The sequence below is a fragment of the Glandiceps talaboti genome, chromosome 14 (genome assembly GCF_964340395.1).
Source record: "Glandiceps talaboti chromosome 14, keGlaTala1.1, whole genome shotgun sequence".
Classification (NCBI taxonomy): domain Eukaryota; kingdom Metazoa; phylum Hemichordata; class Enteropneusta; family Spengelidae; genus Glandiceps; species Glandiceps talaboti.
Genome location: NC_135562.1, coordinates 14,418,767 through 14,490,855, shown reverse-complemented (window position 1 = coordinate 14,490,855; position 72,089 = coordinate 14,418,767). Strand labels below are relative to the sequence as shown.

Below are 72,089 nucleotides of genomic sequence, written 5' to 3'. Positions count from 1 at the left end.
TAACTGTTCCCCAATCAAAGTAAGGTATAACTGTTCCCCAATCAAAGTATAACTGTTCCCCAATCAAAGTAAGGTATAACTGTTCCCCAATCAAAGTATAACTGTTCCCCAATCAAAGTAAGGTATAACTGTTCCCCAATCAAAGTATAACTGTTCACCAATCAAAGTAAGGTATAACTGTTCCCCAATCAAAGTAAGGTATAACTGTTCCCCAATCAAAGTATAACTGTTCCCCAATCAAAGTATAACTGTTCCCCAATCAAAGTAAGGTATAACTGTTCCCCAATCAAAGTAAGGTATAACTGTTCCCCAATCAAAGTAAGGTATAACTGTTCCCCAATCAAAGTATAACTGTTCCCCAATCAAAGTATAACTGTTCCCCAATCAAAGTATAACTGTTCCCCAATCAAAGTATAACTGTTCCCCAATCAAAGTATAACTGTTCCCCAATCAAAGTAAGGTGTAACTGTTCCCCAATCAAAGTAAGGTATAACTGTTCCCCAATCAAAGTAAGGTATAACTGTTCCCCAATCAAAGTATAACTGTTCCCCAATCAAAGTATAACTGTTCCCCAATCAAAGTATAACTGTTCCCCAATCAAAGTAAGGTGTAACTGTTCCCCAATCAAAGTAAGGTATAACTGTTCCCCAATCAAAGTATAACTGTTCCCCAATCAAAGTATAACTGTTCCCCTATCAAAGTAAGGTATAACTGTTCCCCAATCAAAGTAAAGTGTAAATGTTCCCCAAAGTAAAGTATAACTGTTCACCAAGCAAAGATAAGTATAACTGTTCCCCTATTAAAGTATAACTGTTCCCCAATCAAAGTAAAGTGTAACTGTTTCCCAATCAAAGTAAAGTATAACTGTTCCCTAATCAAAGTAAAGTATAACTGTTCCCCTATCAAAGTAAAATGTAACTGTTCCCCAATCAAAGTATAACTGTTCCCCAATCAAAGTATAACTGTTCCCCAATCAAAGTAAGGTATAACTGTTCCCCAATCAAAGTAAAGTATAACTGCTCCCCTATCAAAGTATAACTGTTCCCCAATCAAAGTATAACTGTTCCCCAATCAAAGTAAGGTATAACTGTTCCCCAATCAAAGTAAAGTGTAACTGTTCCCCTATCAAAGTAAAATGTAACTGTTCCCCAATCAAAGTATAACTGTTCCCCAATCAAAGTGAAGTGTAAATGTTTCCAAATCAAAGTAGAGTGTAACAGTTCCCCAATCAAAGTAAAGTGTAAATGGTCCCCAAAGTAAAGTATAAATGTTCACCAAGCAAAGTTAAGTATAACTGTTCCCCTATCAATGTAAAATGTAACTGTTCCCCAATCAAAGTAAAGTATAACTGTTCCCCAATCAAAGTAAAGTATAACTGTTCCCCAATCAAAGTATAACTGTTCCCCAATCAAAGTAAAGTCTAACTGTTCCCCAATCAAATTAAAGTGGAAATATTCCCCAAAGTAAAGTATAACTGTTTCTCAATCAATGTGACCTGTTCAACCATGTCTGAGTTATGACTTTGGACATGGACAATTCGCCAACAAAATGTCTGCCAGGCAGCCATATTGGATCCTATCACAACGAAAATGGATATGCACATGTATGTCATAGAACACTGTCCTAATACCAACTTTTAATGAGATCTGGTTCAATCTGTTTGAGTTATGTCTTTGGACATGGAAAATTCGCAAACAAAATGGCTGCTAGGAAGCCATATTGGATCGTATCACAACGAAAATGAATATGCACAGGTATGCCATAGAACACTGTACTAATACTAACTTTGAATGAGATCTGTTCAAGCATGTCTGAGTTATGGCTTTGGACAGGGAAAATTTGCAAACAAAATGGCTGCTAGGCAGCCATATTGGATCGTATCATGAAACAAATTAACGTGCATATGTATGCAATTGTATGTTGCATCTGTACCAAGTTTGAGAACAATCGGTCCAGGCATCTCCAAGAAGCGGCTCTGGATAGACGGACGGAACCCAATCCATAAGTCCCCGTCACGAAATCCGTCCGGCGGGGACTAATTATAACTGTCCCCATGGCATAACAGTAGTAAATTTTTTCCCGCATTGAATTAAATTAAATAACTGACCCTCCCCCTATAAATGTAGTATCATAAATAGTAATCATAATAGTAAATCATAGCTATTCCCTTATTAAACAAGCCATTGAGAATGACATAGTCCCCGCTATGATCAGGTTTTAAGGAATTAGCACTACTCTGATCACGCAACAACACTTGTGAACCTAAATCAAACAGACTTAGATATGTTGTGTCTGCTTGTCGGACATGGAACATGCCTACAACAATAAAGGATTGGTCGGGTATGGGGGATCATATCAATATGAAAATGGATATGCAAATGTATGTCATAGAACACTGTCCTAATACCAACTCTGAATGAGATCTGTTCAAGCATGTCTGAGTTATGGCTTTGGACATGGAAAATTCACAAACAAAATGGCTGCCAGGCAGCCATATTGGATCGTATCATGACGAAAATGGATATGTACATGTATGTCATAGAACACTGTCCTAATACCAACTTCGAATGAGATCTGTTCAAGCATATCTGAGTTATGGCTTTGGACATTGAAAAATTGCAAACAAAGTGGCTGCCAGGCAGCCATATTGGATCGTATCACAACAACAATCAATATGCACATGTATGTCATAGAACACTGTCCTAATACCAACTTCAAATGAGATCTGTTCAAACATATCTGAGTTATGGCTTTGGATCCATTGAAAAATTGCAAACAAAAGTGGCTGCCAGGCAGCCATATTGGATCGTATCACAATGAAAATGGATATGCACATATGTATGTCATAGAACACTGTCCTAATACCAACTTTGAATGAGATCTGTTCAAGCATGTCTAAGTTATGGCTTTGGACATGAAAATTCACAAACAAAATGGCTGCCAGGCGGCCATATTGGATCGTATCATGACAACGATGAATATGCACATATATGCCATAGAACACTGTCCTAATACCAACTTTGAATGAGATCTGTGTGAGCATGTCTGAGTTATGGCTTTAGACAGGGAAAATTCGCAAACAAAATGGCTGCTAGGCAGCCATATTGGATCGTATCATAAAACAAATTGACATGCATATGTATGTCATAGCATGTTGCCCCTGTACCAAGTTTGAAAAAAATTGGTACAGGCATCTCCAAGAAACGGCTGCGGGCGGACGGACCGACGCACGGACGGACGGACGGACGGACGGACGGACAGACAGAACCCAATTCATAAGTCCCCGTTCCGGACTTCATCCGCAGGGACTAATTAAAGTACAGTTGTTCCCTCATATACTGACAATTGTCTAAAAGTAAAGTACTCCCCATGCCCCAAAGTGAAGTATATCTGATCCTCCCATAAAATTAGTATAGTTGTTCCTCAATGGACTATCAAAGTAAAGTGTAGTTGTCTCCTCATAAAATGAAAATATAGCTGTACAGTTATTATCAATCCCCCCCCCCCCCCATGAAAGTAGTACACGTATTCCTTCAGACAAGTAAAGTATAACTGCCCCACCCCCATAAAAAAAGAAAGAAAGAAAAGGAATGGTGTAAAGCTATCCCCCCCCCCCAGAAAGTTGGTATAGTCATTCTGGTACCTAAAGGGATTCTAATAAAAGCCTTGAGTACAATTAAAATATCATGATGATACAAAATGTATATTAAGAATAATTATATCCAAAAAATCATCATTATATTAAAAATGGTAGACCAAGTTGCTTTTTACTTTGTGTAAGCTTAACAACCACCTAAAGTTGGTTTGTGTTAGTCTTTACAGATATGGTTAGGGTTAGAGTTAAATTTATTAGTATGGTTAATGGTTAGGTGTATAGACTAGAAGTGATCAAAGCTTACACAAAGGGACTGGGCAACAGAGTCTACCAAATACATACAATGAAGGTTTGTATTCTTTAATTGTAATGAAATTATAATAATTATATTCATATTCTCAAAAGTTATGACTAGCAATTCGTATTTTACATGCAAATGTTCAGGAAATATTCTCCATAATCAAATGAGTGAGAAGGCATTTGTTTTAGAAGTAGTTTTAGAATATAACAATAACAATGTTGGTTTTTATATAACACTTTCCCACTCTGTGCTCAAGTACTTTACAATTATTATCCCTGACACAGATCTACTCACAATAGCCCTTTACTTCAATTCCCTGGGAGCCTACGATATATTTCAGCCGCTATAAACACATAGGATTAAAGTATTCACATTGCAACCTCTATCCTACCAGGTCCCCAATTATACAGCTGGTTGACTGAGGCACAGTCATGGTTCAAATCTTGCCCAGGGACTTAGCCATTCGATGAAGCTAGAACCTGCAACCTGCAGATTCAAAGCCAGACACTCTTAACTAATCACCCATCATGACTCCAGAAGATGGCACTTTAACTAAGTAACATTGTATCACAATTGCTGTACTGAATGAAATTAATTATGGCAGTTTATATAATTGCGGAGTTTAAAGTTACACATGCCATTACTATGATTGCTGGGGATTACATACATTAAAAGCCAATTAATCTCACTTCTTCTGACCCCAACATCAATTGGTTAACATGTTGCTAGGAGTGTGGTGGTTGTGGTGGCTATGTTACTCTTGTCCCTATTTAATAATACAGCCACTAATGTGCACTCACTAAATTTGTACATCATCTTTCACTTAACAGGTTATCATTGATTCTTACTATACCAAATGGATTATTGCAGTCCAGTACCAGACAGATCAACTAAGCCATGTCTGGGGTTAACTTTAAGTCTTTTTTACCATAAAATCTATGGCAAAGTAATGGTTTGTCTAACAATTTTCACAAGTAGACACCCCAGTTCATGTAGGTCCCCATCTTCAGGTCAAGTCCATGCAAAAAAGACAGTGGCCATGGCAGGGGATGAGGGTTTTGCTAAATACCCAAAAAATATTTGAGAATGATTGCACTTGTTTAAGGATACAGTAACAGGGATTTTCACAAATTCATTTTACAGCTTCTGGTTCTTACAAAGACTACCTCTATGTTCTAGGTCACTCATTTAACTTGTGTCATTGTTGATTCAAATGCTACATAGTCTTCCAAATGACTTGGAGACATTAAAGACTTGATTCTTACCAAGACACGCTGACCAATCCTGAAAGTAACTGGTAGACTTGTTCCTCTTCCTATGTAAATTACCACTGTGATGGATTGCAAATAGTCTTGACTTCTTCTTCTTCATTCTGTACAACATTAATACTGCGGTGGATTGCGAAGAGTGTTCTTAGTGATGTAACTGGTAGTCGACTCCTTCGACTTCCTGCACAATATTTACACCTTGTGGTGGATTGCGGCAAGTGTTCTTGGTGATACAATTGTACATTGTAGTCTTGACTTCTTCCTCCTTCTGTACTCTGCTGTAGACTTTGACATGTTCTTGGTGATGTATCCAAGTCTATGGATTGTAATTCTGCAGCAACTATAGCTAATATTGGGCATACATGTTATTCACAATTGAGGTGCTCTGGTCAGGGGATGTTGATGCCTACAATTCAAAAATCAAAAATCATTAACACCTATATATCAATAACTGCAAATATTAAGACATAACATGCCATGTACATGTACATTCTAAAAGAATGTGTACATTAAGGAAGACCATGTCAAAACCAGAAGGGCAGTGGACACCTATTTTGGCAGCTGTGTATGAAAACATAGTAATGACAGCCTCCTGTTTTGTATGCATTTCTATTTTGAAGGCTGGTTGGTCATTTGACAGCTCATTTTAATTTGTTTTTGTTTTTATTCTGTACAGAATACTGACAATCAAATCAAAACCAACTGCAGTAGAGAGCATTACAGGTGCTTCTCATAGAAAGAATGTGCATTGATCACATAAAACTAGACAAAGACTAGCACAGGTTTTTCAAGAAAGAAAGACATATCTCAGAAAATAAGTAAAACAACAATCAGCTCTAAATACCTTTTCATATAGTTTGTAACATATTTGAATCCTGGCAGGCATCTATTGCACATTTTGATTTTGTTGTGTTGTCTGAGTGGAAAGAGAAACATGTAGGTAATACATGTCGTGGTCATGTTGATTCTAATCAATACATTATCCGCAGATTACCATTCTATCTTGGACATTAGTTTATAAGTGATGAAAATAATAGAGATCTTGTGAAAGATCACTGATTAATCATCCAATATCTTCAAAATATCATGCTGCCCAGTTGACAATTTACACAGGATGAACACTTTGTAAAACTGGGCCAAGAGTGAAATAAAACTCACCTTGCAGACAGCATTTTGCAACTTATGAATAGTGGTTTGTATATAAAAAACTGTAGTCTGCAGAGCAGTATGCAAATTATTATCAATACTTTGAGGTTGATCATTTAATGTGGTTGGAAGTTGACGTATTTGCTTCTGTTCACATGGAGCAACATATGGAGGGCTGCATTGATAAACAAAACAAAGAAATGGCTACAAATGTTGCAAATATATCCATACTCCATCCTTTGCATTGCAACGAGTACTTTTCACTTTTCAATGTAAAATCTATTTGCATTGACAAAAAATAAACAAGAAATTGACAAAAAAGAAGTGGTGAAATAAATATGAATTTCACCAATCATGGAGCATGTTATCTTGGGTGTGTCTGATGAAAGTTCATGCCATGAACATTGAGACAGATATATATAGGAAATATGACATTATTGTTTCAATACATTGACAGTTAGCATTGATGACATGTTGGAAAGAGATGGCAATGTGACAAACTCTTTCACACTGAATCGGGCACATCAGTTCATTTAACCCTTCCATAACTTCACCAGTATGGTTACCCCCTCAATGTATATGACCTGGCCTAACCGACAACATATCTGGATATCAAAGGCATCAGATTTTGATCAGTTTGAATAAACTTTTTTTCATTGAAGTTCAATGGTAGAAGTGAACAGAAGAACCAGACATCACAGAGGCCAAAAAAGAAAATGCAACGTACATTCTATGTTATCGGTGAGTTAAGACCAACCCATGGTGTACATAGACACAACACCCTCTAATCCAATGCAATGCATCATTGATGTACAACAATATTTGTGACCCACAAAGCCAACCAACAAATAAGTGAACTTGACAAACAAACCAACTAACCAATTAAACAACAATCTAACCAACAAACTCAAAGGACCAATCACCTTACCAAACAACTATTAAGAAGATAATAAATGACAACCAACAGACAACCAACTAATGCAGACAACAAACCAACAAACCGACCGACCAACCAACCAACCAACCAACCGAATGATGACAAATCCAACTAAAAAAATAACCAATCCATCAACAATACAAACAAGAGGGTGATGTTTTCATATAAACTGTGGGTCTGTCAGAACTTATTAATAAAACAGAATGTATTACATTTTCTTACTGGACTTCATGATGTTTGGTTCTTCTGTACACTTGCATCAAAAAAGGTTTACCCAATGTGATCAATATCTGATGCATTAAATAATATATGTTGTCATTCAGGCTGTGCCATAAAGACTGAGGGTTTGACCATACTGGTGAAGTTGGGGAAAGTTTTTGAAGTGCTGTGCATGATTAAGTGTGAAAGAGTTGATCATATATGTCTTGTTATTCCGATATGTCTTCAAAGGCAACTACCAAAGTATTGACCCAATAATACCCTACATCCAATGTACATCTGTCTCTATGTCCATGCTATTAACTTTCATCTGACACACTCAAAATGAAATGCTACATGACTGGTAAAATTCACATTCATATCATTGCATCTTTCTAGCCAATTCCATGTTCATTTGTTTTCAATGGAATCAATTTTGCAAAGAGAGGTAAAAGGTGTCCGACAAAATGCAAAGGACAGAGGATGTGTACATCTGCCACATTTGTGGAAATTTTGTTGATTCTTTTATTGACATGCAGCCATGCAGGTGTTGCAAGATGCAAACCGAACTGAATCATAATCATACAATGAAATGTATATGCACATAAAACAATTTCCAAAATTTAAACATTGCCTATTGTTAGTTTTCATAGATATTTGCTTGTGTTCCACTGTGTGTGCTTTTAGCAAATTAATTTGAAAACTATTCTACAACTTAAAGAAAGCTATCAACTTCCATATTTAAACTTGAAAGTTACTAGTATCTAACCTGTCCGTGAACAGAAGGTCATAATTGAGACATAACTCTAGTTGATAAACAGTAAGCTTATATGTACATATCAATCAGATAATTCTAACATCTAGTGAGCTTAAATCAATTTTGTGCAATCTGAGTAGAGCAAAGCTTTACATTGTAATGGTTGAGAATTCCAAATGTAATAATTAGCAGAACTTATCTTGGTTGTCTTGGGTTGCTGTCAATTTTGTGAAAGATGTTTGAAATTTCTTGATTTTCAGGCATTGGTGAGGTGCATCCATATCCTTTTAGCTGAAAGGACAAATAAATTAAAAGATTAACATTAATACAATACAGTCAATAGGATAATTATATACTCAAGATGTATGCTAGTCTGTTGCATCCAAAGACAATGACACAATAGGTGTATATTATTCTATAGTATTCATATTTTCATAGATACCAGTTCAAGCACGCGCTTGTGGTAGCAAGGGTCGACAACTTTATTGTACTCAACACGTACAGCACATGGCACTTTGTTAAAATGTTTAGTCCAGGTGTGGGAATATTTTTAAATGGCGACAACTTGGACAAGCACATTGAAGCCCGGGCACTAGCTTGTTTGCTCTGTACAACTACACACATGGGGGATTTCGGGGGGGTTACAGTAGTTATGCAAGAAAAGAAATGGGATAGAATTTTCCTGGGGTAAAGTTTGTACTAAACAATTTTACACCACAATGTTGAGTATACTGGTTACAATACCATTTTCAAAAGTGGCTAGAAAAGTTCTAGTTATGCAACGTGCGGACGTACGGACTTCGTAATAACCCGTATGTGAGAATAACTCTAACACAAGTCAAAATAGTGACCGTCAAAACAACTTGCACTAACGACTAACTTCCTAAATAAATAAATAAATAAATAAATAAACAAACACAACCGTTAAAAGTTAAACGAACGCGAAAAAACCCTGGTTTCGAGGAAAGACTTCACCACAACAAGTTCAAAGAATTTAACTTTTTCGTGGCTCCCGCGAAAACGTAGCGTAGGTTCGAAATTTGCTCGCAGCGCCAGAAAAGTGTTTTCCGTTTACACCAGTCTAACTTACCTTATAATAGTAACTTCTTGTACGATATCCAGATATAAGGTTTGGTTTCTAGACTTTATATACGAGCATGTAGTGCATCGATATTCTAATATTCTGAGACAGCTTGAGCGACGACGTGACTAGGACGTACATTCACTCACTGGTTCAGCTTATTCGGTATCCGGTTCGTTCTGCGTGGGATGGAACTTTCCATTCATTCCTTGGTAGTCGTTGAGGGCGTTGGTCACATGGTGACCACGTGACCACCGGAAAACTGACTGGAAAAAATGTTGTTTGTGTCAACAAGACAAACCGAAAGCCCTCATATGTCCGCCGACTTCAGTATATAAGTGTCCAAGATGTATTGTTCAAAACGAACGAACTCATAAGTTTGTGTATTGATCTTGTGCGACGTAACCACTTTTACTCCATCTTGTCTGAAAACAAAAATATCACTATCAATCATGATCCCGGCATCGATAGAACTAAAGGCCTATATATATATATATATATATATATATATATATATATATATATATATATATATATATATACATACATACATACATACATACATACATACATACATACATACATACATACATACATACATACATACATACATACATGTATGGTAATTTATTTCGATACGATATAGGCTACTGATATAGTACAAAGCAACCGTAAATACACAAAAAAATAAAATGGAGGGACACTATAAGCTTATTACATATGTCATTCATTAAAAACAAAATATTATATACATATATACTAAACACGTATGTACTTATTGTGTTTCTTTAGACCGCCTACCCATATGCAAAGTTTACAAAAACAATATAATTCTGTCGTACAGATAGCAAAAATGAGAGAAAAATATATAAATAGTTATACAGTATTATTTACTTTGGAAGTCTTCATTTTTCCATAGCTTTATATCCATATTTCAACAAATCGAGCAAGATGTCTGACACAACAGTACTTAAAATTTGCAATTATTTATTCAGTCATTTTAAAGTCCCTTTTACCTTGCATCGAGCGAGCATATATTGCAAAATGTAATGCAATAACTCATAGGATGTCATAGTTCATATATAGAAATTAAAGTTTCAATTGGCAGGTTGTGAGACAGAACAGAATGTGAACATGTTTTTTTTCACTTTTAAACAAAATGAACATAAAGGTATCAACAACGCAATAAATAACAAAGACACTGATACTACACACCTAAATTTCAGCCCAATCTGCCCTGTAGTTTTTGAGTTTAAGTTTTTTGACCAAAATTCACATTTTTTTACCCAAATCACAAACCAGTGGTAAGATCATTTTGATTTGACCCAAAAAAAAGACTCTTTGTAGCATGTGAATGAACTTCATGTTTTAATCATAGACACTCTCTATAATTTAATTAAGCAGTGCTAATAGTAAAAGCAGTATTTCCAAGCAACCTCAAACAGAGGGTAATCTTCATGCCATTGACATTGACATGTGAAGTAGCCCATAAAGGATTTAATGGTTTTATTGCACCAATAAGAAGATAAAGAACCTTTCATTTGTGGGCCAAGTCAAAGCCCTGTTTCACACCACAATCATAGGGATTTTTTAGACATGTTTCGTAGGGTAATGGCAAGAACTGATTAGGTTTTGGTAATAATCCCATGAATATTTATGACAAATTTGAGTAAATAATCGATCGATCGTCTGGTCACACATGCGCTTCGTGTCGAAAGTACGCCACCATTGTTGATGTAAGGTAAACCATGAAGCTACGGTAAGGCCAAAAAAAAAAGGTTTTGTTTCCCGTCCTCGCGCGCGTCATTCCAAACCATGCGCATGACTCAAAGACATTCAAAAGTGTGGCCTAAATTTCATAATTTGGATCGCTGAACTCCACAATGGCATTATCATGTGGTTGCAAGAAGATCGTAACTTGGGATGGCAAAATCAGTACCACTAAGCTTACCAATCCTTGGGACAACAGTTTACCAGCGTTCTTTGGGAATTGGCTTTTTTCAGCATCCGTCCAAAGTATCTCAAAGACATGGAACAATTTATGAACCATAGTCTCGGACCAAAATAGACAAGTACTTTTGTTCTTATGTAAAACAAAGTTGCCTATTAAAGTATGGGAGTTTATTTTGAACAAAGGTATTGGTATTTTTATCAGGGCAGTTACATGTACAGTTTGTGTGCAGTGTGTGTGGCAGTGTTGTCATGACTTTACCAGTTGTGTGTTTCCATACCGGGTACCCCCCCCCCCTAAAAAAACAAAAAACAAAAACAAAAAAAAAACAAACAAAAAAACCACATCACCGCATCATTTTTGAAATTACCTTAGGACGGGAAACAAAACCTTTTTTTGGCCTAAGCTGCTCTACACTGAGAAAGACTCTGTTTTCAAGGGTTTAATTCGTGCCAACCTTATTTTGTGTTTCCCTTGGATCTGCACTCTGCATTGGCTGGACAAACACGAGAAAAAAGAAGACCGAGCCTAGGTATTTAAGTGATTCAAACTCACCAGAAAACTATTTTTTTTCTTGGCCTTAAAATAGGTTTACAAAGAGCGTGGAGTTCACAAACAGGTGAAACATTTATCATCAATTTCGTCAAATATGGACTTATCATTTTCAAATTTCACACACTAATGCGCAGATGAATAAAGAGAAATAGTGTATTTTTAGATTTTCGATTAGAAGTTTAGGAAGTATTATATTGACCTCCTTTTTACCGTGTTCTTTTCCGATTTCTCTCGATAACAAACTACCGCTGTTTGTTGCAAGGCTTGTACATAATCTTTTGTCTAGCTCTGTATCTCAGGATATAAATACACTCTCACATATTTATCAAGTGCAGTAATCTATAATTGATACCCAAATGTGTGTGGTTAAAATATGGAAAAATACCAAGCCTCGCCTTGCCTATGAAGAAAGTTTCACGACAATGTGTCAATAATAGTGACCTATACATTGACCTCTACATAATAAGTGTACAGTGAGGGCACGCCACTCAACAAAATCTTGACAATTTTCCCGTAGTGTAAACTCGTGGTATGGGACAGAAGGAAGTTCAACACGCACATGCCACATGATCACGAAAGCCGAATGAAGTCGAGGATGGCAAGCTTTCCTGTGCTGAGAATAGGAGGCGGGCATTTCAACAACATTTTTGACAACTGGTTATGCTTCGAAGAAATGTAATGTGTGACTTCTGTCGCAGGGTAGTTGGACCATAGATGAACCTCCAGTGGTGAGAGTCTGGGTAACCAAGACTATACAGACATAGAGACAGAAGAATTAATAAGGCATACACAAATACATTTGCATGGCTGCCACCCAATCTGATTAAAATCCGATGTAGATGTCGGCTAATCGTTCATTGTTATTAGACCTTCGTTATTTTGCCTGAATTGACCTTCTTTGTACAAGTTTACATTTTTTAGCCTGATCGCCTCCTCTACATCTGAGATGGCACACATGCAAATAAATTTCTTCTCAGTGAGACACACATCCAATCAGGTTGCGTCTTACTTGTCATGGGCATACAGGTACGCATTGAATATCAACAAACATCAACAAATATAAAGAAGAAATATAAAGTGACCTATGACCTTTTGAGAAATGTTATCATGCCCTCAACGACAGTTAACGAGAAACTATCAATGTATCATGGTGAAACGTATTAATTATATGAATGATTTGAGTACATGATCATCGAGTGCGTATATATATATATATATATATATATATATATATATATATATATATATATATATATATATATATATATATATATATATGTTATGTTATGTTATGTTATGTTATGTTATGTTATGTTATGTTATCTTTAATTATTAAAGTGTCATGTGTGGACTTCCACATAGCCACACCCAGCCCCTAGGGCTTACAAGACACTAAAGTAATATAAATCTTTAATTTGTTCAGCTTTCAAGATATTAAAAAAGAAATTAATTTTAAGGAGATCGATGTCTTGGTGTTTTTATTGTTTTATGCCGGGACTTAAGTTTTGATTCTTAGTTCTGACACTAGATGTCATGATAATACGAATGATACCTATTATTTGACTAAAAAAGTCAGGTTCGATGTATATTCTGTCTATTTGAAAAACAACCCTCTTACAAAAACTTTTATAACGTCCTCTCATTCCGTTGGTGGCGCTATAGTTATAATTGTGTACCACCACTCAAGTTCAATGGTGGTGTTGAGCGTTGGTGGCGCTGTTCTATTTCCAAGTCCATAATCTACAGTTGCAACAGTTGCAACCAATAGTTTCTAACAATGATATCTTTTAAAGAGGTAAAGATATGTCGTAGTAGGATTGTCTAGATTATCCAAGATGCAACAAATTATGCAGTGTACCATTTATGTATCAACAACAATGCTACATGTATTTTGTTATTCCTGAAATGCATATATACTGTATTAGTGGTTTTATTCTTTGAAACAAGTGATGAAATGACGTAAACAAGAGCGTGTTCAACGTTTCTTTAACAAAAGACTTGTCAGACTTTGTTGATTATATGGTAATACAAGCAAATGTTCGGAGGTGAGTCGAGAACGGCGATGAGGCAATTTAAAAAACAAACAAACTTTTTATAAAACAGTGGACACAAAAGCAATATAACAACGTAAATTTAGGGAAATATTCACTTTTTATCACAGCCCACCATTGTAAGAAGAAAGAAATACGTAAGGAAGATCCTTTACAATGAATTAGTTAAACCTATAGAGGCTTATGGATAGGCCTTGATTGAAATTGTTGGCAACATGCCTCTGGTATCTCTCCCGGGCCCAATCGATCCCGAGTATGCTTTACTAGTATTTTATTGCGTAATTTGCGTATGCCTATGCCTGGTTGCATATATATGATGAATGCTAAACACCTTATAATCACCGATAAAGAATTATTGCTCGAAATGTCTGTTTACACAACATCACATGCAACACCTACATATAGCCGAAATCATATGGAAGTACGCATGCAAGTACCACCCACGACTAAATCATCAGTACGTGTATATAACAATGTTGTTCGGATCGCGTCGAAGACCAGACATGAAAACATACACTCGCGCGTTGTTGCTGTGGCAACACTTTGGAACGCTCGCATCATATGCGCACGCATTTGTTGTAGCAACATACACGACAACCACATTCACTGAGAAACTTCGCTAGAGATAACGTCGTATGCTCATTCAACCGTTTTCAATACGTGTAATAACTACAGATTCAGAATATTGTGATTAACAGAATGGCTAGTCAGAGTTGTAATCTACATTGGGGTAAGTGGACAAAAACTTGCAGTGACAAATTTTATTTTTTTTCATCCAAAAATACAAAACATGAATTTGTGTAATCCAGCATGAACAAAGCAAAGTGTTAGTACTGTTACGTTGGCGTTTGTGTTTCATAAATGACCTGACAATAACAAACCTTCATTGAGTTGAACTTTTTCACTTACAGATCTAGAAGTCGTACAGTGTACGATGGAAAATCCCAATTTTACAAAAGATTCAGAAGAAATTTCACAAATCCAAGTATCAACACCAGACATAAGGTAAGATATACCTTTATATAATGTAAGCTCATGAATTTATCGGTCTGAGTTTAAGGTTATACATTAACCTTACACTTTCCGTACAGTTTTCTAACATGTCTATATTCCTGTGTGTCATGTTATAGCTCCTACGACGTGTCAACAGATACAGAGAGCATGTCATGGAATGAATGGGCCGATTTAATTGAGAACGGTGACTTTGATGACAAGAATACTGCAGAACAGTATCTGTTGAAGTCGGTGCCTTGTCTATCAGTCTCAATGTCTGTTGACATGGTAACCAATCCAGAACAAAGCATTGAAGAAATAGACGATGAAAGGTAATGTATTGATTTTATTTGTTAGCTTCTGTGAAAATCATACAAAAATTAAGAACTGCCCATAAAAGATGAAAACAGTGTGCGAGTTGTGTTATGTTTATAGATCTACGTGAATGTGACTGAAATATATATTTTCCTCTGTCTCTGAATATAGTATTACTATGGAAACTACTCCATCCACAACGATCCCAGCAGACGATACAATGTCTTGGGATCAGTGGGAAAAATTACTTCTAAGTGAAAACAAGAAGGATGTAGAACTAGCAGAGAAATATCTAACAGAGGCGATACCAACTATGACGTCAGTAGTCATACCGGAAGTAGTACATGAAGTCAGTAGTGAAAGGGTGTCTTTGAAGAGAAATCATTCTGAAAGGTAAAAACTTTATTTCTTATTTATATTTTATATGAATGTAAGAAAATAATATTAATGTGTACAATCGTTAATACATGTCAAACACATTGTGTTGTGTTGAAAATATAATTTAATAGGAATTATTTACAACCCTTAATACTGCAGTAAAACACTTTGTATATTTGTCACACTTGTTTATAACGTTCATATCAAGTGTACAAGTAAACTCAATCAATTGCTTATGTAATTATAAGAGTAGTTAGCATTGCTAATGTTGTTTACAGATTGATCACATTAAGAGACACCACATATTCTGGGTTGATTCTCTCTCTCTCTCTCTCTCTCTCTCTCTCTCTCTCACACACACACACACACACACACACACACACACACTGAGATCCACACACTGATAGCAACATACTGAGATTCACTAACACAAACACACACACACACACACACACACTGAGATTCACTCACACCAACACACACACACACACACACACACACACACACAAACACACACACTAACACATACTGATACATTGAATTGAGATACACACTCACACTAACATACTGTGATGCAAACTCACTCTAACACACACTGTGATTCACACTCACACTCACACACACTCAGATTCACACTCATACAAACACACACACACACACACTGAAATTCACACTCACACTAACACTAACACACTAACACACTGTGATTCACACTCACACTAACACACACACACTCAGATTCACACTCATACATGTACTAACACACATGGTAAACGTAGAACTATAAATAACGTGCATAGAACAGGCCATTGATTCGGTTTTACATCTTAAAAAGTTAAAATCAGGTTTTTCATTTTCTCTTACTCTACAATATGTGTATTATAAACTACTTTTACTGCAACTCTTTTCATGACATTTCTTATCTTGTTGCTATGATACAGTCCAAACAACACCAAGACAAAACGAGCAAGGACAGGTTGTGATACTGTCGTTGTGTTGATGAAAAGTTCAGGAAGTCCAACTCACAAAGTCAATCATTTACCACTGAGAGATAATCTGAATGTACAAGAGACATCATATAAAACTAATACCAATAAATCTCAGCCTAAGGCAGTGGTAAAATCATTGAAAAGAAAACTTGACTGTGGGTGAGTAAATGATTAAGATTTTTGAACATATTCAGTCATAACATAACTGTGCATAATTCATAAGACTTACTTTTTTGAGTTGTTGGTAATTTTTCAGTTCTTTTCTGACATAATAGGATTGAAATAGATGTGATATGTGTCAAACACAAAGTAAATGATATGATATACATGATCAAATAAAAGCTACTTCATATCGCATGTACAATATTCTGACAACTCATAGAGTACCACTAATCCACACTGACTCTCTCCTTGATTTGTAGTGTTCTTCCTCCTAAAAAGAAATTTGCATGTGACAATGACGACAAAGAAAACTATGATGACGTCACCAGTTGTTTGGAAGAATCTATGTTAATGAGTTCATCTTGTAACAAGGATGGATACCATAGATTGAAAACAAAGAAAGGACCAAAGAGAGCAAAACGATTCAGGTATGTACATTTCAACTCTGAACTAGAACAAATCGTAATGCTCCATCAGTAATCATTAGTATCGCTATGGCAACTTCTGAACATTTGAATTTTTAGCCAGAAGGTATTTTTATAGTTTTAAAGTGAATCGAGGGCATACAAAATGTGTATATGTTCAGGATACCGTTGAAACACTTGCGGATGAAATGTAAATTCCTTCCTTCGACCTAAGATTCCTTCAACCTATAAACTCTATCAATTGTAAAATTGATATTTTTAAGATTTTTTCTTAAGTCGTGTTATCAAATTGATGCAAATAAAATACTACTATTTGAGGAGAAACACCTTTTTTAAATGATTACATAAAAAATTTTAAAAAGTTTTTTCCCATCTTCTAGTTGTCTTACAAGCATAATAAAATTTAGTAGTCATATAGTAATAATTACAACCATGTACACATTTGATGTCCTTGTGAGATTAAAACATATTTTAGTTGACTCCCTATCATCATACACAAATGGAATGACATCATTACGTCTCCTTCACTGTTTATTCTACATTGATATTTTGAAAGCAATAGTCTAGTTGTCACGCAATGTGTTTTACTTACATTTTATAATTCAAGTTATATTGATTATTATTATTTCATTATTAATCATATTTCTCCATTTCTTCTTATTTACAGGTCGTTGTTACAAAAAGCTGTTAAAGACTCTCGTGCCTTTATTAGAAACATTTTCCATTCCCGCAACAATTTAAATATTTGAAGAATTTAAAGAGAGAATTATAATTTTTTTGAATCAAAGAATAAAAGAAATTTTCATTTTGAGGATACGTCTTTGTGTTTTTATTCTTTTATAGATTGTATCTTGATTCTTAGTTCTGAAAACAGAAATCAAGGTGATGTGAATGATGTCTATTATATATTTTACTTAAAAAAAGTCACGTTTGACGTTCTTCTGGTCAGCCTGAAAAGTAACACATAGTTTAGTACACTTACACTACACTTTTTACAGGGAGATATGGGTAGATCTCAGTGGTTGAATACAAACTTCTGCCGTTGGTGGCGCTGTTCAACTGCCACACTCTACGACATTTATCAGTATACTAGTAATTCTAGTTTCTCCAATAGATTTTGAAGGGGACTCTCCAAGACTTCTGTTTCTCCGTAGCTTGCAACAACACATAAATTATGTACTGTCTTCATTCATTTATGCTAAATTTGGATCTAAAAAATACCTTTTTCTACATTATTATCATGTCATTGGTTTATTAATTATGATCAGTAGTAATTCAAAAAAACAAAAACAAATTGTGTTTATTCACTATTAAAATGACAAAAACAAACTGAGTAAAAATCATTTGTTATTTTGAAAATAAACAGCATTATACCAATGAAATATGGTAAATAAAGGAAATACAGCCATATTCCAATATCAGATTTTAATAAAATTGAGTGTTTGTCCAAAGTCAGTTTCTACATCACTGTCAGAGTTTAGAAATGAATTGATCCATTGCAACAATTTCCTTTGTTCACATACACACAGTTGATACATTTGTAAACTGTAAGATCGGTCCGTGTCACTCCACCCTCACTGTCCATCCTCTCTCTGTTCGATAAAGATGTGAGCGGGGTTGGCCGATGTGTGAGGGCGCCCCATCACGGCATATCTTACAGACTAGTACATTTGCTGTTAAAACAAGAACAGGTATGCTATCTGTAAGCATGGATAGAATGTTGCTCAGTTCACAAAACACTATTCCTCCCTTTCCACACAAACATAAAAGTCGAGATATGCTACAAGTTACATAAAAAATAAGTTTTATTAAAATTATTTACTACAGGGAACAACTGTTTAAATATGATTGTTTTTTTTCATATATAAGAAATACATTTGTCAGATTCTTTTCAGAAAAATGTCTGCCATATAAGAGCTGGTTGTTTACATTTTCAGATAAAATTGCTGTGTCTTGTTGCCTTGCATGAACCAAATTTACATATTAAATATTACATAGATAAAAAAGTTCATTCATTCATTTTTTAATTGTGGAGTCATGATGGTTGAATGGTTAGAACGACTGGTTTGGAATCTCAAGGTTGCAAAATCAAGCCTCATTGCTGTCATTTGTATCTGAATGGCTAAATCCCTTAGGTGAGATTATGAGATTAGAACCATGATTGGGCCTCAGTCAAGCCAGTTGTAAAATTCACAATCTGATTATAATCTGATGTAGTGAAAGCAGCAAGGTGTCTTTATTTACCTCTATCCTATCGTTTTGTGTCATTTGTTTTGTTTTGGGTGATCCCCCGCCCTCATACATCTGACCCTGTGTAATAGAAAACCTCGTTTGAACTTGTGCTCTTGAGTAGCCAATCAGGTTCAGCATTACATTGGCAGCTGCACACACTGAAGAAATTGAAAAAGCAAACAAACAAACATACACACAGAGGATTGTGTTGACGACATAACCCGTCTCTCCAAATGATTTTGAAAGAAGTGTGCTGATTGGTTGTTTGAAAAAACCTTTCAAGATCCTTGAAATTCAAACAAGATTTTCTATCACACAGGGTCAAGTGTAATTTGTAATTTACATTCTATTTTTTAATTCTTTTAAAAATTTTATTCATACACTATTTTCTTTGTAAGCTATGTTGAATAGCCAACCCCCCTCCCCACCCCCACCAACCATCACCATTGTTACTGGTGGCTCACATCTTTTGGCCATGAGTCTATAGTGATAGGTTTGACCATGTCATGTCAGAGTTTGTCAGTAATGGCTTACACTTAGTGAGACACAAATGGTGACAATCAACCTGTGGGTGTGATCACATCATCTCAGTTTGTCAGTACTTGCTTTATCTATGACACATAGTGAGACACAAATGGTGACAATCAACCGATGGGTGTGACCACATCATGTCAGAGTTTGTCAGTGATGGATTTATCCATGACACATAGTGAGACGCCAACCATTACAAACAGCATGCCTATGTAGGTGTCTGAAAACAGAGGAGAAAAATTCAAAACAAGTTAGCAACAGGATGACAGAAATACCACAAATGATGTAAAATAAACAAAGATTTATTGTTCCTTTAGAAAAATGTATTCTCTGTTACGAGGCGATCATTTTCTCTGATGACATCTAAAGAGGCATAGGCTGCGAGTCACGATGGTCGGATGGATAGAGTGACCAGCCTACGATATGGAAGTTGTTAATTTGTGTCTTGCCACTGTCATTCACTTGTGCATGGCTAAAAGTCCTTGTCCAAGATTTGAACCAACATTTTCCTTCATTCTGCTGGAAAATATTCAAAAGGGGGTTGCGTCAATAGCCCTCGTAGGCCACTCTAGCTTAGGCCACTCATGTTTTCCTTACAAAGAAAATACTGGGGAATAATATTTGATGAAATATCAAACAAAAGTAAACACCAAACAAACTGTCAATGTATCCTTACCTTTATTGCCAATATTTTCACCTAGAAGTTTTCCACTCAGAAAGGTGAAAATAAACGTTAACGAATTTGTAATGGGGACTGCTAGAGATAATTCTGTAAATAAAATACACAATATTTTTTGTTATCGCCATGTTGAATATGCAACTGTCGCTGGGAAAATCAGGACTTCCGTGTTCGTTTGTAGCTATATAGTTGTTATCTGCAACTAAACTTGTACCTGGTACAATGGAGAATTTTCTCACAACTTGTATTTTTGAACCCATTACTGTATCGATCGGGCGCTTAACTCATTTTGTTACCTACCCCTGTACAAGTAAAATAAAATATATTACTCACACTGTACTGCATAGCATTTCACATTTTTAATGTTGGTTAACATTGTACTATTTCACTCTCAATAGAATGCATATTATCATCTCTCCCCTCCCTCTCTAACCTTCTCTTCAATTTTATTAAAGTATAACAATTTAGCTAATTCTATAGGATGGCACCAATCTATGGTGACACAGTGTTGCTGTGTTTCCTTGTTCTTGTGGGTTTTTTTTCTGGCTTTGTTTGTTTAAATATGAGGACCTCAGACCACCTACTGAACTTCATGTTTGGTGGTCTGAGTAAGGACTGAATGAATGTTTGTATGGTTGTATCGAACTTTGTCATATTCATGTTTGTTTTTGTAAATTATCAATTCAATATTTGTAGAGCAGTAAAGAATACAGGTTGACTTACCAGCTGATGCCAATGTTAGGTAATAGACAAGAGAACCACTTTGATTGATGAGAAACGGGACAACATACTGTAGACAAATTGTACAAAATACTGTAAATAAATTGTACATAATGGATACTCTAAATATTATATCATATATCATATCATATCGTATCGTACCGTACTGTATCATACCATATTGTATTGTATCATATCATATATCATATATATCATATAGTTTATTACATATCCAATATGAAATGATATGATGTGATATGATATGAGATATAATACACGATATAAAGTATAATATGATCAAATCATATACATATGATGATATCTCACATCACATCACATCACATCACATCACATCACATCAATGTAATGCCATGACATATCATGCAGATGTACATGTGTGATCATTTGTTTATCATATCAAGTTCGCAAGGAATCTCAAAGATCACATACATGTAGAAGTCATCAGAAATTAGATGTATGCATGGGTGATAAGTTTTCAAATACAGACTGTAACCATGGAGACCAACCTTCCAATTTGTAACAAGAAATTTAAGTTCTGCCAGAAATTGCCAGACTGGATTAGATTTGTGGATATGTTCAATGCCAGCACTTCCTCTTTTGATAAGTGGATTGGTAGAGCCCCACAGACAGGCTACTACACTCAACCAGATGGCATGACGAAGATTATCTGTAAAAAGAAGCAATTATTCAAGTACAAATAAAATGTTCATGAGATCATTAGATCAGGTTGACAATCATTAAAATATCTATCTTTATTTTAGTGAGAATGAATAGAACAGATTACATACATTGTTTGTTTTTAAAGTAGCTGTATATTTGTAATCACCTGAATGGTGGAACAGTGCATTCATCAAAGGAGTTTGTTTGGTTTATGAGTTAATATTATCATAGAAGTGATGCTTCCATAAAATATATAAAATATATTCATAATTATCACGACCATTACGTTTTATCAAAGGAAGACCAGGAACCGTATCACTACAAATAAATAAATAAATGTATAAGTAGATAGATAGATACATAAATAAATAAGTAAACAAACAAACAAACAAACAAAATATGCTTGTGTAAATGAAGTATCATTTTAAACTCATCGATAAATATATGGGCCTGTAGATACTATTGAAATACACCGTGCACGATACACCATCTGCACAAATTCCACAATGAACAATCCGTTTGTTGTCTATGATCTTCGAAGCTTCCTGTATGTAGCTCGATCAGTGCCTTGTCTTGAACGAAATGCGTTCACCGTCTGCAAGCAGGACTATCTTGACTGTAACTAGTGTGTTCTTACCGATCATGATGTACCAGTTATGAATACAGAGGTAACACTTGATGACAACAGCGTAAAATATATCTCGGTCTCAGTTGTTTCTACAGTTCAGTGTTGTTTGTGTATGGGGGCAGCCATGTTAGTTTAGTTTTATCCTGGGTCGTGCAAATGTTAAACATATATTATTTGAAAGAGAATTTAGTAATATTGTGTGCTAAATCTTAATTTTTTTAAATTAAACTTGTAATAAATAGATTAATATGTTTAAAAAAGTAATTTAAGGGAATTTAATATAATAATAATAATGATATTAATACTGCACTTAAATTATTATCATGAACGAGGCTAATCGACTGGTCTTGCGCAAGCGCTCTTCGAAGCTTGCAGCGTGAGTTTCGAAATCGTCTAAATTTGTACAGTATCAAGATGGTAAGTGTGTGGCTCGTTCTCTGTCTTCAAAACGTACTGAAATTTTATGAAGTAGTCTTAACTACGAACACGGAATCAATTTGAGGAACCTAATAAGTGTATATATATCGTCATCGAATACTCTTCTCGGGTATCGAGTAGTTCCCAGCCCATTCAATCGTGACATGTGTTTCTGTGAATAGACCGTTCTTTGACAAGACAGTGTCGATTGGATTGGATTTCATTTCGAACGCAAATAATATTGACTTTATCATTACTATTTTCAGCTTTTTAAAAAACTGAACAATCAAGGTCTGACTCTTCGTACTAATTAATGTACCTCCTCGATACAATTTTGTACTGTAGCTGTACATATCAATTATCATAAGGCATAGCCATAAGCTCACTATCTGGACATCTCTCACCATATTATTTATAATTACCATCTGTGTATTAACCAGATTGTACTAAACATAGGACACAGCTAAGTAACAGTACATGGAGAGTACATCCATGACATGTAGCTATTATTCTTTAGATTTAGAAGATATTGGGTTGATGTTTCATTGTTTTTATGAATTTCATTGAATCTTCATGTACAATACATGTATGATGTATTCGTCCTGCTTGCAAACCACATGATACAGGACTCGATTCTGGCAATGTACCTAAAAGTCCTGCTTGTAAATGGTGTATGGGAGTTGATTGGCAATGTCCCTAAGGAGAAGGAGAGGGGCAATATCAGAATTGAGTCCTGACTCACTCCGTCTGCAAGCAGGACTTGTATTGATGATGTTGTTGAAATGTGTCGCAATGTTTTGAAAACACAGGATTTCGCAATACATTACAGTGTACAGTTTGTGACAGAACCGTCAATCATGATAAATTTATTTCTGAGTAAGTTAAGTGTTTTGCTCACAGAGATATTATAAGTTGATAATGAATCCATTAAGAAACTTGTATGGTTTCAGTCAATTACTAGTATTTAATGTACTTGTGTGGCTTCAGTCAACTATTTCAATCTTTAAGGTTCACTTATAGGGCTTCAGTCATCACTGCGTATACATGAAGAATACATTCTGATAGTTTGGATAATATACTACCAAGCCAAAGTGACTATAGAGTTTCAATCAGATGGCGTGATTTTTTTTTTACATCACACAAGATTTTGTTACAAATGACAGAAAACAATACCAACACTGTTACAATGTAGCACACAAGTATATAAAATGATACATTTAATCTCACTATGAACACAAATCAACATTACTGTCAGATGAAACAAGGAAGATTCAAACACAAAACTTGATTTTGTTCACAGTGAAATAAAATAACAATTCAATTGTGTGTGTGTTATCAGTGCCTGTATTTTGTTTGTGTAATTCGTAACAAAAAACATGTGAGATGTAAAAAAACATCATGCCACTGAATTGAATTTCTATAGTCATACTTGTTTGGTAGTAACTCTGCAATCTATAGACATACATGTAAATGAAATCAACAGGATGAACCTTCATTTGTGTATTTAAATTTTTCATGAATTTTGATATATTCTGTATTTTGTTTTTATCTATTTATTATAGAAACCGATATTACTTCACGGTCATGAACGTTCCATTACACAAATCAAATACAACCGAGAAGGAGATTTATTATTTTCCAGTGCCAAAGATCATCAACCGAATGTATGGTATTCTTTGAATGGTGAAAGACTTGGTTCGTTTGTTGGTCATACTGGTGCTGTCTGGACTATTGATGTTAGTTGTATCCTTACAGTCAATCTGTACAATGGCTGTGTTGTTAGTCTAGTAGAACAGTACTCAAGGAAATAAGTGTATTTTCATAAACTTGGGTTTAACCCCTTCAATACTGAAAACATTCCCGCCAAAATTGTGTGGACAAAATTCTTGTTTTATATAATTTTTTGGCATATATCAACTTCATTTTAGACTGGAATTAAAGAAATGTTACTTCCTAATGAAGTAATATTATTGTAATTATGAAAATATTCATATAAATTGGGTCCCCATATTATTTAAAACTCGGCTCTAGTCATGAAAGGGTTAAGAGAATCATTTTATGACTACACATGACATGAATATTGCTCGGTTTTTGGATATATACAGAGACACAAGTACACATTTCTACATTCTATGCAGGTCTGGGACTATTTGACAGGACTATGTTGCATGTTTGCTATCAATATCATGTCAGAACTGTCAAGGCTTTGCCAGTCGTTCCCACAGTGCCCCGTGAGTTTCAAACCCATGGCCTCCCAACTACTGGTCCAGAGCTGTAACGACTATACCACAGGGAGCTGCAGGGTGTAATTCATTCATTACATATTCATATAATAATACATTTTTACTGAAGTTCAAGTAGGTAAATGTCACTGTATTGTAATATATCACATGTGTTTGACATCCTTAACTAAGACTCTACAGGGGACTCAACCAGAGTGGTGACAGGTGCAGCTGATAATTCTTGTAGACTTTGGGATTGTCAAACAGGTATGTAGTAGAATTGGTTCAATGACAGACTGGTTATTGGTTATTCAAGGAGGTCATATCATACTACATTGTGACCATATTGTTGGTCGTAGTATGATTACACTTGCATTAGAATATGAAATATTCTTGAACTTTGTTGTTTCCATGACTACCAGTAACATCTATCATGAAAGCAGACCAAATATAGTACACTAATGTTTTTGTACATGTACTATATGAGAGAATTCAAATTCCATAAGTGCAAGTGTGGTGTACTCTGGGTATTTCTACGAGCGCTTGTAGTGTTCTTTACAGTCATACTTTCACAAGTGTAGCGAGTGAAAGTGCAGTAGAAAACACTGCAAGCATGAATGCAAATACCCTGAGTACTCACATTGACACTCGCACAGCATTGGGTTCTATTATTATTGCATATGTTTATCCACAACAACAAATTTTAAAACTCAAACTGTAATCATGCAGTTTTGTGTCCTAGGAACAACCATGCCATCATTCACATGCATGTACCATGTACAGTAATGTTTTCAGTATTGCATTGCCAGTTAATAATCCATTTGTTTGTATGCGTACATATGGAAGTAATCAGTGGTACATTTTGTACATGTATTTAATAGTAGAGATACTGATATTACACATGTTGTCTTGAAAAAAGACGTTGTTGTCGGCTTTCTCAAAATGCAAAATTACTATCACATGGTATAATGTCAACCCATGCAATGTCTTTCCAGTGCACCAAGCCTCAGTTGATGTTTGTAACTTGATATTATTTCTTTGTGTGATTTATTTGTTATCAGGTAAACAGCTAGCTAAAATAGACACCAAAACAGCTGTTAGGACGTGTGGCTTTACATACTCTGGACAAGAACTGTTTTTCACTACTGACAAACAAATGGGTTACGAATGTGAAATGTTCTTCTATGATATTAGGGATCCTAGACAAATGTGTAAGTATGAGTATTGTCTATTTTTGGATTGTATGGATGTCCATCTTAGACCTTAACACATGTCGTGGTGTTCAGCCCTATCAGGATTCTGAACCATGACTGTACTAATCTACCCAATATCCTGCACAGTCCAACCAGATTTGGTTGGAGCCAATCAAATATCGTCAAACTGACCATGATGTCAGCCTATAAATTCTAATTTATGAGACTAGCCATGTAATGTTACATCAATAGTAAACATAAGTTTCTGGCCAAAGGCTGGTATTTTGTCAAGTTCAAGCAATTAGCAAGTATCACCATAACTTATCATCGAAAGCAGAAACTATTCTGTCTATATGAATAATGACCTCTGTTTGAACTACTAATCACAAGTTTAGTACAGACGTGAGTGCTGGCTGATAGTGTAACACGAATGTCGTATCTTACAGGCTATGTCCATGAATATACCACATGGTTAACTATTTTGCAGGTGTTTTCTAAGAAGTATCGCACAAGAGTGCCATAGATTAGAATTAGAGAAAATGGGTGTTGAAATGTTTGTGTGTGAATGAGAAACTGTCCTAAACATGTATGTGTGTGGTGGTGGAGGTGGTGGTGGTGGTGGTGGTGGTGGTGGGGGGGGGGGGGGTGGTCTTCTGCAGCCATCCTTAACTTTTTAGTTACAACTTACGTGTTACTCCATAGTAATTACTTCATACATCATACACACTACTTTGTGCCTTGTGCAGTTGATGTATGATGTATATCATAAAACTGTACTAACAATAGGACATCTGTGGGAGGTCTTGTAAAACTATCCTGAAGTTGTTCTTTGTCATTCTATAGCATAAACGTCATACATATAAAATTCAGAAACAACTGTGCTGTGAGCACATAAGGTATAATGTGTATGTGTAAATTGGGCTGGGATCCAACTTGAAGACATTTCAAAGAAACGTCACTAATCATCCATAACTGATACTCAGTGACAGGGAAATTATTATTCTAGTGTAATTAGTCTGCAGTGTGCACTTTAAAACTCGTAGTATTAACACCTGGAGCAGCATGTTAATATGCATAATGTGGTTAATATGTATATTATTTATTTCAACAGCCAATGGGGAGGCTTACCTAACTGTTCCAATGGACATGCCCAAAGTGACAAGTGCTATATGGGGGCCATTAGATGAATATCTTATTACAGGGCATGAAGATGGTGCACTGTGTCATTGGGATGCCAAGGTAATGTATAATGTCTAATGTATACTGTATGTGGAAACAATACAGTCCAGTGTCAACGTAGTACTAGTAACAACAGAAGTCTGAAAATGTACTCGAGTGTGATGACATTTAGTCAAGAAACACTCAAAATGGAGGAGACAAATACAGTTAGTAGTTATCCGAAACCAGTGATGTGTATGACTGGTTACTGTAGGTCCAACAAACTACATTCACCTCATAAATTTACTACTACTGGTATAGGGAGTTAGATTTTCCATTGGACTTCCTGTCCTTAACCTGATTGTATATCTGTTGGTCCTACAAACTATTTGCATGTGTCCGCATCTTATTTCTTATTACTTGTACCAGAAATAGAATGTTACCATCCAGGCACATCAGAAAAAAAGCAATCATTTGATTTCATAGTTAACACCATGACTTCTGCTCAACGTGCTACACTTATATTACTGTGTGTGTGTGTGTGTGTGTGTGTGTGTGTGTGTGCCATGTTCTTATCAGTTTGTTTATGTCTGTGAAAGTTAGTCATGCCGTTGTATACCATATGACTAACTGTTAGACATAAACAAACTGATAAAATCATTGTGGCAGCATAAATCTACATCAGATACACTAGCTATTTTTCTTGCCGTGTAATACGAGTAAGACTTTTGGGGACCTTCAAAGCCAGTTTTAATTGTCCACTACTGATGAAATGAGATTCTGATCAGAAGTATCTCTAGATAACTGCTGCAAGCGTTGTAATTCTGTATTGGATGGATTTCTGTTTTGTGTTGTAGAGTGGAGAGAGAATACTGTCAGTAAAAGAACACGCTAGAAACATAAATGACATACAGAGTTCCAAAGATCTAGGCATGTTAATAACAGCTTCAAAGGATAACACATCCAAGGTAAGGTTCTGTTTTCATTCTACTGTACATCAGGATTCAGAATTAACCTTTTTCTTTGGTAATCCAAATGGGCTACCAATTTCAGAAAGTGGTAAACCAAGGATTGTGACAAGTAGTCTCATATTCCTGAACTGAAAACAGAGTTCCTCTGTTGGAAATGTGTGTGTGTGTGTGTGTGTGTGTGTGTGTGTGTGTGTGTGTGTGTGTGTGTTATTAAAATACTTTCATGTCTGTAAATCTTCCAACCTAAGATCATTGCACAGTGAGTGGTACTTGTAGCATGAGTGGGTTACCAGCTGTAAATTATCATAGCCCCATGACAAGAATTGGTGATCTGTGGGCACGGGACTACTGTTAATTTCAAGCACTGTACATGTATAGATGCCATAATTTGATAGTGGATATATACTGTGTCACTATAATAATGGTTATGTGTCAATCTTTTGAGGTGAGATTTTAGTTAAAGCTGCACTAGCGGCAACCATATTCATGTACAATGTACAATGTCTAATTATTTACATTTTAACAAACTGTGGAGTACAAAACTTATCCGTGAACAATGTCAATCAATCAAAATAATTTCTAAAGTGTTAGACTCCACAAAATATTGATTTTTGTTCAATGGCACTGAAAGGGACAGTGCACTCTGTCAGAATGCTGCCTTCACAGATAGATCATCAGTTTGCTCTTTAAAAGTTTCAGCATTGTTTTTACGTTGTCAAGAGGGAGAACATTCCAAAGTTTAGAAGTATTATTATAGTTTGAATGTGTAGTTGCTATGTATGTATGTTTGAATGAAATACAGTCATGTTCTCAAGAGGGAGAACATTCCAAAGTTTAGGAGTATAGTTTCAATGCAGTGCAGATGCCATGTATTTTTGATGTCTGTGAATGAGATATAGTCGTTGTCATACCTCTGATTTGGTTGATGATTGAAGTAGTACAAAATGTAATTTATCCATTACTGGAGTAGGTATAACTGAAGGAATGCCTTCTAATGGCAGAAGTAAGGCTTTATTTTATCACTAGTTAAAGGGCTAATTTTCAATCCTTAGTCAGTGTCATCACACTTCCAATGTGTATCAAGTCAACATTGTCATGAATATTGTACCCAAAATACAACTAATTTCAAGAAAACAGAGATGGATTTCTTTCTTGAATATTCATAACACTGTATGTAGTCTAATACAATATAACAAATCTGTAATATCAATATTCTCTAAAATTGTCGGTTCATAGGCACTCTTATGAGCTCTGTGAGCGTGTTGTACGGTCAAAGTCATCTACCGATAGCATAGTGAGCATCAGAGCCCTCTTTGTATGCAGAGTAGGCTTTTAAGAACATTATTTACATACATGTATGTACTATAGTGCAATACTGGAAACATTACTATTTAATACCTGTATGCAATATGGAACTTGCAAACCCGCCATGTTGAATGTTGCATCATGGGAAATGTGATAATGAATACTAATAAATTGGTATTGTAAACAATACTGTTACATTGTTTGCAACCATGAATTGTCAATTCATAGTTTACCCCGACTATTGTGGGAGGTTTTTTTATCGGTAGCTCCAGATTAGGTATTACGATAACCACAGATAATCCCATAGTCCTTTGCATCTGAGCATGCTCAGTCTGGATTGCAAGTTCCCTATTGAGTGTTCCATGTGCAGGAAATCCCGTGTCTTTGCTGGTAAATAACCATTTTTGTGAAAGTTGTTGAATAAATGTCCTTGTTTCCTTATTTCTTGTAGTTATTTGACACAGCGACACTGAAACACATGAAGACATACAAAACAGAACGTAATGTGAACTCAGCTGCAATTTCACCAATCAGAAATCATGTAAGTTATACATATAGTCAACCAATCAGATTTCATGCAAGTTATACACTTTCACACAGTCAACCAATCAGAAATCATGTAAGTCATACACTTTTATACAGTCAACCAATCAGATTCAATGTAAGTAACTTCACGCTTTCATAAACAGTCAACCAATCTGACATCATGTAAGCTATATGCATACACACTTGTACATACAGTCAACCAATCAGATTTCATGTAAGTTATACACTTTCACACAGTCAACCAATCATGTATCATGTAAGTTACACACTTTCACTGATGGTCAACCAGTCACACATAGTTAGAAATGTCATTTCATCTTTGTTTATAGGTTGTTGTTGGTGGTGGACAGGAAGCCATGGAAGTAACAACAACATCAACCAGGGTAGGAAAGTTTGATGCCAGGTTCTTCCATCTTGTATTTGAAGACGAATTTGGAAGAGTCAAAGGTCATTTTGGTCCAATCAACAGTGTAGCATTTCATCCTGATGGCAAAAGGTAAATATTGATGTAGATAACTTTGTGAAATATTTTTTTATGAGTAAAAAGGTGGTATTCAAACAGGGACAATTAAGTTTGTGTAAAAGGACACAAGCTGAGTTTGTAAACTTTTTTACTTGGTAATTTACAAAAAACTGCTCGTTAAAATTAATTTGATGTTATTGGTAAATGTGAATATTTCTCGCATGCAGAAATGTCAAATTACTGTTTCACAATTAAATATTGTTAAAATTGTTCATCATCAACATTTATGTATTGCTAGACCTGTGTACAAGTACATCAATGGTAATATCATTTATTTTGGTGTCTAAGAAAGGGTTATCACAACAGCGCCATCTAGTGTGGTGTTAGGGAGAGTTTTGGGAGAGCACCACCTAGTGTTGAGTTAGGGAGAGTTGCATGATAACATTATAAATTATTGAACTCCTGTGCTACAAATAGCTTGTTCAGTGTTTTCCAGTTTTAACAAGTTTTCTTTTGTTTCTTTTTTACAGTTACAGCAGTGGTGGTGAAGACGGTTACATTAGAGTTCACAATTTTGATCCCCAATATTTTGAATTTGAAGTGGAATATTAGTACAATCTTAATAAAAGTAATTATATCGGTATATATTTTCACTCATGGACCCAGAGTTATTTCATCGTCAGACTGGAACTTTATTTCATTTTGTGTCTATCTTTGCTTTCATATTTTTTTTCCTTTCATTCATACATTTCCAATTTCTAGCCCAATATAGAATTATGATTTTTTGATAAATAAACAATGTATTTGGTAACTTCCAAAAATTAAACTCAGTTGATGTACTGTAAATGAAGATATTTTCGCTACTAGAAAATGTTGTGATTTTTACTGCCTTCAGCAAGTTCTCAAAGACTATTTTTTACTAATTAGCAGACTGGTACATTGTGTACATGTACAAGAAGGCATTTTAGTCACTACTTATTTTTCCATCATTGTTTTCCAGTGAAATAAGTGAAAATAAGTCTTTAGCGAAATTTCCAGGTTTGCAGTATATTCAGTCTCACCAAAAATCAGAACCAAACGAGTAATTCAAAAAATTGGCCATATTTTTGTTTTCATCTTTTGCCTCGAGGTACACAATTCTTTCGGTCAGGTGTCCGTAACCTTGGTTACCCAGACCACTGGTGGCTCACTCCTTTCAGCAATCAAAAGTGTTACTCTATACATACATAATCAGTGCTACAATTTATTTATTACAAGCATTATGAGAATTACTGAGTGTAGACTTCGTGGATAACATTGCTCACTTGTTTCAGTATTTAACTGCCACTGAGAGCTATCCATATCTAAGTGTACTGAACTGTGAATAAACACTGGGGCTGTCTCCTCGATCTTCTAAGCCATTATACCACATCGACTTTTATGCGTCAGTTATTAAAAGTTATGAAAGTTCATGTTTATATACTTGGTGGAAACTGAACTTTTAGCTAATGAAGATAGCCACAAACTATTGTTCTAATGTGGTACATCACACAAATGGGTTATATCAGTGGTGTGGATATGTAATCACCTGATATTCAAGATAGTATAAGAATTGGAAGTTCGTATAAGAATTGGAAGTTCGCAAACACATACTGTTTGGCCACTTGAGATAAACTTACAATCTGAAATGTCACCCTACTGTGAGCATACCTCTATGCTACAACCAAGGAAAACTAGAAATTCTGTTTTTATTATCCAAACTTTGCCATGATTTGTATGCATATGTCATGTCAACTATGTGTAGTGGACATGATTTACCAGTGTAAATAAACACCAAATGGTAATTAAAAAATTATGTCATTTGTTAGTATGGTTGAGTGAAGTATTATGTACATGCCTAAGTCAAGATCCCTGCCAACACTGTAATGAATGAAACATGCTATCTCATATGATATCCATGACTGCCTACGTCTTATCTAAACTCCGATCCGGCACAACACTACTATAATCGCATACTGATATCGAGGGCCGAAGGCCCGAGTGATCGAGGGCCAAAAGCTCGGGCCTTCGGCTCTCGATATCAGTATGCGATTATAGTAGTAGTATTATGCCGGATCGGAGCACGGCAACAACTTAAGTTTAGATATAACGCAGGGAAAAAAGGCGCAAGTGACTGTCGACAGTCTAATAATATCCAAGTTTTTATTAAAACAAAGTGAATGCACAATTCCTTTCCCTTTAAAAAACATTTATTGGCTTCCTGGTGAAACATTACTAATGTAGTGTATAACAATATACCACACTATACATAACATAACTTTCAGCCTGTACAATTCTCAAGGGGAAAAAAATACTAAGGGTAAAAACTGAAACTTGTAGATAAATCCATGGATCTCTGTTATGGATGGCAGTTATATTAGAATATTTTAAAGAATAAAACATTTCATGATTCTAAAAATTACAGGAAAAAACAGAGAACAAATCTCAACAAATTCATTTACAATTATGATATAGAAATGTTACAGAGAGGATAACATTACTTGATGTATTGGTTTCAACTTAAAAACTTCATCTTTGTCAGTTATTCAAAGAATGTAAGAAGACAGACATGGTGAATATTACAAACTAAGAATAGTTTATACCCTTTTAAAATATGATATTTGTACCTATGACATCATTCTCAATAGTTGTGCTTTCCTTGGCAGTGACTACAGATAAATGTAAATGAATGCTGCCCTCTAGTGGCGAGTATCAAAATGGCTGAAAAAAATTTGAATATTCATTGAAATGAAATATACTGGTCTTAAAATGTACACATAATGTTTTGATATTGTTGCTGTGATTCTTCAATTGTGAGTAATTTGCAAAATAAATTACTACAAAGAGTAAATATTTGCAAATGACTTGTATTGACACGTCCTATCATGATGGACATATTTCCATGGCAACTGGTTAAATGTCCTCCAATAGCTGTGCAGATGTAGTCAGTTCAACCAAATTATTGTCCAATCAGCTTCTTCATACAATGACATTAGCCAATGGTGATCCAGATGATCTGTCTAGTGATCTCCGTGATTTATGAGACTTGAGAAGATGACGTCCAAACTGTAAACAAAGCAGATTCACAGAATAGACTATTACATTTGTATGTACTAACTAGGTGATTACTTTCACCAGTGTCCAAAAGTTGTTACTGTAACTTCGTCGCCCTTTGTATGTCTATATATGAATGAAATGTTCTACTAGTAAGTGCAATCACTTGTTAAAGGGGAACAAGCTGAGTTTATATGAATTTTGAGTGAGATTTATGCTGTGTATTTAAAAGTCACTGGTAGTATTCTACTTACAAAACTAAATGTTACTATTACTTCCAATTGACTGAACTCAAACCTGGTATTAAGATACAACATGCAAATGATCCAATGATTTAATTTTTGACACATACCAAAAAATATCGAGGAATCCATACTTGGTAATCACCTGCTGTTCTAGCAAATTTAGAAGGTAATGAGAAGGCATGCATTGATATTACATTATACTACAATAGTTTCAAGGTTTTATGTAAATATTTTCATTTCAGTAAAAGGATTTATAAACTCAGTTTGTGCCCCTTCAATTCAAAACGCTCCGTTTGATACAACCACACAGAAAAAACAGTATATTCTACACAAAGATAACAAGGCTGCAATTTCTTGCTACATTTTGTCTATTATGAAATTAATCATTTAAACGTACTGCAAATGAAGGCAGGCATGTGGGTGCCAATGTTTTCATGTCTGCATTTTATGTCTCATTTCATTGAGACAAAATGTTGCAAGAAACTGTATTCATTTAATCTTGCTATCTTAAAAGTGTAGCATGTACAGTTTCTTATTGGTTTCTGCATGGTTGTATCAAACAGAGCCAGTGAATGGTAACATGAAATGGGCTGTAAGTATTTCCTCTTGTTCAAATACTGTAAAAAGACTTACATTATTATCACACATACACAAGTCATTATGTTGTGAAACCTAACCCTTGTTTAATTATGTTTAATTTAGTTTACATTCCACTAACCTTAGGACTGCTCCTAGGAGACGGTGAGAAACCATTACCGGTATTTTCTTTATCTGAAGCAGGGCTATCCATAGCACGGCGATGTGCAAACTTCTTTTTTAATGCTATAGCTATGAGTGCTGCAGGGTCGTTAGTGTCACAGGGCTTAGGAGCCTGTCTGATTGGCGTACCACCTGGTGATCTGATAGGAACCAATCAAAAAAGTTGTTAGAAAATTAAAATTGATTGTAAGAATTAACCCAGCTGTATAAATAGGGACCTGGTAGGACAGATGTTTGATATGTGATAATCTGAAGGATTTAATTCTATCAGATAGCAGGGATTGTATGCTCACCAGGAAGTAGCGAAAGCATAATGTATATATTTCACATGATTGTCTCAATTCTGTTCCTGGGATTCCCTTTGAATTTGATGAACAGAACTTTACAACATTTCCCCAAAATTGAGTTTTTTTCAATCCTAGTATGTACAACAGCTACTATATTAAGTCTTGGTCACCAAAATTTCTCTCTTTTACATTCCACCCCCGAGAGTCCAGGGTAAATCCACCATCACAGACTGTATTGTAAGATTGTAGCGATTGTCACTGAACTTGCACAAAATGTTTCCTGATTTTCATTTTCATCAACTCCGTATATATTTCATGAAATTAATAAAAAGTTTTCAAAAACTGTCTGTGTTAGGAAATAACTAGCATACTCTCAGTAAAAGTTGCAACTGTGTGATTTCACTACATATGTCATATTGTTGGTTATCCTAATAAATCAAGAATTAAACTAATCAAAAGCCTCTCTGTGCAGCCATCTTGATCCAAATCACTCCCCCCCCCCCCCCCACCCGAATTGTTTCTGGTCAATCTGATAATCGCATCACTTAAATATCCTCGTGTCGGTCTTTTTTCCCCCATATTTTTCTCAAGCCCATGCAGTCTGCAGATCTGAGGGAAACACAAAAATAAGTTAACCCTCCCTACTTCAGGGAGGACAACTGCTGAGCCAATCATGCACAAGTAATGACATCTGCCCCCCACATACACATTTGCTCTAAAGTACTAAATAAAAAGAACAGCAAGTGCCATAAATACTAGACTGAGTAACAGGTTTGTTGAGAATCAAAAAAAAAAAAAAATTTTTTTTTTAAATCACATCATTGAACCATTGGTGTCAATGACAGATTGTCCTGACCAGAAACAATTTTTTATTTTTTTTTAGCCTAACCATGACTATATACATACCTTGCAATAGACTTAAGTTTGACACTACCCAGTCCTTTCAGTACGTCACCCATATTAGGTATACCAGCTGGTGTTTTAGGTGTTCCTGTGGTCTTACCTTTCTTAGCCTTATTCTGTACAAAAGTCAAACAAACAAAGAAACAAAACTAATTCATTACTAGTTAAATGTCACACACAGTTATCCTTCAGATACAACAAGACATTTTATTTCTCTGGAATCATATAGATTGTAGTTTGCACTCAGTAAATTATTTTTGAGTTTGGAATTACAGCAAAATATCATTCAGATGTGTTGTATTGATTTATAATATCAAAATATTTAGTGTCATTAAAATATTACAGACAATATCTTTATATCATAACCCATCACTAATGGCATCAGCCTGCAAATCACTGACCAATCACAAAGGTTCTTTTACATCAACCACTTATCAAGCACGAGTATGATAATGTAACAAATCACTGTATTGGGTAATACATTATCCATTGCCACCAATCGTAACAAGTAACTGTAAGTTTATGAACTTTTATATGTAAAATATTCTCTCTCCATTGATACATTGAATACATACCTGTCTGATGATTTCAGCTATTGATGGACCTGTTGGACAGGAGATAGGTGGAGGAGGTGGAGGGGGAGGGGGAGGGGGAGGTGGTGGTCCTGGAGTCTTCATACACATTGGTACAGTTGGTGTTAATGGAGGAGTATCAATACCTGGTATAGGGGTGGCAATACCGGTCATGGCTGGCACTGTAAATACAATATATAAAGTATCAATACTTTGTATTGGGGTGGTAATACCTGGTATAGGGGTGGCAATACTAGTCATTACTGGCACTGTAAATACAATACAATACATAAAGTATCAATACTTGGTATAGGGGTGGTAATACCTGGTATAGGGGTGGCAATACCGGTCATGACTGGCACTGTAAATACAATACATAAAGTTTCAATACTTGGTATAGGGGTGGCAATACCTGGTATAGGGTGGCAATACCGGTCATGGCCGGCACTGTAAATACAATACATAAAGTATCAATACTTGGTATAGGGGTGGTAATATCTGGTATAGGGGTGGTAAGTGTTGGTGAGGTTAGTAAGACCCCCCCCCCCCCCCCCCCATTACCTGTTTGTTTGGTCTGCACATTCTGAGATCATAGGTATGTAAGCCCCAAGATCTGTTAGTTGTATTGATATGTTTTGATTCTGTATAGCAGTGAGCCCAACCTTACCTGTTTGTTGAGTTTGTACAATCATTGCAATCTGAGCCCGTAGGTTGGCCAGTTCTTGTTCTAAAGCTGTAATCTTTAACAAAGCAGTAGGTTCAGTTGAGGTACTGGGTGTTGGTGGTTGTGTTACTGGGGTAGCTGTTTGACAACGTATCTCATCATATTCTGGTATAGGGGTTATATCTCTTGGCATCATACTAGCTCTCATCTTCCTTTTCGTACGCTTTGCCTTGCATGGTCTGTACTCAGATCTGAAAACAAATAGAAATTTAGAGTTCAATGAAACTGAGAGATAATTGGGGATTGTATATAGGCACAGCGGTGTGCACATGTTTGACAAGTCTCCCTGCAAACATAAATTTTTAGACTTCTAAGTTCTATGAAATTAAGAAATGACTGGAAGTTAAGTCTTGAAACAAGGTGATTTGAGGTAAAGCTAAATATTAATAAGACTTGCCAAGTTGCATTTATTTTTTTTTATCAAAGATGCCCTGTTACTACTTTGTTAGCAAACACTAAATCTACTAGTTCCCTTTAATTTTGTGAGACCTAATTACTTACCTTCTTTTATCCTGTTGTCATGTTACTAACCTGCTTCTGATGTGTTGATCTTAACTAACTGTTGTCATTGGTTACTGTCTGCTCCTGATGTGTTTATCTGGATTAATGTTGTCATTGTTACTGACCTGCTTCTGGTGTGTTATCTGAACTAATGTTGCCATTGGTTACTATCTGTTTCTGATGTGTTTATCTGGATTAATGTTGTCATGGTTACTAACCTGCTTCTGATGTGTTTATCTGGACTAGTTGCTGATATCCATTTAACATCAGCTAATGATGAAATAACCAATGGCTGACTATCTTCATCAAAAAATACAGGTTTCCAATCTCTTCTCTGAGTTGAATTATCAGTTATGAGGTCAATCTGTAAAAACATTGTACATACACTTTAAAGTTTAAAACAATTTCCATGACCTCCCAGGAGAGATTTATTCATTTACCAGGAATATTCAGATCAACTTTGGAAGACAAAATGTTCATTCAACTATTTTCCTGACACAGTATGTCCTTAGCACTTTGATAGTTTTCACTAAATCTGACTGGAAAAATTCAGATATTACTGCCATAGTTAGCAAGAAGACCTCAAAGTTTTATCTAAGGGTGGTGAGTCGGTAAAATCTACCCGAGTTCCGAAGTCATTTTACTAGGGTTCCCTACCAGTGTTTTTATTAAGGGTATCAAATAGGAAAAATCTACCAGACTTCCCCAGTCATTTTACTAGGTTCCCTATCAGTGTTTTTGGTAAGGGTGGTAAGTAGGTAAAATCTACCTGAGTTCCTCTGTCATTTTACCAGGGTTCCTACCAGTGTTTTAGCTAAGGGTGGTACGTAGGTAAAATCTACCAGCGTTCCCCAGTCATTTTACTAGAGTTCCCTACCAGTGTTTTTACATGTATTAAGGGTATGAAATAGGTAAAATCTACCAAAGTTCCCCAGTCATTTTACTAGGGTTCCTTACCAGTGTTTTTGCTAAGGGTGGTAAGTAGGTAAAATCTACCATAGTATCCGAGTAAATTTACCAGGGTTCCAATACAGAGTTATGGCAAACACTACCAGTTGTATACTTCTTTCCCCCTTTCTGTATACTGGAATTCCCAAAACTTAGAAAAAACACTGGCCCCATGGTGATGTACTTACATTAAAGAAAGCTCTCCTACATGGTTGTAGTGGTAAGTGAGAACCAATTGTTCTGATAATAGATTTTCTTCTAGTTTTACCTCTCTTTACTCTTCTGACATCAAGCCAATCCTGCCAAAATATACACAAACTAAATCAGTTAATAAAAACAAACTAATTTTCACTAATTTGAAAATATGGAATCTGACACAGTGACAGTTGAATTTGGCTAGATATTCTGTATTTCTTTCATACATATGTAAACACATTGGTTTTTTTTTTTTGGTTTTTTGTTTTTTTTTTACTTTGTCCTGACAATGATTGCCTCTTCACCTCTGAATTGCATTCTTGCAAACCAGAGATGTTATTTCTTCCCTAGTCTGTAAGGTACGCCGTGACGGTGCGCCCTCAAACATCGGCCAACCCCTAACAGAGAGGAGGCCGGTGAGGGCGAAACATCACAACGTATCTTACAGTCTATTTCTTCCCCAACACTGCAAAATAAAACTTTGGTTTCTTTAATAGCACTACATAAATGCCTTATTTCAGCCTAGTAAAAATATTCACAAGTAATGACGTCATGACAATCCATGTCAAGCATGTTCACTGTAAGCGTGTATTTAACGCTGATTTGCAAACATGTACTCTGGGGCGATATTGTTACATGTAATAGAGACGTAAACAATCAGAACAATATACAATAGAACATGGGACAATCTGATTAAAATCTGATTTGGTAATACAACTACATTTTTTTGTTATTTGTTGTTGTTTTTTATGATTTTGTTGTTCTGGGAGTGATTGCCTTTTTCCTACAGTGATCACTCCCTGGAACAACAAAATCGTAAAAAAAAACCAACAATGAACAAAGGCAATAGAGGTAAATAAGAAGCCATATTCCTACATCAGATTTTAATCAGATTGGCCGGAGCATAGGACTGAAAGAGTTGTCATTGTTACTCATTTGCTAAACATTTTATGGTGCCAACAATGATACAAGGTGCTAGTACGCTGTGTTGGAGCGCCCTCAATCATAGACCAACCCCATTCCCATACAGGGCCACAGTGACAACCCATTCAGACTAGGTTTCTATTTGTAAGTCTTGAGAAAACAATTATTTAGAAATAAGTTAACTTACCTGCATACTGTCTGAGTCTAGTCCAAAGTATTCTAAAACCATTCTCACAACCAATATGACTGGTTCAATCATTCGGTACCCAGACTATAGGAAATCAGACATGATACAATCATTATAAATACAGTATTTTTGGTAAATGAACTTGTACCAAGTCACTGTACCAGGGTTAACGACCAGTACATTACTAAAGGGTCATAGGTAGGTAAAATCTACCAGAGTTCCCCTGTCATTTTACCAGGGTTCCCTACCAGTGTTTTTGTTAAGGGTGGTCAGTAGGTAAAATCTACCTGAGTTCACCAGTCATTTTACCAGGGTTCAATCATTACCAGTATTTTTGGTAAAGGCAGTAAGTAGGTAAAATCTACCAGAGTTCACCAGTCATTTTACCAGGGTTCAATCATTACCAGTATTTTTGGTAAAGGTAGTAAGTAGGTAAAATCTACCAGAGTTCACCAGTCATTTTACCAGAATAATTCATGACAGATTTAATTTTGTACACGTAATACTACTACCATAATACTACAAAACTGTCTTTAAGTTTCAGTGCAATGAAATTACGAATCTTCACAGGAACAGATCACTGGCCCCAAGTATTTAAGACTTTCACAAATGAAATGTACTAGTAATAATGGCTGCAATATATTGATGAGGAAGACCTATTTTATTTTATTTTTTGTAGAAATACCATTTCCTATGCCAACTACTAGCCCAGACTCTCATCTTGGTGTTACTATCTCAAGACCTGAGTTTCTTCAGAGAGTAAAAGTACACCAAGACAAGTCTCTAGCTAGCTCTGTGCTACACTGCTAGCAATTAACTGCCAGTGATGGCTCAAAATTTTTACATGGCTCAAGTTTTTTGTCAGGGATTCTCTCATAGAATTAAATTGTGTAAACAATTTTTAGAAACGAACATTTGCACAATTGTAGTAACTCTGCTGCGTTGATAAATGTATGCCAATGATGTTTATACCAACTAGTGGTTTGCTAGCTGGTACGTGTTTACTAGCTGGTAAGGGTTTTAAGTAGAAGATCCCGCGAAATGCCACTACCAGGTTACCCCCCCCCTCCCCCACAAGGTACTGTTACTTGCTCGAGTGTGCAAATACCATCGAATGTTTGTTTCCTCATTCTTCTAAAATTGTGGAATATGTAAGGTGATTTACACATGTAAAAGACCATATCTTACAGTAATTTCACCGCTCTGTACCCACAACTATTATCAAGCATGCGAAATACAAATAATATTACAATACAATGAGTCTGTAACACTAACAGGCAGGTCACGGTTTAGTTACAACTCGATGAAGTATCGACTTGTACAAATTGCTAATTTACACTTAAGTTGGAAAGCTTACCTATTTCCTCCTCTTTGACTTCAGATAGAAAGGAAACCATACAAAATATAAAACGGTGATGTTTTAGTATTGATGTTGATCAGTGCATTTCTCCTCGACTTTAAATTTCCTTGCATCTGAGTTGTTTAATATCAAATCAGCCAATCACATCCAACCGCTAGATGTGCTCAGCCAATTATAGCCATGCTTTTAAAAATATTGTCCAATCAAATTCCGAGATCTATAGTTGTCGCCATTTTTAAAAATAGATTACAAGCGCTGCACACTGAAATCGCAGATCACTGGAACTCGAAAAAATACGGTAAGTAATTGTCTCAAATATCACTGCTGAATATAGAAGACCGTAAAATATGAAAGTTTAGGTACGTGAAATGCCAGACGTTTTAATTAGTGCATAGTAGGTAACGGTGAACAGCTAGAATTAGTCTTGTTTATAATAATGATGTTTTCACTGTTACGAAGTTCATTTACCATAGAGGGCGTTCGAGTTTGACGTGGTAAGATTTAATTTTTTGAATTCTTCTCATTTATACGTAAATGCTGTGATTTTTTTGACTCAACTGTAACCTGTGTTATGATGTATCATTCCAGTAGCATTTGAATAATTGTTTTATTATAACACGAGTGAGGAAAGCGTATGATCTAATACCAAATAATATCAAACAACTTACATTGTCTCTTGGCCAACGTCATGAACGTTGATTCACTGTTGACGGTACATTTGTATCTGAGTTGTTCAAACTTGTTTGTGGGCCACACTAACCAAATTCCTTCTAACTGTGAGTGTAGGTGTAAATGGTAACGATACTGTATAGGAAGTAGACTAGTGGGCCAGTGCTTGCAAGTTGCAGTGTACATCATTACAAATTACAATTTGATTTTGCAGTTGTAGTGTACATCACTATACTGTATACAGGTACATATACATGACGTATCTACCAAGCTGATAGCTGCAATAATTGTAGCGTTTTGCTGCGGTTTTAAGGGGTTTTTCGTCTGTTTTGGTGACTTTTTAAGTTTTAGTGTTTTACCCGCACCTAACACTAAAACTTAAGTCATCAAAACAGACGAAAAAACACTCAAAAACGCAGCAAAACGTTACAATTATTGCCCCTACAAAGCTGATGAACATTTTTGGTCACTAAATCCATGATACTAGCTTCCTATATTAGTATTTTGACTTCATTAAAAACAATTGATCAAAATGACAAAGCTATGTTACAGTTGTGGTACATAACCAATTGCATATATTTTTTTCCCTCAACACAGATCTAATAAAATATCAAATAATATTTTTCAGCCATCATCAAAACATTCAACTGTGGTTACATTATCTAAAATATCTACAGAAACTACCATGGATGCTACTGTCGTTGTACGTCAGTTAAGAGAGTTGGCTTCCAATCCTCAGAACAGAGACACTTTAGTAAAGGTAATTGAACATTTCATCGTGAATTCTTATTTTACAAGTTGAAGTGTAATATATCTGTATAGCCTGGAATCCTAACCTATCTGTAGATTTGAAGTTGAACGCCTATCGCTACTACACTATTTCACTATCCGTTACTGACATTTTGATTTTTTGAATTTTTGCTAGGACAACAAAATTCAAAATTAAAATGTCAGTTAGGATAGCAAATAGAGTGGTCTAGTTCCTGACGACCATGTTCCGATTTACACTACATTATGTAGTGTGTGAAGATAATGTAGTGTAAATCAGAACACAGTTATTTTACGTTTACGCCACTATGTTCCCAGATTGGCCCTAATTATGATTTATAATTCATTTAGTTTACCACACTTTACATATTATTTAGAACTTTGAGGCAATACTTATCAAACTCTTCTAGAACAAGTATTCCGGCTACAAAAGAAATTTGTCCTCTTGATCACATTCACGATAGGTATTTCATTCATGCATTCATTCATTGAGGATGAATAATAACTGTAGTTGATACTATCAATGATAGATATTTTAAAATGCTATCTTTCACCACTAATGTGAACAATACTGTTTTGTACCTGACAGGACCAAGCCTCTATGCAAGGTTTAATATACTTCTTGGATAACAATGACAACTCAGTTGTAGTTTCTGCATTGGAGGTAGGTTTGACATCAAAGCAATAACTTCCAGACTTGTGGCGTGTTAGTTATTCAGTTCTTAGCAAAGGAATCTATTTTGAATTCATTCTTCAACATTATAGTTATGTAGAATCTAAATTATCACTGTGAGTATATTATAGCTGTTAACAAAGACAAACTTGAAAGGCACTGTAACAAATGGATAACAATACACCATCTTATTATGTAAAACAAGAGCAACTTATATTGTAAACAACTGAAGTTACCAATAAAAATCTTATAAATATAAAAAAGAAAAATATATATGTAGAATCTATAAACTTCTAAAACTTTAATACCTATCCCCATTAATCTTCCAGGCGATGTTTGACTTGTCTGAAAACCCAGCCAACAGACCAGTAATGAAAGACCAACCATATGTTTTAGAAGGATTACAAGACACATATAAAAGGTATGAAATATAGCACTCGGGGGGGGGGGGGGGGGGGGGGGGGGGGGGGGATAAGTTTATTCTGTAGAATGATCTGTTTTATACTTAAATTACCAAACCATATTAAACCATTACTTGCTATTGGCAGAACTCAACCTGGGTATGTAGGAATAATACATATATGTGATTTGATGCCAAACGTTCACTAAAATGTTCAATGTTTATGAACTTACTGTAATGTCATCAACTGTGCTAACATGTAGGGCCTTTGTTGGCATTCATCAACATTAAAACAACTATACTTTACAGATAGTTTTATGAAAGTATTTTACTAGCGTCAAATAGCTTATGAACTCATCAGTGTATGCCACTTTAACCCCAAAGCTATATCATGTATTTCAGTACATACAATATGGGGTTACTCATGTGTATGTGTTCTATATTGTGTCTGCAGGCAAACAGACAAACGATGCCAATACCTAGCTAAGAAGATTTTAAACAGACTTACAGCAGCTAACCACTCTACCTTGAAAGACCATGTGAACCAAACTAAGTCAGGCACACAAGGCATGACAAACAAACACAATAAAACTTATTTCCTAGGCAACGCTAATAAACGGGCCAAAGTAGTGACTTTACAGATCAAAGGATTTATAGACCAGGTATGTGTGCTAATTACAAGTGATCTAAATAGAAATAACAAACAACAACAACAACAACAACAACACTACAGATCAAAGGATTTAGAGACCAGGATGATGTCATTTCCTGTAAAGGTTTTCCCACAATCCCTTTCAAGAATTCCCCAAAAAATGAAAGAACACATGCAAATGCAGTAGGGTTTCTTTACAAGATTTCAAAGGTGAATAAATTACCTAGGTGCTTTTTTATTACCCAAAATCATATGTAAGTTGACAGCAGTAATCATCACCAGTGTACTAAAGGCAGAATTACAACTGCTGCCATCAGACTGTGGAGAACGGAACCTGTTACAAACAAGGAAAGTAAACACATGAATTGGATTAATAACATTCTACACAGCAGGTTGGTAGAGCAGAGGCTTGTATTACATTTCATGATTGGATAAGAACAGTTTTATGGCCTCTTTATGTGTGCATGAAATGCTAGGGGAAAGTCTATTTGTTTGTGAAATGTGAACAATGTAAAATGGCCATACAGCTGTTCTTACCAAACCATGAAATGTTATACAACTCTCTGTACTTCCAACATGCTGTGCCAAGTGTTATATTAATCCAATTCAGTTGTTTACTTTGTCTGTTTGTATCTGGTTCTGTTTGTCCACGGTCTGATGTCTGCAGTTGTAAGTCTGACTGGACTTTTCCTGAAAAGTTGATAGCAGTCACCAATGCAAGTGTACTAAAGACAGAAATAAGTCTGACTGGACTTTTCCTTTAAGTTGATAGCAGTAATCAATACAAGTGTAATGAAGGTAGAAATAAGTCTGACTGGACTTTTCCTTTAAATAAAAAACTAATTTGTATGGTTTTTATTGTTGCAGACTTCCAGAAAACTTTGTGAGGATCATTTACTACAGGTGAAAGGTGTCATTAGTTTCACCTTTGACCTCTGTAAATGCCGCTTTATGCTCCGAGTTAGAGCTGATATCAAACCAGAGGTAAGACACATACAACCAAGATCACTATTTTATCTGAATTACAGTCTGTTCATCATTATTACTGACTCGACCATCTACTGGTTCCCTTTTGAAATTTCAATCAGTCAGAGCCTGGGAACCTCTTTTTGATTCTGTAGCAACTTGTTTGAGTTTAACTCACACACACCTTGCATTGTCCTCGTGCATCCACAAATAAATAAATATGAAAGATAAAGGACTAAATAAAGTAAAAGTAACACAATAAAGAATATACTAGAAAAAGTGCCCATCTCAAATATGAAAAAGTGCATCTATTGCCAATGCAACAATTTGAAACCCCAACTGATCTGCTGATCTGTTCTCGATTTCTACACTTTGAATAGTTGACACACTACACCAGTGTAACATAAACCAGGCAGTGCCATACTTGTATCCAGGCTGACTGGTAGTAGCCCAGAGATTTGGCTATCTGACGCAATGTACTTGCTTTTCAGATGTTCTAGAAAATAATATTGTCAAGCCAGATCAGATAGCCAAGTCTCTGGTAGTATAAACACAGTTCCTTGACAGTTTGTAATGTGTATTTTCTGTATCTACTCTCACAGACTTTGGTTCGTGCCATTGCTAAATCTAAAACCATGTTTGCAGAACAAGTAGTGAAGGATGAACATGGACAAGAGGTAAAAATATCATTAATAGAAAATGACAGTTGTCAGTGTGTGTACTTAGGGTTATCTGCACTCGTGCTTGCAGTGGTTTCACCTGCACTTTCATTGGCTACTTTTGTGAAAATATGCCCCCACAGAACACTGCAAGCTAGCACTCAGGCAAATATCCCCAGTACACCATACTTGCACCCATGTGTTACGCAGGTGCTGTGATCACTGCATGAAAGGGTGGCATTTCCGGTTCTGTATACATGACTGTCGCACAATGGAATTGCATCGAATCTGGATTTGCTCCCATTCCATTGTGTGACCGTCATGTATACAGAACCTGGAAACGGCACCCTTTCATGCAGTGCATATACATGTGTACATTCATTGCTATCTGTTATTACATTTACTTTATAGAATGACTTGTTTTCTATTAACTGTGTTGTTTTATATTTTGATATTTTCTAGGTTTTGTTGTCATTTGGTGCTAATCCAGGCACAGCAGATAAAGAGAATGACACCCTACCTCAGTATCTACCCGAAGAAGATAGTCCAACACAGGTAGCTGACAAGGCTTTGGCCCGGGTTGATCAACAACAACAACAGCAAAGTGGTTGGCTATCCACTGCTGCTAAATATTTATCACAGTCATTCTATTGGTGAACACACACGCAGACAACAATTTGATTGGCTATCCACTGCTGCTAAATACTTATCACAGTCATTCTATTGGTGAAAACTCACACACAGACAACAATTTGATTGGCTATCCACTACTGCTAAATACCTATCTCTGTCATTCTATTAGTGAACAGCCACACATACACAAAAACAACAATTTGATTGGCTATCCACTGCTGCTAAATACCTATCACAGTCATATTGGTGAACACACCCACACAACAGGGTTATCCAGTCTGATAAATGGCATTCTCTCTTCAGACATTCCATTGGTGAACTTGTAAAATACAAATGCAGCCAACTGATTGACTGTTTCTGAGAAATAATGCTAGAGATGTAGACTCGCTGCCAGACTAGTGACTATTGTCCCCTTGCACATGAAGTTTAGCCAGGAAGTGAGGAACTTCAGTCTAAAGTCTTTTAGACTAACCTCCCTCACTTCTCAAGGCTCACTTTGTGCACCTTAAAAGGAACGATAGTCATGTGTCTGGCAGCGAGTCTATATGAGACATTGTATTGGTAAACTTTCAGAAAACAAATTAATTGGTTATCTATTTCTGTGAAGTACTTGTCATAGACATTCCATTGGTTATCATCTTGCGAATCGTAGTGACAAGGCCCCTTAGGTCACTCATACTATTCTCGGCTGAATGAAGAAAATTGTTAGAATAATTTTTTAATAACTTTTGCCTGAAATTTCACTTCATCATTATTTGCCAAACTATACACAAAACATTCTCGCAAACCATACTGTAGCATATTTTCCTGCTGGCACAACAAAAAAGTAATATTACACTTGTTATGGGATAAAACTATCTATTTCAATGTACAGTGTTGTAAACGTTTTCAGACGAGAACTTTGGGACGATGTTTTGTGTGTGTGTATGACAGTATGTGCTGTATAAAGATACATGTCACTTCAATTCAGTTCTTTGTCTATGTATTAAAACATGTCATTGCTGTATTTTTAATGCACTCTCAACTATATCTTCCATTTCTATATTTTGATTACATCAAACATTTTTGTACATACTAAATTCATTTTTTTAAAAGATTTGGATGTTGGAAGTAAACTTCTTTTTTTCAAAGAGATAACAAGTTTATCCCAATTATTGAGACTCTTGTTTGAGTGAGGAATAATTTAAATACCGTTGACAGTATTTCTATTATTCAAGTGATTTGTGTGTGAATTGAGAGACAGTAATATGATGGACTCGTGTAGCTGAGCTATGTCAGTACCTCTCCGTGTGGGCACGCACTCGTTCCACTGAGCCCCCAAGATCGCTTTGAGCTCCTGCTCTTGTTTCAAATTTCCCAGCTATCCTTTCAGCTTTTTTTCACACCACCTTTTGTTCAGAGTTGAATGTATAGTGCTATGTACGCCTCTCAGAAAATTCTGTATGTCATGAACTATAGATGAGAGTGTAATACATGTGAAGTAACAGGACTTCATTGAATAATGTTTTCATGGCTTAGAGATGTTCTAATGTGTTGTTTTCACCCCAGAAACTGCTGACTTGATAAGAACATGCAGTCTACCAAGTATCCTAGCTTACAGATAGTTGATATATAATATTGATTATATGGCGTCGTGATGGTTGATTATGGTCAGAGTGGTCAGCTTAGAATCTCCTGATGGCAGGTTTGAATTTCTGATGGCTATAGTCAGTAGGCATGCTTTGAACCATGAACGTGTTTCAGTCAACTCAGTTCACCTGTTTGTAGTAGGATAGGATATAATATGAACGGTATAAATCCTGTACTATGCACTAGTCTAACTGAGTCAACGAGGTGCTTGAACTATCATGATATACATATATCTAGGTCAATAAGTGGTATTTTAATGCTTATTTATACTGACAGGCAATTATATGGGCCATGTTTATTTATTGATACGACCTGAGACCACAATAGAATGGTTTGAGATCAGACTCCACTCAGTTGTTCTCCAGACCAACTAATCATGATCAATAAATATCAATTCCTCACCTGGTGCACACGACATCTATGATAAAACACTGCAGCAAATGAAGTACACTCTGAATTGAACTTTTGAGTGGGGAATGAGACGTTTTCTCCACTCAATGTTTGCAGGTATCCAAACCAAGGTTACACAGCTGTTGCACAAACTGTAGATGATATTCTTAATAAAGTGGCACAATAGGGTATATGAGCTTTTAATAAATGTAAAATTACACTATTCTAGACAGGAACTTAAGTGTGAGTAGTACACCCAGAGAATCAAAGCACTTTCGAACATTTTTGGAAGTTGTTCAAAGTGGACATATGAATAAGGAAAATTACTGAAACTATTCTTAGACTGGTATAATGGTCATGTCGATAAATGTATTTTAGTTCTTTGCAGTTGTCTTCTGGCAATGTTAGCACAGTTGATCATTTGCGTAAATTTTGAAAACAAGATGACCCCCCCCCCCCAACCCCACTGCCAATTTTGAAAACAGGGTGACTCCCCCTACTTATCCACCGCCCCCCCCCCCCCCCCCCCCCCCGCCCCCCCCGGCCGAAGAAACTGATCGGTCCCTAACCCAGAAATCACTGACTGATGATGATGACGACGACGACAATATATATATATATATATATATATATATATATATGCTCAGACAAAAGTTTGCTTCAGCGCACAGTATATGTACTATCAACAAACAACATTAACATGATGGTCACAAACCTTGCATGGGTCAGAGCTAATACAGTAATTGCAACACAGTGCACTGTGTTTGTCAACAAACATACAGGACTTCATCAATATGTGTATAACTATTAGACAACTAGTTCACTTTAAATCTCAAACATACATTGATATATTGAAGCATGTTGTATTTCATAACAAGTCACATCAGGTGAAATTGAAGTATTTGTACAGATTTGTTTTATTGATGGAGTGTTTGAAATGACATGCGGCAAAAACAATACAGTAAATGGAATGACAATAAGACACATTGTAAATTGGTTCTAAAAACGAGAATTAACCACCAAGTCAGGATTGCACACACAACGTATAAACATACATTGCATATCATTCCAATCATAAAACCCAGTGTTCGCTTCGCATACATTAACTGGCTACAGCAGATATATTGTTTGTTTTCTTCATATTTACTCTTTTTTTCATTAGCCAAAGTACCTGTTTAGGTAATTTAGTTCATTGGCTTATTAGAAATTTTAAAACCCTCTCCCTTCTCCCTTGTTAAATAAGTGCCAGGTGCATCTTAAACATGTTATAAATAAGTCGATTTTTACTCCAAAAATCCTGATTTTGTGATGTTAGTTGTAGCCAAAAAGAAAACAAACACCTCAGTAAGATCTTGGCCCCTCAGAAATTACTCCAATAAACAACAGTACTACTACATATTCAACACCAGAGGGAGCTATTTCGCTGCAATGTACCAGACTGGGGGTAGCCAGTTTTTAGAGCACATGGAAGATTTTAAAAAGCAAGCACAAAGGTTTTAAATGTTATACTATACAATTCAAGAGAGAAATACTAAAAAATACTAAAAATAGCTATTGCCAGTAAATATGTTGAACAATGGAGAATGAATGTAAGTGGTTGCTAGCTAGCAGCTCTAATCTACATTTCTGTAAAAATATTGTTTTAACTTGTGAGACTAAAAACATTTTTCTCCCAGTACAGTACTCTTTTCTCTAACTAAAATTCTTTAATAAACATGAATTTCAGAGTGCAGGATGAATTTCAAATATCTAAACTAAACTATGAAATGTTCTGGAAATGCCAGTGTAGGTAAGAATAATCTGAGAAACAAACCAGTAAAAGATGACTTAATTTCTGACTGTCTGAACATTTCCAAGAAAACAAACGAAAAATGTGTGTGGTATTGAGAAGTTCACTTCAAGATACCCATAAACCAAACCAAAATGAAAGAATTTAAAACAAAGTCACAAGACTTCATTGAATCTTTGTAAATGTTAAATCAAGAAATTAAAAGATTACCTTACAATGGAACAAAATTTCAAAGAAATTTACAATTTGATTGGAATTTCTGGCAATCTAGTTGTTCAATCAAAAATTTTGATAATGGCATAAAAATTAATACTTGATTCATTCTGGTACACATAATAAATCAAACTACAGAGGTAGGCTTCCACAACTTTTTTTTTTCTTTTTAACTTTTCCATCCTCAGAAACGAACAAATGTCATTGCTACTGACAGACACAGAAGTTCAAGATGAATGTCAGTTTACAGGAAAGTCATTTCTGTAATCAGTGAATCTGTGAGCAATATTCTCATTTTTTAAATTTATTTCACATATGTCACACATGATAAGAGCAATATACATAGCCCGGAAGTTAAAACTAAGTCTGTTACTGTGTATTTACATAAAACTCCATGGTAACAAAAACTCTGTTGCCATGACGTCGCCTTTTGACCTAACCCAACAGACCATTTGACTAGACAAGTGCATATAAGTAATGCAGCAACAGACCATGCAAAGGAAAAAATGTCACTCTGCTAAAAAAAATGAGTAACAATGTATCTAAAAGATTAAAATAAAAAAGCATATTTTGGTAAGTAGATTACTAAATACATGTAGGGTGGACAAAAGAAAATCTACAAAAAAATGGTGCCATTGGCTTTGTAGTACAACTGACTCTATACTACAGTCGATAACCTCAAGTTCAGTTGTGCTGAAAAGTAAAGTCTGGTCTGCGTGTCATAAAATTTGACAAGAACCAGTGTATAATTCTAGAAATGTAAAGAGAGAGATGTACAATATGACCTTTGACCTTTACCATACGATGCCTCAGATTCAGAATGCTTACAGCTATGTTTCACTGTCATTCTATTTCACATCACAAAGTTACCAGAAATTGACCCAAATAAGTCTTTAGACGACGTGTGTTCTCGGTCCTATGCAAGTTAAAATTCAGGTAATCGCCTAAAAATAAACAAGTCTTCATCAAAGACATAGCTCCCACCAGTGTGCAAAGCTGCTTGTACATCTGAATTGTGAAATTTTGGCAGTGATTACAGCACACCATAATGTTAATTTAGATACAGCACTTCCCCACAATGTACTCAAAGTGCTTCACAACTGTGGAATGTACCTATAGCAGCACAGTAGCCTGTCATACCGGGGGTATACACTCCAAACAATATCTATGATCTACTGCATATGCCTACAATATCAACATACTGGATTCAAATATGACAAAAGTACCATCTATGTTATCACTTCCTGTCACTGCATCTCTCTGTACACAGGACAACACATCAACATTGAACACTGAAGACACAATATGTATAGTATCAATTATATACTTTGGAACAAACTCTTATTTACAGACGTCAAATTCATTCAACATATGTTGATTAAAAGATCCAACACCAACAATTCTTTCATTTGCTTCTATTCTGTCACCTCCTCCCTACATCAGACTAGCACTCTTTGTCCTTGAAACATTAAATCCATTGCCAATGAAGCCCCAAGTGACTCTCATTAATCTAGCTAAATATTAATATTTCGACAAGGTAACTTTTCTTAAATAGAAATATTTAGACACTGTATTGCTTAAACATCAGATAGGTGTCTAATCATTGCTTTTAATGTATTCATATTTGTTGATAGAACCACTACTAAGAAAAGGTCAATAATCTGGTGTTGATAGGACCACTACTAAGAAAAGGTCAATAATCTGCTGTTGATAGGACCACTACTAAGAAAAGGTCAATAATCTGCTGTTGATAGGACCACTACTAAAATAAGTCAAAAGCCTGGTGTTGATAGGACCACTACCAGGCAATAACAAAGACTCAATCGTCTGGTGTTGCTATTGTGATTACAGTTTGTGTCAAGGTTTTTACTGATGTTGGGGAACCTTGGTAAAAGGTAACATGTCACTGGTAATACATCACATGTCACAGGTAATATGTCACAGGTCACAGGTAACATGTCACAGGTCACAGGTAATACATCACATGTAACAGGTAATATGTCACACACGTTGAAACAATGGTTTTAGTTGTAAATCTGAGTCAGCTGTCTTTCTGCTATTGTATGGAAATGGGTGCTGTGCTTTGTTTTTATATCAGTCTCTAGTATTTTCACTTCCCCTTTCTTGTAACAAGGGCATATATAAACTTCCCAACACCTATCGCTTACTGGAATCAACTCATTCTGATGTCCCTGTATTATGTGAACATGTCTTGACCCAACGAATACTAAGGACATCTTTCTGAGATTTCTTGAAATCTTTTTGAATATTTTGTGAATTTGGTGTTCTGTATATCAACAAGCATAGCATTCATTCGTCACCAGTGCACCCTCTAAGCCAATTGGACAAAACACTGAACCAAAGCAATTTCTTCTGATGTTCCAAAATTCCCCTGCCTCTCTCACTATATGGTGACTCGCAAGATAACCCAGTGTTTATCATTTTCACCCATGTGAAAAATAGTCTCTTAGTGGGAAAACTATTAGAAATGTTAGTCTTAGTGAGAAATCTATCTACCATCTCAGGTGAAACATAAAACCAGTCTACCCTGAGGTAGAAGCTAGAAATTACTAAAGGTAAGCATGCCTATATCATATAGGATGACAAAGCACAATGCAAAACTGAGTAAAAACAAAGGCATAACATAAACACAAAAATGAGGGCGCCATATATACAATGGCTACACCACTACACAATTCTGAGAACACTATCATGATTGGGATTTTGGAACCTATCTCTTGTTGTTTTGAGTGACTAAAATTATCCAACTAACATTAATTAAAGTTTCACCTGCAAATACTGAAATAATCTTCATATTCATGGCAGGCATGTTTACAATCACATTTACCATGACCAAAAGTGCCAATCTTAACTAACCCATCAATGCCACCCCTTCTCCCACCCCCATATTATTTCTGACTGCAGATGCTCTTTCCTCTAGTTTACAATTTCACCTACATTAATCTACAAGTTCATTTCATTACTATGGCAAAACTGAGGGTATTTGTTCATGCTCCCCCAACCCTCCCACCCCTGACAAGTGTCACCATAACTGGATCACTGCACAGTGCATCATGCGATGATTGAAAAATGTTGATTTGTTACCATGGTCATGGTAAACATAGTTACAAAATGTACAATCACTATGGTGACCATGGTTACATAATGTAGAGGATCACTATCTTTATGGTAATCGCTATGATAACCATGTACAGTAATCGCTATAGTGACCATAGTTGCAAAATGTACAGGATCGCTATTTGTAATGACAATCACTATGGTAACCACTGTTACATCATGTACAGGATCACTATTACTCTGGCAATTGCTATGGTAACCATGGTTACAAAATGTACAGGATCACTATCGTTATGGTAATCGCTATGGTAACCATGGGTACAAAATGTACAGGCTCACTATTTTTATGGCAATCACTAATTATTACCAATGGTCAACAAATTATGACAAGCTTGAGATGGCATACTGTTGTTCACTTTAAATTCACTCTTTCTTGGCATTTTTCTTGGCATTATATTCCAACTCCACGGCATCCCAGGCAGCTTCATCCCATCCTGAGCCATCATCCCAAGCATCTTCTAACGTTAGCTTTCCCTTTGGTGCTGAACTGGTGATCTTAGCACTAGCCTTGTCCCTAAACACAAAAAATTTAAACAACCATGGTTACTAAACATTAAAATTATGCCAGTTTTTTTTTTTTTTTTTTTTTTTTTTTTTTTATATATAGAATGCTTCCCTACACTGTGCTGGAAGTGAGCTACCAATTACTACCCTTGGTATGGACCTATAATGGCACAGCAAGCCTTTGCATTTCCTCAATTCCCTGTGGAGCATACACAGACATGATAACAACTCTTGTCCTTTGTCCCTCCACACAAAGTTTAACACAATAATCATGACTACAACAAACAAAATATACAATAACAGTTCCCTGGATTCAAAGCTTCTTTGTAAACACAAACCATTGCCATGGTTACAACAAAGAGCAGAGTTGTGAATAATAAACTTTCTGATTCCATGATGCTGTGGGTGTATAGATGTTGCTTTTGGCTTATTTAATGTGTACTTCAAACATTTAGCAATGGACAGACATATTGACCTGTTAAATTGCATGTTATTTCCAAGGAATAAACCTTCATGCCAGGAATGAAACAAATAGTTGTTCACCTGTCAAGGTAGTCCGACTACCAACATCGCCCATCGAGTACATGTAGTGCATGCATTGTGATCTACAAAACTGCATATATAATTTAAGCCTCATTCCTGATTAGAAATTCTACATCAATTTCAAGTTTACAGTGTAATGTCACGCTATTTATCATCATCAGTGTGAGGTTTATACATAGTGTCTGATATCATGCAATGGTACACTGGTACAGAAACTATGTTGATGTTGATATGAGTGACTTACTGTTCATCGTCATCATCTAAACCCAGTAAATCTCCTGTGTTGTCTTCCCATTGGTTGTCCCAACTATCATTACGTGTCACCTTGACATTATTACTAGACGTCTTGGGTTTATCCCAATCGCTATTATCCCAGCTCCATCCGTCTTCTTCCACTTCTCCGGCTGGTGATGGAGGTCTGTCGTATAACAAAGGTGTATTGGAAGCATCAGGATCCAGAGTTCTGGATGAGAGAGATGAGAAATGGACGGCAGATGGACAGTGAAACTCTCCTGTCCCTAGCTTCATACAGTAGGGTTAGTACGGTATGTGTTGACAGCCAGGTAGTATGGAGAGTGTGGAAAGGATGGGTGTATGAGTGTGAAGTACAGCAAGAAAGTGTGAAGAGTGTGTAGATGGGCGTCCGAGTGTTAAAGTTAGGATGTATGGAGAACGTAGATGGGTGTATACATGTTACAGCTAGGATGTACACAATGTGTTGATGTATAGATGGATGACTAAGTGTTACTGTATGTGTTGACAGCTAGGAAATAGAGAGAGTGTGTGTGTGTAGATAGGTGTATGAGTGTTACTGTACATGTATGTGTTGACAGCCAGGATATATGGAGAGTGTGTAGAACATATGTGTACATATACATGTATGAGTGTTAATGTATGTGTTGACAGCCTGGATATATGGAGAATATCACTTGTGTTGATGGGTGAGTGAGTGTTATAGTTTGTATTGACAGCTGTTAAGTTACAGAGTATAGATGGGTAAATGAGTGTTAAGGTATGTATTGACAGCTAGGAAGCATGGAGTAGAGAGAGAGAAGAGTGTGTTTGTGTGATAGTGTTACAGTGGAATCAGAAAAGATTACCATATATTGCCATCTTGAAGTAGGGAGAATACTGAGAGAGATGGAGAGGTATGGGAATGAACATCAAGAAATGACAGACGGGGTGACAGGTTTGGAAAGACAAGAGTTTCATGGAGACTCAAAAGCGCTAAGATCGTAAAGCAAAGAAAAGGTTGAAATCAGTAAATATAAAAAAGCAAAAAACCTACATAATATAGATACATTTTGTAATCATATTGTTAGATAACATCAGACATATTCAAATGGACAGAAACGATAATGTCACTTTAGAAATAATTGAGACAACCTATAAACTTATCTGCAAAACTCACTTAATATGAAAATATTTTTTATCTTCACAGGGGTGAAACAATAAGGAAACAATATTTTGATCCTCACTTGTGTAAATAGAGTTTTATGAATACTTAGGACTGGGAAATTTTCCGTATTTTGATATACTATAGCATAAGGTGCCAAGTTATTATTTTCCATTGTTTCTACTACAGTGTTTCTCCAGCATGCAATTCTATGGTTTCCAAAAGTACAAAGTACAAATAATAATTCATGCACAGACTTGACATGTTTTTTTGTGGCACATGCAAATGACATGATATGCAAAACTATTAGGTGACAGCATTTTTCCTAGTGTTTCTCTAGCATGCAACGCTAGGTTTTCAGAAAGTACGTGTACACTTCATGCACAAGCTAGACACAGGACACAGTGAATATAACTGACATAACTTATAAGGCAATGGTTTGAAAAGAACCACATGAAATTGTGTGTATAATAATATATTAGCTGCAGTTTGAAGTGAAGTTTTGGTGAATTGATTGTAATAGAATTGACAAAGTGTTATGCAATGTTGGAATGTGTGGTATTGCATTTTTTGTTAGTTAAAAGCATTTCATAATTATCAATTTCTTTGTTCTTAAAAACAAAACAGAAACTTCTGTTATTGTGCTTATAAACTACACAGCAAGTTCTCTTATTATTGTGCTAAGAAAGTACACAGAATTCTATTACCGTGCTAAAAAACTATACAGTAAATCTGTTATTTTTGTGCTAAGAAACTGTACAGTAACTCTCTTATTGTGCTAAGAAACTACACAGCAATTCTCTTATTGTGCCAAAATACTACAAAGTAATTCTGTTACTATGCTAAGGAACTACACAGTAATTCTGTTATTTTTGTGCTAAGAAACTGTACAGTAACTCTCTTATTGTGCTAAGAAACTACACAGCAATTCTCTTATTGTGCCAAAATACTACAAAGTAATTCTGTTACTATGCTAAGGAACTACACAGTAATTCTGTTACTGTGCTAAGAAACTATACAGTAACTCTCTTATTGTGCTAAGAAACTACACAGCAATTCTCTTATTGTGCCAAAATACTACAAAGTAATTCTGTTACTATGCTAAGAAACTACACAGTAATTCTGTTACTGTGCTAAGAAACTATACAGTAATTCTGTTACTATGCTAAGAAACTATACAACAAATTTTGTTATTGCACTACAAACAACAATTTTTGTATTATGGATTTGAATGTAAACAAAATCATTGGACCAGATATGTGCTAATTACTGTATGCCAATGTACATGTCTTACACTGTGGGTATAAACCACCATTGTTACTAACTATTGAAACCTCAGCACTAACCGTACCATAATTACCATATTTGCTATCCTAACCTTTACCAACTATCTGAGTCACTACGCTAAAGTGGCCATATGGATAAGGATTGGGTATTTATTTTGGATTTTTAATTTATAAAACAATTTTATCATGGCTTCCTACTTGAAGAATCAATGTGAAATATCATATTCTAAGTCCTTGTTTGTAACTCAATAAATTGCAAAAGATTACTAAATGTGTAAACTGTATCAGTGATTGTTATTGTATGTACAATAGAAACAAAGACTCGGACATGTGTCATTTTACATTGATTTTTCAAGTAGGAAACCATGACAAAAAATGTTTTATATAAATTAAAAATCCAAAATAAATACTCATCCATATGGCCATTTTAACTACTATTACCATCAACAAAACTACCATAACTTGTACTAACTACAATGCAAACTACTACAACTATTACTGACCTGATTACAGTCACTACACCATAGACTACTAGTACTATGATACCAAATACATACCTCATTCGTTCTTCATATTGTCTCTGTGCTTGACTACCAGCTAGTAATGGTGAATCTGATTGTGGTGTCGTGTCTGCACCGTCTAATGTCGTTCCTTTGTCTGTGAACATATTCTGTAAATCCTTCCAAGTCTGGGTTGTGCCTACAGCCATCTACGACAAACATTTATGAAATGACAGCAAGTTTAAAAATTTTGAAACATACTAGTTCTATCTATGCCATTTTATTTGTAAATCGCAAAATCTTATAACAGCAGGTTTGGCGATTTTTTAAATCTAATTTAATTTTAATTTAATTTATTTTCTAAAGCGCCTGTACATACAATAGATTTAAAAGTAAATAATACAGAACTGGGAGTTTTCAATTTCTGAAGTGTAGATATAGAAATCAGTAAGGAAATTTTTAAATTGGTATCTCTATCTGTACATTGTACATTTTGTAGTTCTATAGCACTTCGTGTACATACAATATAATTATGAATATCAATACCTGAATAATTCAATTTTCAATCATAATTATCAAATTTTTAAGATTAAGATTTTTCAGGAAGATTTTTGACAGAAAAATGTCTTTTTTAAGACCTAAGTTACGTATCAAGAATGATGTCATGTTATAAATGATTATTCATCTACCTTAGAAACAGGTTTACTATAAGCTGTGTGATCACTAGTTAAGTTAAGTTTTGCAATATTAGATCTACACTAGTAACACTGTAATACCCAAAACACCAAAATAAAGAATTGTGTTAAAATATGGTATTATTCACTACACTGTTCCCGATTACCTTATTTGCCAATGACTTTGTACCACTACTCAAGTCATCAAATAATTTGCCTTCTTTGACTTTATCTTTGGTAGGTTTGATTACTGACTCATTCACTTTGGATGCGTATTCCTGAGTCTATGTAAACAAATCATAAATAAATACACAACCATGAATCTATGCATAAATGAAGACAATTGAACAATACGGCGTATTCCGGTTATCGAACTTCCGGTTGTTTCGCAGGAAAGTATCGCGAGAGGGCGCACCATATCTGACAAAGTGAGGGCCAGAATTTTCGTCATGGCATCTAATAGTATGGCGATGTATGAAGCTGTCAACAAAATGGTCGTAAAAGAACTCCGTGCATTCATAAAAGAGTGGAAAATTACTACTTCTAAATCTACTAGATATCGCCAGAAATGCTGTCAACCTTGGTCTTGAAACACTAGAAAATGATAATTTTCTGAGAGAACGGAAGAGGAGACGAATAGTGGATGTCAAGCATCAAAAGATAGAACTAATCGACAGCGGAAACATTGAAAGTTGGACGGAGGACCTTCGAAATATACCCGATGTAGACATGATAAACATATTTCTTTACCTTACTGGTGTCTGTTGCTTGACAAAAGAACGATTAGAAAATTACAAATCTGACAACAGCTTCCAATCTGATTAAAATCCGATGTAGATGTTGGCTGATCGTTCATTGCTATTTTACCTTCGTTATTTTGCCTGAATTGACCTTCTTGGTACATGTTTACATTTTTTAGCTTGCCTGATCGCCTCCTCTACGATCAGGCTAAAAAATTTAAACATGTACCAAGAAAAATAATATCAGGCAAAATAACGAAGGTAAAATAGCAATGAACGATTAGCCGACATCTACATCGGATTTTAATCAGATTGAACAGCTTCCAGCTACAGTCATTGCAATATTGAGAGTTCGGTCGACAATTACCAAGTCACATGTTTATATTGTAACTGATGTCGCCGCATACTTAGGCCTTTCTTGTTTATTAGAACAGTGGTGTAGCACCACGGGTGAAATCATAAAACTTTGTCCGGAAAAAAACATTTCATGTACTGGTTATAAGTTGGCATAAACATATTTGTATTGATATACTCATCTTTACTATCACACTTTGGTTAGCTTGCTATTCTTCATTCAGGACCATCAGTGTATAAAAAACCCCATTGAAGTCGGCAACGAATCATAAATATTGTTATTGTGATTGATGTACCACACCGCCCACCCCTTCAATGAATCGGCCTTCCATGTAACGATTACGTGGTTGACTCATCATACCATGTCTTATACCGATCTGATTAAAATCCGATGTAGATGTCGGCTGATCGTTCATTGCTATTTTACCTTCGTTATTTTGCCTGAATTGACCTTCGTGGTACATGTTTACGTTTTTGTCCTGATCGGTAGAGGAGGCGATCAAACATGTACCACGAAGGTCAATTCAGGCACAATAACGAAAGTAAAATAGCAATGAACGATTAGCCGACATCTACATCGGATTTTAATCAGATTGGTTTTATACAAGCTGCAATAACTGTAGCGTATATTGTGATTTTGAGGGTTCTTTCCTCTGTTTTTGTACCTTTTTCCGTTCCGATGTTTGACTGGAAGCAATCGCTACAATTTCTCCAACGGTAACGCAAATGGACGAGGTCACACTGAAAACGTGAGTGAGATGTCAGTGTACTACCCGTTTCAAAATGTTGCTACTTTTGGGTTTTCCTCACGGTCGAATTGCAGAGCCAAACTTACGCGAAATATTAGGAGAACAAGAGGTTAATTTGCTATTTCGTTATTTGATGGGCGATAATGCAATATTATAGCGTAAAGTTACGGGGAATGACAGAAAATCTTTAGTCAGTGGTTACGATGCCTATAGACTCTATGCTTTGCAACAATGCTCTACAATTCTGGCCCTCACTTCCGGTTCTAAAACAGCGCCCCTAGTGGCCAAACAATCATATCTTTTATCTTTTCGGGGCTTCTTCGATAACCGGAATACGGCGTATTGATTAAAAAAAGAAATGATTTCTACCTACAATGGAAGCCTGTTGAGTAGAAGTGAATCGTTTGGCTTGAAAACAATATTACTATAAACACTGCAACATTTTACTGTCTGGCTTCACAAACTATTGACAAACTATATCTGATACAACAAACATTACTTTCATAATTGAGTATTTGCTTTACTAGGCTACACCATAGACCCTCCACCAACATCTATAGATAGACACAAACTAAAACTATTGTCGCACCATGTTGATACAACTGTGTTAAGCTATTGAATGGACATTGGCTTAATTGTAGTCTGAGTAGGGAGTTCAAGTTCCATAAAACTTGTACTTGCAGTGATGTTTTGGGACTTCCAATGTTTACACTGTCTAGATCACAGGGTGATTAGATTCACACAACAGAGGAACTGCTATCACCCACTTGTGTAATCTACCACATTGAAGAACAATAGATTTAGTTTGCCTCTATGTTAGAAAACCAAAGGCTCGATTACCAGTGTCATATTGAAATACAATTCTTACATCTTAATCCACTATCATAGTGGTGTCTAGGTTATGTAGATAAAACTGCCAGTCACCAAGATCGTATGTAAACACTGAATGAAGTTGAAAGGATGGCCACTTCAGGCAAGCTAAAAATCAGAGATGCCTCCCTACTGTGAGTGTAATTATACCAATCACCATTGTTAGCTTATATCAACATGTCACAATAATAATTTTAGTTTGTGTCTATCTTAGTTTGCCTATAGCTTGATTTTTGTAGTACATCAGAAATGACTGCTTCCAAGGACATGTGTATCAGACACAAGAGATCTTAATAAGTCTCTGTAAACAGCTGAAAGAATAGTGCACATGCACGCTGAATGTATATACTTTACAATGTACTACATAATTATCAAATTTTAAGACTTAAAATTTCATAGCCAACAGTGGAAATGTAAGCAGTGTACTAGACTCTCTTTTAAGTAGTAAATTATATATATTATATATACATCAACATTGTCGTACCTTCTGTGAGGCAGCACTTCCAAACTTAATGGCCTGTAAAGTAAGTAAATATTGTCTGATAAATTCCAAGCAACATAAAATGGAAATCACACCTATAGAGCTGTATAACTATTATTGACACTTTTATTTATCATTATGACATTACTTTGCCCTTCATGAGCCTTGGTAAGGATGGCCCAATCATACACACTCACCCCACTGTATTATGGATCAACCTCTCTCAATATTAACAGATAGGCCAATCATACACACTGTATTATGAATCAACTTCACTCATGAAGAATGGACCAATCATGAAAACTATATTTTAAGTCTGTTATGGACCAATCATACACACAAGATAATGGATCAAATTCTCTCAATAAGGAAAGACCAATCATGAACACTGTATTATGAATCAACTTCTCTCAATAAGAATGGACCAATCATACACACTATTACTCTCTCAATAAGAATGGACCAATCATGAACATTTTATTATGGATCAAATTCTCTCAATAAGAATGGACCAATCATACACACTGTACAATGGGTCAACTTCTCTCAGTAAAGATGGACCAATCATACACACTGAACAATGGGTCAACTTCTCTCAGTAAAGATGGACCAATCATACACAATGTAATGTGGATCAACTTCTGTCAATAAAGTTTGACCAATCATCCACAACATATCATGCATCACCTTCTCTCCCACTATTTGTACAGAAATTCCTCCACTTACATATAAATTCAACCGTTGATAAATGTATCGTGTAACTTACCCCTTCCTTTGTTGCTGAGGCAAACTTTGTAGCTCCTAAAGCAAATGTACTCCATCCCTACAAACAAACAAATAACTCAAAATGTCAAGATTGTTACAGTGCAGTTTTGAGCCACTTTTTGACTGTGCTATCACTGGGCTAGCTCTACATGTATGTAGCAGTAATACCTGACCAGTATGTATAAGCAACTGGATGGGTTAATGTCTGCATCAGTCCCATGTTAACACCAGGTTAACTCTTTGCTAACACCTGGCTTGCACGAACACCTCACCAGCATGTATTTGTTACTGGAAGAGTTAATGTCTGCACCAGCCCAATGTTAACACCAGACTAGCATCAGTATTAACATTGGACTGGCGATAACACCTCACCAATATGTGTTAGCAGCTGGAAGGGTTAATGCCGACACCAGTCCTATGTTGACACCAGACAAGCTCAATACTAACACGAGACTGGCAGTAACACCTCACCAATATGTGTTAGCAGCTGGAAGGGTTAATGCCTGCACTAGCACTGTAAACATCAGACTAGCTCAGCGCTAACACTAGGCTGACACCAGATTTGATCCAGACAGGGATTATTGCTCTATACATCATGTACTCTATTTCTCTGCTTACATTGATTGAGGACGATGGTTTATATGAAAATGAAACATATTAAAATATCACGAGAACAAACCATTTTTTTAATACAACCAACCAACAAATCAACCAATCAAGCTTGTGATTCAATATCTCAGAACTGCGTAACTTCACATTTATTAATATTTACCCTCTTTTGACAAATGAAAACCGGTAATTTATTGGCATAAACTGGAAGTTTGTATCAAAATATTGCTAAATCATTGCTTACCGCAGAAAGTGACCCCATCAAATCACTGCTACCTTCATTGGACTTTGGTGGATCTGGTGTGTTACCAAAACCTGAATAGCGCCCTCCTTGGCTTGGTGGTAAATCACTAGAGGAACACATCAACAAACACACATATAAGTATGATTTCAGGTTATCAGAAACTAATTTAAAATAATTCCAAGTTGTACATGTAAAATGTGCGACAGGTAGGTTAGACCATTTCCAGTCTTCTGTAAGTAAAAAGAATTTCTCCTGCCATGCAGCTCACTGTAAATATACAAAATTGCTGACAGAACATAATTAGGTGTTGAGCTCACTCACATTAGAACAAGTTTTATCAAAACTCAGCCAAAGCTAAAAAGTCTCTAATGATGGTTCCCCATCTATATTATGGTAAAATGTATTGTAAAGTATGCAAGTTAACCAGATTTCCCCTGTCTTTTACCAGCAAAATATATTATATATATATATAGCAAATTATATCTAAGTTACTATGGTATTTGGCCAAAAAAGAAAGGAAAACAAAAAGAATTGTTTCTGGTCAGCACACGCATCACTTAAATACCCTCCTGTCGTTTTTGTTTTTTTTCATGTTTTTCAAGCCCACGCAGTCTGCAGATATAGGGGGAAACACAAAAATAACCCTCCCTACTTCAGTGAAGACAACTGCTGAGCCAATCATGAACAAGCAAATGACATCTGCCCTACATACACACTTGCTCTAAAGTACTGAATAAAAAGAACAGTAACTGCCATAAATAGTAGACTGAGTGACAGGTTTGTTGAGAATTAAATAAGAAAAATCTGCATCATCGCACCACTTTAGACAAACGGTTCTGACAAGAACAATTTTTTTCTTCTTTCCACCCTACGTTTATTTTTTGTTCCAAAAATTGACTTAAGTATGAAGTTGAAAATTTTAAGTTTGTGTTGCTAGAACATAATAAATACTCCAGTCTGTCGTTAAGCCCCCCCCCCCCCCTCCCATGTGGTGTGGTTTCGATAACACCCAATATCAAAGTAAGGTGGGTTGGTAGGATTTTTTTTTATCTTGGAGGATCTGTTCAAATGTTCTCTTTCTATTTACAGAGGTCAACAGAGACTTCTTATCAACGTGATCACACTTTCTATACTCTATACAGAAGACATCGTGTGGTACACTGTATTCCACCATGTTATTTTGATCATACAAGGCACTGACATCCTCAAATCTCATTCATTAATTCTCATGCGATTTGGCAAATATTTTGAATTTTTTAATGATTTTTTTGAATTACCTAAAAAAGTATTTAGGGTGGCAGTAAAAAACTAGGTTTCATGGGTTGGGTTACTAGAACAAAACTTTTGCCTAATTACACTGCTCTGTGGGGATCTAAACTTTGCAATTCTTCATTTACTTACGCTGGTCTGTCTGCATTTTGTCGTTGTGTTCTTTCAAAGAAGTCATCTCTCTGTGCAGCAATCTCAGACCTACAGTAATAAAGATGTGAAAATATCGTCAAACTTTAAACAACCTTCTCAGATCTGGAGGATTAAGAATGTGTGGTTACAACAACTTTGTGAGCTCTTTATAATCACATACTTTGAAACAAAGCAAGGATTGTTTGAGAATGTAACCAACTTCTGCCGTGAAACACTGAAAAATGATGATTTTTATTAAGGGTGTGGCAATAGTACTCAACTATCATGGCCCTCACTTCTGGCTAAAAAACTGCTTCACAGACATGAGCACTCCTAGTGGCGAAACTATTCTATCTTTTGTCTTTCTGAAAACCAGAATATGGCATATCCTCATGTATTAACATCTGTATGAGGTAGTAATATATATTTTGTATATATTATACTATGCACAAGCCAAGTTATTGTATTTGAACATAAAATATGGATTATATACCCTGGTTGTTTTACATCACAACAACCCATGTCCATCCACATCACTGGTTTTGCAGTGCTCAAAATATAGCTACAAATGTTCCAAATCGCCATTCTTTTTGTGATTTTTTAAAATAAATTTTGCTTGAGGAGAAAGAATTATACTATATCCCAATATTTTTCTTCATTCAACCAGAAAATACTTGTGACTTAAGAGTTTGTCACTCCTCCTCTCACAAGTAATATTGATAAAAGTCCCTCAAGGTCACTTACATTGAACAAAGGAAAATATTTGGGAATAATATACAATATACTCGGAATGTAGTTGTACTTACTTCTTCACATCAAACATGGCATCCCAGTCATCCTGTGAGCCCTTAGATTGGTAACCGCTACCCCCACCACTATGGCTGTTGAAGTACACACCCCCTGAACTATAACTACCAGTATTGCCACGTTGTGAGGAATTGGAAAATGATGGTGTAGATGCTGAGTGGTTTAATTTAAGACTAGAATTGGAAGTAGTATGGGGTATATGATGTCTGGCTGAAGATGTCGCTGCTGACCATGATTTACCCTGGGCTTCTGTAGAAACCTGTAATAGTAATACATAACATCAACCATGTATCTGACAATCAAAATAGCATTAAATAATTAAACGTAGGTCTGGAACTTGTGTGAATTTTTTTTTTCATTTTGAATGAAAACGGTAATATTGAAATCTTGTGTTTTCTAATTCACTGAAATATTCCTACGAAACACCATTTACTCAAAGAATACATATATTATAGACTTGTATACTACTGAATTTACAAATGAAATATTTTCTCATACAATACATCTTTTTATGTGACTGTCACCCTAATACTGATGATAGCTTGTATTCTTTTAAAGATACAAACAAGAGATGGCAATTCCCATCACCCAATTCTCCTCATGCATCAAACACACACACACACACACACACACACACGTGCATGCACAGCACATACTCACACACATACTTATTACTCACTAACACACACACACTCACAGACAGATGCAGACAGACACACTCACACATACTTATTACTCACTAACACACACACACACACTCACTCACTCACAGACAGACACACTCACACATACTTATTATTCTCTAACACACACACACACACACACACACACAGAAAAACACACATACACACACACACACACACACACACACACACACACACACACACACACACACACACACACATACATAATTGCAAGAGTATTTTTATTACTACCAACTCACCTTATCTCTAAATAAAGCAGCAGCCTTACTATTGTATTTTTCATGGAATGACCAGTTACGATTGTAGTCTGGCTGAGATTCTAAGAAATTCTTAAACTTGTTGTTACCACCAATCTTCATTTTTTCCAACTCAATATCTTTCCATTTATCCATAGTTGTGGATCTGACAAAACTGATAACGTACAAATGTACATGAAACATGTATCATTCACATAGCTGTGGACCACACAAAACTGACCATGTACAATGTACATGTAACATGTTTTTGGTCACATAGCCAGGGACCACAGCAAACTGACAACAAAACGTACAATGTTTCAATCACTTAGGTGTGGATCTGACAAAACTGCTAAAAAAAAACAGAACATGATGTTTCAGTTATCCATACATGTAACTTTGAATCTGACAGCTTGTGCGGAAATAATTACAAATGGACTTAGTGGTTTGAATTGCAGCTTGAATTGTTTACTTTACCTAGACTGTCCTCCAACTTCCAAGCACCATAATTACTTATCTACTTCGACATCTCAGCTGTTGGGGAGACTCTATTGAGGTAATTTAATTTTGAGTTTGAGTTGTCTATTTTCATGTAAATATTGAATGAATTGATGTGTCCCATCACTGAAACATCACATCAACCCTGTTTCTGTTGTAATTCTATACTATTTTGGATACAGAATTCCGCTAGTTGTTTATGTACTTACCTCAAATGGACTCCTAATGATCTATGTTTACCAGAACACTCCAAACATATCCATATACCATAACTTACACTAACCCACTGTGGATTCAAACCACCACATTCAAAACATGACTGTAAGAAAAACAAAGGAATCTAAACTCAATATAATCTCAGTGCAATACACAAGACACACACCACGCACTAGTCTAGTTACCATGGTTACTATACAGTATCATTACGATTTACACCACCAGTGTGGTACTTACAGTATAGTCAAAGTCCTTACTCGAGAAGTCCTGAGATGCATGAGATGCAATTTAAATTCATCTACAGCCACCCACAGTCATTCACATTGTGTCTTTGTTAATCAAACACAAAATTCTAAACTACTGGATGCAATGCATGGAGGTAGGAAAGTCCTTTCTACTTCAATGATGTATGTAAATTGGGACATGATTAAAGTTTAAACGTAATATAATTTGCAAAAGAGAATATTGAGATTACTATGTACATGTGATGTATTAAATCTGACATTTTAATTTTGACATACACCTGAACAAGATTGTATTGTGGCATAGATTACATGGTGGCCCAGTTTAACGAAAAGGAAACAGACAGACAAGACAGACCATGGATATGGAAAGACGTGTCGAACATCGTAGCGCATACATCCAGAGCTAACAACAACGCTGCCGACAGTCAATGCCACATCACAACACGGCCATTTCCTGTTTTTTTCCCTACATCGTCCCGTGTGTCCGTCACCCAGATATGTCATTAGGGTTTAGCTGTAAACGTTACACAAAGGTATTTTGTCACTTTACCGACCTTGATTCGTAGTTTTCGATGAAACAAAAGAAAATCACGAAAATAATGTACTTACATTATTCCTGTCTATCGGGCGAAGATCCTTCAAAACTCGCCGGGTTCTTGGACTAGACATCTTAAAGCTCTGGCTCAATAAATAATCGACAGATATGATTTTATACTTTTCAGACGCGATTCACAACGTCAAAGAGGTTTCATGGGCACTGTTATTGATGTAAAATTAAATAAATATGTATAGATTGCCGTTTCTTCGTCAAAGTCGATGATGTGTCACTCGGTCAATGACGCCATATTGAATTGTGAATTGACCGCTTAGGTTGGTGGAAAAAGTAGCACTGGTCGTAGTGTTTCCCAAAAAATTCTGATTTAAAATTGAAATATAGTACCAAAACAGATTTATGGGAATAATTTAACAAACTGTGAACGTTTATTAGATATCATCAGGCAAACATTACGTTAAACCTAGAATCGCGTTCTGTACATAGGACCCTTTAAGCACTTCGATTTTATACCGTTAATTTACGTCATAACAACGCCCTCCACAGTTCACTCACGGTCGACTGTGACTATAGCTAATGTAAAAACACCGGAACACCCACGCGCATACGGTGAGATTAGTACTGAATATTAGCTGAAATATAAAATGGTGTGTTTCCAATGGGATGCCCGCAAAAAAAAAATGAGCATCACTGGTGAAAGAAATTAAAACAGACATATAGGAAGGTCAAGAACACATTTAGCTTAGAAGTTCTCAATTTTTTTTTAAATGTTAACAAACTGGGAATAAGATGTAATTGGTGGCGGAACAAGCAAGGGTCGGTCACGTCGTTTATGGAAAACACGGAATTCTTGTTATGTGGACACTTAAAGCGATTCTGTCAGTTTTATTTATTGATTGCTATCTGCGAATCTGTGCCATAGTGGTTATTTCGAACGAACCAAGAATTTAAGCTTAAGTTGTTTGGTTTTTACTGTTACTATACGTACGTAATAAAAATCAAAGAGAGACGTCGACAAAAATGAAATATTTATAATGATAGTTCATTACAAATTTTAAATGTTAAAATTTCCTAAAATAGGAGAAGGTAATTATGAAGGTAGACAGAAAATAGAAAATGTGTAGTCTCTCAAAATATAACTCAATAAAGTGTAACGAGGACTCGGAAAGCGATATTATAATGACAAGGCCTAAAATAAATTGTGTGGTTCAGTTACGCTCAATTTTAGAATAGGTGGAGTGGGTAAATTAAAAAAAATGTTTTAGTGTTTTCTTCATGTCTGAATGTCTAGTTCAAGTAGTTATGTCTGTGCACAGGGGCGTGTAATATTTCATAGATTGTTGTTTTCCAGGTCTACAGACTAAATATAACAACCTTTTGATTAATATATATTCCTACATGTAAAGGGAAGATAGAGATTGATACATTTGTAGCAGCAAGATTCGTACGATATTTTCCTAAGAAAACGGCATTCTAAGCAATAAGAAAACAACAATCTATGAAATATTACACGCCCCTGTGTGTATTCATCATCGTAAACCTCTTTTACAGCGCCACCAACGCCCAACACCATCATTGAGAAGTGTTACACAATTATCAATTTACTATAGCGCCACCAACGGAATGAGAGGACCACCATACAAGTTTTTGTAAGAGGGATGTTTTTCAAATAGACCAGAAATATCAAACCTGACTTTGTCATATAACAGATTTTATTCATACTCGTACATCTGTTGTCAGAACTAAGAATCAAACTAAAGTCCATAAACCAATAAAAAAAACACAAGACATCTCCTCAAAATTAATAAATTCTTTAATACTTGAAAGTTCAATAAAAATACATTTAAATTTCTCTCTTTTAAATATTTCAATTGTTTGTGCCTTTAGGAAATATATTTCGAATAAAGGCACGAGATTTCTTAACAGCTCTCAGCAACAACGACCTGTAAAAAAGATGAAATGGAAAAATAATTAATAAATATTCAATGAATAATAATTAACATAATTTGAACTACAAAATTCATCACATTGTTGTATGATATCTAGACAATCTTTCCCAAGAGATCGGTGAAGAATAAAGAGGAAACAAAAAAAACCCCTAGTTTTGGGGAGGGGTGAGGGTGAGGGTTGATTGAAATTAATTTTCATCCAGCTTTCAATATGTCAGGGCTATACATGAATATGTATTTAGTGCCCATTTAGTTTAGATATCAGAAATATTACAAAAAACGTGTTCCTTTATAAATAGTACTATTTTATTTGCATCAGTTTGATACACAATTATGAAAGTGAGATATTCAGAAAAAAGTCTCCAAATATATAGAGTCTTTGGCAAAAGTATAGAATTTAGATGTCACTATATCCTACAAAGATCTTTTATTTGTCTCCCTAACATTTAAAATCTATTGGCAAACTATTGAGTTTATTTTATAATGATGCACTGTCCTTGGACTAAGAGTCGTTTCTCCATCAGTATGAAAATGAAAAGACACAAAAAGAAACTGTTCAGTAGTTGCCATAGTGATACTATTGATGACTGATGGAGCATTACGATTTGTTCTAGTCAAGAGTTGAAATGTACATTACCTAAATCGTTTTGCTCTCTTTGGTCCTTTCTTTGTTTTCAATCTATGGTATCCATCCTTGTTACAAGATGAACTCATTAACATAGATTCTTCCAAACAACTGGTGACGTCATCATAGTTTTCTTTGTCATCATTGTCACATGCAAATTTCTTATTAGGAGGAAGAACACTGCAAATCAAGAGGAGAGTCAGTGTGGATTAGTGGTACTCTATGAGTTGTCAAAATATTGTACATGTGATGTGAAGTAGATTTTATTTGATTGTATGTCATATCATTTACTTTGCATTTGATACATATCATGTACTTGTATATCCGATAGTGTTATGTCTAAAAAAACCTGAACAATTACCAGCAGCTCAAAAAAGTAATTCTTGTGAAGTATGGACAATATTATGATATGTTATGATACATGATATATTCTTCAATTTCAATTCATTTACTCACCCACTGTCAAGTTTTCTTTTCAATGATTTCACCACTGCCTTAGGCTGAGATTCATTGGTATTAACTTTATATGATGTCTCTTGTACATTCAGATTATCTCTCAGTGGTAAATGATTGACTTTGTGAGTTGGACTTCCTGAACTTTCAATCAATACAACGACAGTATCACAACCTGTCCTTGCTCGTTTTGTCTTGGTGTTGTTTGGACTGTATCATAGCAACAAAATAAGAAATGTCATGACAAGAGTTGCAGTAAAAATAGTTTATAATACACATATTGTAGAGTAAGAGAAATTGAAAAACCTGATTTTAAGATGTAAAATCATGCCATATCATATCTATCTATACATGTCATTTATAGTTCTAGGTGTTTACCATGTGTGTTAGAGTGTGAATCTGAGTGTGTGTTAGTACTAGCGTGAGGTTGAATCTCAGTGAGTGAGTGAGTGTGTGTGTGTGTGTGTGTGTGTGTGTGTGTGTGTGTGTACATGTGAGAGAGAGTGAGAGAGAGTGAGAGAGTGTACATGTGTGTGTGTGTGTGTGTGTGTGTGTGTGTGTGTGTGTGAGTCAGCCCAGTATG

At 35.6% G+C, this 72,089-nt stretch overlaps 5 protein-coding genes across 6 annotated transcripts; 2 read left to right on the top strand and 3 right to left on the bottom strand.

The window, feature by feature from the left end:
* Positions 1-19,780: 19,780 nt before the first annotated feature.
* On the bottom strand, positions 19,781-22,698 carry LOC144445944 (transmembrane protein 234-like). The gene is made up of 5 exons (XM_078135600.1): positions 22,583-22,698; positions 21,792-21,952; positions 21,268-21,334; positions 20,542-20,634; positions 19,781-20,085 (listed from the first exon to the last, which is right to left on the bottom strand). The coding sequence occupies exons 1-5, from the start codon at positions 22,587-22,589 to the stop codon at positions 20,006-20,008; spliced, it is 408 nt and encodes a 135-aa protein (XP_077991726.1). The 5' UTR covers positions 22,590-22,698; the 3' UTR covers positions 19,781-20,005.
* A 237-nt stretch (positions 22,699-22,935) lies between these two features.
* LOC144445450 (eukaryotic translation initiation factor 3 subunit I-like) lies at positions 22,936-32,655 on the top strand. Its single transcript, XM_078134998.1, has 9 exons — positions 22,936-22,990; positions 24,553-24,733; positions 25,414-25,479; positions 26,274-26,423; positions 27,517-27,644; positions 28,421-28,531; positions 30,291-30,380; positions 30,715-30,881; positions 31,379-32,655. Exons 1-9 carry the CDS (start codon positions 22,988-22,990, stop codon positions 31,458-31,460), a joined length of 978 nt encoding a protein of 325 aa, XP_077991124.1. The 5' UTR covers positions 22,936-22,987; the 3' UTR covers positions 31,461-32,655.
* A 974-nt stretch (positions 32,656-33,629) lies between these two features.
* LOC144445296 (mitochondrial fission regulator 2-like) lies at positions 33,630-40,237 on the bottom strand. Its single transcript, XM_078134838.1, has 8 exons — positions 40,166-40,237; positions 39,048-39,158; positions 38,130-38,275; positions 37,354-37,601; positions 36,690-36,868; positions 36,118-36,230; positions 34,884-35,064; positions 33,630-33,932 (listed from the first exon to the last, which is right to left on the bottom strand). The coding sequence occupies exons 1-8, from the start codon at positions 40,235-40,237 to the stop codon at positions 33,846-33,848; spliced, it is 1,137 nt and encodes a 378-aa protein (XP_077990964.1). The 3' UTR covers positions 33,630-33,845.
* A 2,642-nt stretch (positions 40,238-42,879) lies between these two features.
* LOC144446041 (armadillo repeat-containing protein 1-like) lies at positions 42,880-46,969 on the top strand. Its single transcript, XM_078135721.1, has 7 exons — positions 42,880-42,954; positions 43,552-43,626; positions 43,965-44,056; positions 44,490-44,697; positions 45,555-45,671; positions 46,256-46,330; positions 46,775-46,969. Exons 1-7 carry the CDS (start codon positions 42,880-42,882, stop codon positions 46,967-46,969), a joined length of 837 nt encoding a protein of 278 aa, XP_077991847.1.
* A 2,894-nt stretch (positions 46,970-49,863) lies between these two features.
* Positions 49,864-68,890, bottom strand: LOC144445452 (ADP-ribosylation factor GTPase-activating protein 1-like). Of its 2 annotated transcripts, none has more exons than XM_078135005.1 (12): positions 68,536-68,890; positions 67,675-67,784; positions 66,971-67,142; positions 66,027-66,286; positions 65,221-65,289; positions 63,820-63,925; positions 62,968-63,024; positions 62,205-62,237; positions 59,175-59,291; positions 58,391-58,542; positions 55,396-55,614; positions 49,864-54,618 (listed from the first exon to the last, which is right to left on the bottom strand). In XM_078135005.1, exons 1-12 carry the CDS (start codon positions 68,593-68,595, stop codon positions 54,468-54,470), a joined length of 1,506 nt encoding a protein of 501 aa, XP_077991131.1. In that variant the 5' UTR covers positions 68,596-68,890; the 3' UTR covers positions 49,864-54,467. The 2 variants fall into 2 exon arrangements, with proteins under 2 accessions (XP_077991131.1, XP_077991132.1); XM_078135006.1 differs by having other exon boundaries at positions 55,396-55,569; positions 68,536-68,872.
* Between the last annotated feature and the right edge of the window lie 3,199 nt (positions 68,891-72,089).

Coding starts and splice junctions, on each gene's coding strand:
- LOC144446041 (XM_078135721.1), top strand. CDS start 42,880: ATGGATGCTACTGTCGTTGTACGTCAGTTAAGAGAGTTGGCTTCCAAT. Junction 44,057..44,489: donor TTACAAGACACATATAAAAG/GTATGAAATATA, acceptor TTGTGTCTGCAG/GCAAACAGACAAACGATGCC. Junction 46,331..46,774: donor AGGATGAACATGGACAAGAG/GTAAAAATATCA, acceptor GATATTTTCTAG/GTTTTGTTGTCATTTGGTGC.
- LOC144445944 (XM_078135600.1), bottom strand. Junction 20,635..21,267: donor CCTAACATTGGCATCAGCTG/GTAAGTCAACCT, acceptor TTTTATTTACAG/AATTATCTCTAGCAGTCCCC. Junction 20,086..20,541: donor TGAAAATATTGGCAATAAAG/GTAAGGATACAT, acceptor CTCTGTTTTCAG/ACACCTACATAGGCATGCTG.
- LOC144445296 (XM_078134838.1), bottom strand. CDS start 40,237: ATGATTGAACCAGTCATATTGGTTGTGAGAATGGTTTTAGAATACTTT. Junction 36,231..36,689: donor TAGCTGAAATCATCAGACAG/GTATGTATTCAA, acceptor ACTTTTGTACAG/AATAAGGCTAAGAAAGGTAA. Junction 35,065..36,117: donor AAACTTAAGTCTATTGCAAG/GTATGTATATAG, acceptor GGTTCCTATCAG/ATCACCAGGTGGTACGCCAA.
- LOC144445450 (XM_078134998.1), top strand. Junction 25,480..26,273: donor ACTTTGGGATTGTCAAACAG/GTATGTAGTAGA, acceptor ATTTGTTATCAG/GTAAACAGCTAGCTAAAATA. Junction 28,532..30,290: donor CAAAGGATAACACATCCAAG/GTAAGGTTCTGT, acceptor TATTTCTTGTAG/TTATTTGACACAGCGACACT.
- LOC144445452 (XM_078135005.1), bottom strand. CDS start 68,595: ATGTCTAGTCCAAGAACCCGGCGAGTTTTGAAGGATCTTCGCCCGATA. Junction 65,290..66,026: donor GCCATGTTTGATGTGAAGAA/GTAAGTACAACT, acceptor TTATTACTGTAG/GTCTGAGATTGCTGCACAGA. Junction 62,238..62,967: donor CCTCAGCAACAAAGGAAGGG/GTAAGTTACACG, acceptor CTTACTTTACAG/GCCATTAAGTTTGGAAGTGC.